The following is a 72,089-nucleotide window of genomic DNA, read 5'->3' on the forward strand; positions in this document are numbered from 1 at the left end:
ACATGGAGACACATCTGAAATTGTAATAGATGTGTGCATTTTTAAAAGGAGATCTATTGTAAATGCTTTCAAAACAAATATTTGTTGGGAAAAGTGAATAATCTACCTTTTTATAACTTCTACACAAGTTTAGGTGCTTGTAGATTATATTTATCTTAAACAATGAACCTGTAAATGACAGTGCTGACTCTGGTCAAACAAAGAGTGATTAGATCTGAGGATGTCCTCAAATACACCAGTGCCTTGGAGACCAATGTCTATCTCTCCCTATGGGAGACATCTGATTACATTTATCCATGCAGAGCCCTCCCTTAGCAGAATGATATTTCCCCTTCCAACTTTGTGATCAGTGGCATTCTCCATCTCAAGCTGATTCCCTCCCTTTGACTACCTCCTGGGCACCCAGTCAGATCCCTCTGTCTTGCACCCACTTGGAAATGCCCTCTTCTAAAAGGAACTTCTCTCTGTAAACTCCAAACCCTATTAGAAATCTTCTTTCAAGGAACTGTCTTTGGTGTACTGTCATTTTGGATAATATTACTCTCTGCAAAGTTTAGATAAGGTATTCCAGGAGGAATTTCCTTTTAACTAGGGCAAAGATATGGCCAATACAAATGATCATCTAATGGAAGGTCAAGTTTCAGCAACATAGTCAATAGTACTCAGGAAAAAGAAAATCACTGTCTTCAAAGAGCTTGCACTCTTTTTGGGTCATCTCTCAATAGTGCAAAGAAGTATTCAATATATTTTGCAACAGCTCAAAGAAAAGTATAGAATTGTGGTTTTGTTATGATTTCATTAAGTTGAAAGACCAATTGATTGTTTGTTCCCATTATGCGGTGTTTATACCATGAAACCTTACCCAGAAAACCCCCCATTCCTGCTCTAAGGGACCCCTTTCAACAAGCCATAGTCACGTACACATGGTGGCAAAAGAGATGGTGAATCTGGTGAGGAAAGTTCCAGGCCAGTTTTCTTGAATTAGGAAAAAATAAATAGGGACATTTATGATGGCCAAGAAAGGTATTATCTGCACTGGGGACTTCTGAATAACGGAGTATTACAAAAGTAGGGATATGTGATATTTTAGGAGCATTGGAAGAAAAAGTAACTCAGATGTAGTAATGAAATAATTGGTGGATACTGTTGTGTGTTTCTAGGTTGAATAAGGAAGAATAAATATAACAAGAATAAATATGCTTGTTATAGTCCCTCACTCTCCATTCTTTGTCTCCCAGACATGGATTATGTAGACTGTGGTATCTTGGGAATCATCACTTTGCATAAAGATGCAGATAGATATAGTCTGGTGAACAGTGAGAAGAGGGGAATGTGTGACAGGCTATGAGAATGGTTTGTGAGAATGGGAAACATTGAATGAACATGGTACTTTTCAGAGTTGTAGGAGAAGGAGAAACTTTGTGTAAGGCCACAGAGACTATTACAAGGGCTCCACTGTGTTCATTTGCTTGGGCTGTCCTAACAAAATGTTACAGACCTGGTGTCTTAAATGACAGAAATGAATTCCCCCCAACAGTTCTAGATAGTAGTTCACGATCAAGATATCAGCACATTTGGTTTCCTTTGAAGCCTCTCTCCTTGGCTTGCTACCTCTTCACATCTGTGCATACAGGCCCCTGGTATCTCTGAAGGGAAGACGCATGATTGCATCTATGTGGAGGAGAGGAGCACATTTCCTGTCTTTGTAAGACACTAGTCAGATTGGATTAAGGCCCATCCTAACTGGGGAGACATTCCAAGACCCCCTGCAGATGCCTGAAACCCAGGTTAGTATAGAACCCTATATGAACGAGTTTGTTCTTATACATGTCTATACTTTGCCACTTTTCTTGGCATCTCAGAATCACCAGCATCACTCTTCTTGCTCTTGGGGGCCATTATTAAGTAAAATAAGGAATAAAGGTTATTTTAACACAAGAAGTATGATACCACAACAGTCAATCTGATAATCAGAACAGCTATTAAGTGACTAACAGGTGGGTAGTGTACATAGACTGGATATGCTGGAATATGGGACAGTTCATGCCCTGGGTGGGATGAACTTGCACAACATGAGATTTTATCATGCCACTCAGAATGGCATAAAATTTGGAGAGGTTGAGCAAAAAGGAAGAAGGACTCATGGACATGGACACCAATGAGGCGATTGCTGAGGGGACGGAATATAAGAGGACTAAATGGTAATGGAAAAAAGTACAATAAAGATTAAATTCAAAAAACTTATGAATAACTTATTTCTAGAATTTAACATTTAATATTTTAGACCACAGATGACTGCAATAATTAAAACAGTGGGGAGCAAAAGTGTGGGTAAGGGGAGACTATTATAAATGCATATGGGGAATGAATAGGCAACACAAATTATGAACGTGGGCCAGCAGAGGCCAAGAGGAGTGTCAGAAACTGTGGTGGCCTGGAGATCTGAAAGCACAAGGCTCTTCTAAAGGCAGCATTGTAGCAGACCTCTAGCTGATTGAAGCCATGTGGAAATCTCAGTGGTACTAGAATTTCTGATTTTTGCAAGAAAAGCTAGGAATACAGATTTTCATTGAATGCTTACAAATTTTAAATGTTGTTAACTATTTCAAATAAAATAAAATGAAATACTGTGTAGCTCCCCAGTCTCTGTTGCCTCTTTAGGATTGTATCTTGTGTCTATTAGAGATGCTATTTCAGAGCCAATGGTCAATATAAAAATTCTCATGGAGACCAGAAAAGACTAGAATAGGGTATTCATTCATGGGAGGACATGGAGACATTTTTATTTTCCAGAATCCATCTTAGGTGAAGCACTGTATATGTTCCATTGAAAATGCTATAAGAATAAGAAGAAGCCTACAAAGGCAATTTCAAGCAATGAAAAATATTGCTAAACCATAAATCACAAGAAGAAGAAATGTTATGGGAAGATGTGGGCAAGGGAAGGGAAGCAGATGCAGGTGACAATTGAGATGTGTCTCAGAAGGGTGAAATGGTCTAAGCAATTGGAAGGCACCATAAATGCCTCATGGAAGTGGGCGTACTTGAGCAGGGTTTAAAAAATAAATAGAAAAACAACTTTTAATTTTAAGGTGTGGTAAAAGTAGGAACCATACTTTTGTTATTTGAGAAATAGGAAGGATTCTCAATTATGTGAGGATGGAGGCCATCCTTCTGTAAATTCAGATGAAAACTATTGGCTTCTCTAGTTTCTTATTATTTTTGGTTGAGTTTTCCAACCTTGTGATCTTTATTTAACTTCAAAAAGCAGGCCAGGCAAGGAAGGAAGAAAATACCAAAATAAAAGCATTTTTTCTGGAGCAGATGTCCACAGCATTTTGTAAGGACCATACAATCTCTGTGCAAGCCCTCAACTTAGTCATTCATAAAAGCAACCATAAACAAAGAATAAACAAATAAACATGGCTGTGGCCCAATAAAATTTAATTTATGAAAAGGTGGCGGGCCAGGCCTGACTGGTGTGTCTCAGTGGGTTGGGTGTCGTCCTGCAAACTGAAAAGTCACTGGTTTGATTCCCAGTCAGGTTACATGTCTAGGCTGTGGTCCAGGTGCCCGAATCAGGGCATGTGAGAGGCAACCAATCAATGATTCTTATACACATCGATGTTTCTCTCCATCTCTTTATCTCTCCTTTCTCCTTTCTCTGAGAATAACTGAATAAAGTCTTTTAAAAAAAGAGAAGAAAAGGTGATGGGTCGTATTTGGTCCACAGGCTATAGTTTGCCAATTCCTGGTCTGCAGAGAAAAGACACCCTGATGTAGCCTTGGGTAGGTGAGGAAGGATGGAGCTTCTAGACAGTGATGCTAAACAGTGCCGAGCACAATGTGGGGCACCCTCAGAATGATTAATATGTTTTGTTGAAACTCCATGGAAGTAAAAGGAAGCAATGAAACAGTGTGGCAGGAAGATGATGGATTTGTGATTTTTTAAAGTATAGAAAAATATGTGGCAGTCTGTGGGAAAAATAAAATCCAAATGAAATGAGAGAGCAAGCCTATTTGAGGAGGCTAAGTGGAAGGAGAGGAGTAAGCATGGAGATCAAGTCCTTCAGAGAACTATCACACATCAGGGCAGAAAGGATCCAGTGGTGTAACAATAGGTGATGATAGAAAAGCATTGCAATGAAAAGGCTAGTAGTCAAGGGGACTTGGACTCTTAATTCTTCTGGAGCTAATTCTCTGAACCAGGAACCCATCAGCCTCATTAAGCAAGGCCTGATTTTTCTTTTAGCAGATGCTCCAGATTTCTTACTCTATCTCTAATCAATTATTCTAACCCCTAGAGGAAGATGGGAAAATGAGAAATGCTGAGGGCTGATGGGCCTTTATTTGTGCTTCTTTCCTCGGCGCCAGGCCCAGTGGACACCCCTCCTTATTTCTGAAAGCTCCGTCTATTCCAGTGAGGTATGGATGCTCCCATAGGCTCAGTGTGGTGTTTATAGAGTATTAAGCCCTGCAGATGTCACTAAGGCAATGCGTCCAGCTGGTACTACAAATGCAGCCAGGAGGAGACCCAGAGAATTGAGTTTATCAAGGGGATTGTAGTCATCTTATTATCTAGTGTAACAATTTGGGGATCACCAAATCACATTACATCATCACTGCCTTTCTGCCAATGTTTTCCCCTTCCTTTTCAAGACCTGCCACTGAATCATTTCACAGTATGCTTTAATGACAGTGGATGTGGGAGTTACTGTGGTTTCAAAATAAAGCTGCAGCTGCCAGGCTTGTCTAAAGAATTACAGGGTCTTTTTCCCAAGCACAGTGAAATGAATATCACATCAAAAATAACACCTAGCATTTAAAAATAAAGGATGCTTGGATGCAACTTATAAGAACCAGATTCTTTTTCCATTTTGCTTCCAGAGTGTTTCCTGGATCCCAAGGAAGATGTCCTTTGAGTGAAGTAGAGTATAAGGAGGGATTTCCTCAGGGTAGAACTAATTGTACCTGTGGCCCCCATCTTCAACAAGCCCAGATAACATCTTATTCACATCCATGTGCAGCCAGAACCTGGCTCAGCACCTCAACATAAGAGACGCTCACTAAGTGTGAAGCTGGTTGATGAATAATTACAGATTTCCCTTGTGCTCCGCAGGTCTTGGGAGAGAGCTGGTTAATGTCCTCCTGTTACGGCATTTTTCACTTTGCAAATCACCACTGGGATTGGGATGCATTCCAAAGACAGATTTTTATTTAGTAATATGAAAACTAGGCAACCTATTTTCTTGCTTTCAGTCAAATTTGAACCATTGCTAAAGAAATATTTTGAATTGGTAGACAACAGGATCCTCTTTCTGTATACCAGCCTGTAGCTCATGAACAGTAACCTTGAGTAGTTTTTTGTGAGGCTTGTTTAATATCTATGCTGCGATAAGTACTAATCACAACTATAATTACTTTATGATTATACAAGTACCATGGTGCGGCTGGATGTTTGCTCAGACTGACAAGTGCAGACTTTGGCTCTCCTCGGTCATTCCTTCTCTAGGTTCCTCCCTTGTCATCTCTCTGCTTGTTCTCTAGGTAATTAAAATCTGTGAAATTCGGGACTAAATCCAATAGTTAAATAATTTATTGTATAGTTAACAGGCAAGTTGTACTCTTCACTTATTGAAGATACAATAATAACTGATAAAATTTTAATTCATATAATGTTTAATTGGTAAGTTTTAAGCCAATTATGGTACCAATGTACTCTTATTCCAGTTTTAACTCCAAAATTATCTTTCATTAAAAATGTTGAATTAAAAGAAATTGTCATTAAGTATCAGGGAAATCTGTTACAAAAACTAGCAGGTGGTGTCAGTTCGCAAAGCTGAGTTCACTTGGGGAAGAGATGGCTCCACTTGAATCAGTTCTTGATCACCATCAGGCAACACATACATGCACTGGCAGTAGCCTACCCTAAAAGCTTAGGGATATACCCAATATTAAAAAACAAATTGGAACTCTTTTTAAAAAATATTTTATTTATTTATTTATTTTTAGAAAGAATGGAAGGGAGGGAGAAACAGAGGGAGAGAAACATCAAAGTGTGGTTGCCTCTCATGTGGCCCCCACTGAGGACCTGGCCTGCAACCCAGGCATGTGCCTTGACTGGGAGTTGAACTGCAACCCTGTGGTACACAGGCCTGTGCTCAAACCACTGAGCAACACCAGCAAGGGTATAAAATTGAAACTCTTAAAAAAGGGTTAAAAATGTTGCTAAGACTCAGGTTTAGTCAGCTTAAAATTTTTAATTTTTTTGGATAGTATTTTCTCTCCATTCTTGGTCTTGTTCCTTATCCAGGAGGTCTTTCACATTTGATCTTTCATATCACAGTTTAAAGAAAAAAAATTGAAGCTATTGTTAAGATTAAATACCTGGTCTGAACCATGAAAGTTATCTCTGCTGCTTTGTTTCGACAAATCACAAGACAGAGGGCCGTGGTTACCATTTAAAGTCTTCATCAAAGGAACTTCAAAAATTATAATCCCCTCTTCTTTTTGTTCTATTTTTTCTCCATTTTATACTTTCCATACTTTAATTAAAGACTTTGAGTGGAAAAATACTTTGTACTGAAGAGTAAAGACTGTGCAGCATTGATGTAAAATAGGGTAGAAATCATGCTGTTCCAGGAAAAAAAATCAAAATTATCCCATAGTCCTATGGACATCTATAGTTTTACCTCAAGGTGTTTTCTAGTATTTACCTGCTAATGGATCTGTGAGCTGTTTCAGATCTTCAGTGCATGTTGCTGAATTCAGTTCATCTTTCTGGGGTCCCTGTCTCATCTCTTTCATAAAAGTTCCATGTTGAAAAGAACCCTAAATATTTCACTTTGTATTTCTGCCAAGGCAGAGATTGCCTCTACACAGCCCTGCAATGTCACCTTTCAGCTTTTTTGGAACTTTCCAGGGAAAGAGAGCTTGCTGTTCAGCAGGTGTCACATGCCACTTACAGGAGACTTGAGTTTCCAGGCAGAGCTTCCCTGCCATTTTTAGCCCTTATCCTGGATCAGGGGCCTAGTTACGGAAATCAAGCCAGACTTTTGTTATCCTGGAGCAGGATTTCTCAGCCTCTGCAGTACCGACACTTTGGGCGGGATGACTCTCTGTTGTGTGGGGCTGTCCTTTGTGCTGTAGGATCTCTGGCCTTTTCACACCAGGTACCAATAGCACCCTTCCACCTAACTCCCTGTGTCTTACCAGCTGTGACAATTAAAAATGCCCCTGGGGTTGGGGGCTTGCCCCTGGTTGAGGAACACTGTCTAGAGAATGAGAACATGGCTAGTTTGTGGCAAAGCTTGGGCTTAAACCCAGGCTTCTTTTATCGTTTCTGTACTCAGTTAACATAGAACAAAGGATGCATGGACAAAACCAAGGTGGGGTGGAAGCAGGGGAGGGAGGTGGGGATGGCTAGGGTGGGTGGGGGTAAGGTGGGGGTAAATGCAGACAACTGTAATTGAACAACAATAAAATAATTGAAAACAAAAACATAGATTCTCATTTCTAAGAGTTGGCTTCTGATGTTTGAAGAGCACAGAGAGTAGGATGCCCTCTTTAAGGGGGTGTGCATGGTGTCATCTGGTGTCACTCAGTGGGCCTGCTTCTAGACCCTCACAGCACCAATGCTCACCAGACTGGAAAACAGGGCTGGACCTCTGAGTCCCTATTCACTATAATTCCATGAGTTTATACATCACATAATGAACAGGGTTAGCGAGGATACATCAGGTGACCTCTGCCATGGCTTCACCTGTCCTGCTACTTCTTGGGTAGACACTCTGGATCTGGCTTTTAGTTGGATATTTTGCTTATTTTATACCACACTGCATGATGTTCCCTTACTAACTTTGAAGGTGTATGTGAGTTTTTATTAGGATTTTTATTGATTTTTTTGTGCTTTCATTAACAAATGTGCTTGTTTTGAGTTATCTTCCTCAACCACATTTTTCTCTATGAGCCCTATTATTTTTAGTGATAGATTTTGTGGAATATGAGGCTTCTCAAAAATACATATGTTATAGCTGTTAATACTTTCATTAAAAAGTCAACTAATACCAAAAATAGTCCTGGATTTCTGTCTCAAAACCTTTAGAACATTTTTTTTATTCCTGATGTGTCTTCTTGTGGGTCCTTTTTCACTTACTTCACTGGACATTCAGTGGGTACTTTTAATCAACAGTTACCTTTCACTTTTGGAAAATTTTCTTGTATAATTTCTTTGATAATTCTTTCATCACTTGTTCTATAACTTCTACAAATATAGTGAAATTGAAAGAAGATTTAATGGAAACTCCCTTGGCTATATAATCTGAACTATAAAAATAGAAGTGAAAGGAGACTGTTGTCAAGTGTTAGTCTAAGCGTTGGCATATGTTTGTTGGAGGTTTACTGTAAGCAAGTCTTGCAGGTATTTGTTTCAATTTTCAAAAGCTAAAAGTCAAAATAACTCAAATAACTTAGATCATTTCAGAAGCTCATTATCTGTGTAGTATGTTTGAGCAACAAGGCAGACTGCTAAGAGTTACTGGGAATGGATGCAATGGATACACTTTCTGGGGAAAGTGAAGGAGTAGGTTGACCCTTGCCAGCCAGTACTGCCCGGCCCTGAGTTGCTGGGGGTGTGTACTGATAACTCATAGCATCCCCTTCTTTAGAGAATCGTCCTGGCCAACCAGGAGCTGCCTCTTTTGAGTGGCTGTGCACCCATACCTCAGGGATCAGAACTCAGTAACTGATTGACGTTGGGGGATAAAAAGTTTGGACCCTTGCTTCGAAGTGGGATTGATTCAGTGATGCAATGCATCTTCTGGGTTTTTCACTGTGGGACCAGACTGAAGGAGGTCTCCTACTGAGACCAGATTCTAGTTCAGATTTCTTGCCCTGTCCTGGCCTGCTTCCATTCCCTTTTCTCAAAGTGAGCCCTCCATTTAACACTTGAACAAACTCAGGCTCTGTTTCCAGGCTACTTGACCTAAGACCGCAATTCTATGTTTGTGTTCGAAGAACTCCTTTTTTCCCCTTTGATTATTTCTGTTTATAGTATCCTGTTCTTGTTACATGAATGTGATCTTTTTTTAAAGGTTTGTTCTGTTTTCTCCACCATCTCTATTTTTTTTTTTTAGCTATTTGCTTTGGTCTTTCCTTCACATTGAAGGATTTTCTCAAGTGTCTGGTGATGTTGTCCTTCCATTCCTATTTAAGGTAGGGACACCAAAAAATGGTTAGGCAGGTCAGTGTGAATGGTAGACTTGTCTTTGGTGGACATCGCTGGTAAAAATGGCCACTGGCTTACCATCAGATTTTCCCAGGCATTTAACTTTCAGTGGCTCAGTTTCTCAGGAGAGGAGTCCCCTCTCTCTTACCAGGGTCATGTACAACTGCTTGCCTGGCAGGTATCCTGGAGCAGTGGCAGGAGGGTCTACAGGACATTACTCAGTGGGCCACTTTCACTGCAGCCTCTTGTTGCAATCCAATTGCTTAGCTTTGCCCATTTGAAGCCTCATATATTTGCTTCTTGAGCCTCTCTAGTTCTTGTCTTTTTTTTTTTTTTTTTTTAAAGAAAATAAATCCATCATCTCCTGGCAAGAATCAGTATGGGGAAGGAGTAACCAAATGTCTGATTCTTATTATAGAGACTTTCAAATAAGCTCTCTTTGTTTTAGTCTTTAAAAACAAAACAAAACCTAGTCATCCTTTCTGGATAGCCTTGCTCTTTATTATCTCCTATCAGCACACATTTAGTTTGGAATAGGTTTTTCTACAATATTTTATTTACTTAACAAACACTTATGCAGTATTTATTGTGTGCTGGTGTGTGTCTAAGCACCCTGTAAGTATAACTCATTTCAATGATACAACAATCTTATGAAGTAATATTATTATCCCCCTGTTACAAATGAGAAAAATGAACACAGGGTAACTTTGCCCAAGTCATATAGATACTAAATGGAAGTTTTAGATTTTGAATTCAGGCACTTTGGCTCAAAAGTCTGTCCTAAGCCACTATGAGGGAAGAATCCCACCAAAAACCCTGGAATTATCTTCTGGAGAGTGGGCCCCTGGGACCAGGCTTTCCCCACTAGGTGAGTGTTCTAGGAACCCATCTGCATCAGTGTACTGGTTGGTGTTGTTGTGAGAGGCTGTGTGTGGCTTCAGTGAATGTTTTTTGAAGACTCTGAACACATTTGCCCATTTCATGATGGGTGATTTATGAGTGCACCTGCCCATACTGTGCTGAGTGTTCAGCAGTTTTTGACCAAAAAATGACATGATCCTCATGCCCCACCCTTTCTATTCACCCAGTCTCTCCCCAAATGACATTGTTTTTTGTTTTCCCAGATGAAAAAATTCTTCAAAAGGAAACATTTTTCCAATGCAGAAGAGGTGAAACAAAAAATCACAGAGGCATTAAAAAGCATCAAAACTGATGAGTTCAAAAGCTGTTTTGAGCAGTGGAAAAAGTCTGGATGGGTATATTGCATCAAAGGGAGAGTACTTTGAAGGTGACTGAAGTTGAAACATGTAAGACTAAATGCATGATTTTTTATAAATAAATTCCATTTTGGGGGGTACCTCCTTGTACAAGACTGTTGCTTTAATGTTGAGTCGCTTGCCACTTTGCCAAATCTTCATTATGGCTTGGGGTTACAAATATTTGAGTTTTATTGAAGGTAAAGTTTCTGTTTCCACTCTTGTTTTCAGGTAAACTTCAAGAAGAGCACATCAGGTGTTTGAGTTCCTCCTGTGGTTAAAGTTTTAGCTAGGCATATAGTTGCTTTCCTTAAAGTCCTAATTTCTAGTTAGGGGGGCAGTAGTATTAGAACATTATAACTCGGATAAAGGAAATAAAGGCTTTTAAAAGTTTCTGGCTGTGTAGTAAGTTTCCAAGGATTTTGATATTCTCTATCATTCTGGACAAGTTATCTGACATCTTTTAAAACAGCTTTATTGAGGTATAACTGTGTTTATATTAGTTACATAAGTCAATTATAAATACACAATATTTAAAGAGTAAGAAACTTTTGACACCCAGCATCAAAGTCTAGATAATGAATATATCCATCACACCTATAGTTTCTTTGCACACCTTGCAATCCTTCCTTCATCTTCTTCCCTGCCAATTCCTCCTTTCCCAGGGTCCACCCCCTGAAACTGATCAGCTTTCTGTCACTACTGATTAGTTGGCATTTTTGAGAACTTAATAAAAATGAAATCATGGGATCATAAAATCTGTACATTTTTTCTGTCTCATTTTTCTCAGAATATTATTGTGAGAGACATAATTGTTCTCAGAATAATTATTGTGAAAGACATCCATATTTTTGCATGTATTGATAGTCCATTCCTTTTTCATTGCTGAGTAGTGCTCCATTGAATGGACATACCACACTTGTTTATCTGTTCACCTGTTCATGTATATTTGGTTAGTTTATAATTCTTAGCTATTAGAAATGAAATAGCTATGAATATTTGCATGTCTTTTTATGAACACTTGCTTTTATCTCACTTGGATAAACTGGGAGTGGAATAAAGGGATCATAGGATAGACCAGGGGTGTCAAACTCATTTTCACTGGGGGCCACATCAGCCCCAAGGTTGCCTTCAAAAAACCAAATGTAATTTCAACTCCTTTACAGTTGAGGAGTATTTACATTTATATGGTCCTAAAATTACATTCAGCCCTTTGAAAGCAACGTCAAGACTGATGTGGCCCCTGGTGAAAATGAGTTTGACACCCCTGGGGTAGACACACATTTAACTTTATAAGACACTGCCAAATTGTTTTCTAGAGTGGAAAACATTCCTGTCAGCCATGTATGTGCATTCTAATTTCCCCACACCCTCATCAACATTTGGTACAGTCAATCTTTGAAGGCTGTCAGACTTAGTTGTGTAATAGCATTTCATTAAGATTTAAAATTTCCTTTCCTTAATGCCTTAGGATTTTGAGCACTCTTTTTTCATGTGTTTACTTACCATCTGCATATCTTTTTTTTTCCTTTCGTGAAGCATTGGTTGATTTTTCTTTTTAGCTCATGTATGATTTTTTCTTATCATTGAAATTTGAGAATTGTTCCTTAGGTATTCTGGACACAAATCTTTTATCAGCTATATGATTTGCATATGTTTTTCTTCTGTGTGGTTTGTCTCTTTATTTCTCTTAATAATGTCTTAATAATGAAGTCAAATTTACAAATATATTAATCCTATTTTGGTATTTTATATAAGAATTTTTTGTATAATTCAAGTTCATAAAATTTTCTTTAATTTTTTTCTGTAAGTTTTAGGTTCTATATCAACAACTATGGTCTATTTTTATCTTCTTTTTTTATATGGTAAGTAGCATGGATTAAAGTACACTCTTTTGCATATAAATATCAAATTGTTTCAGCTGCAATTTTTTTTGGTAAAGGCTTTATTGAATTCAGTTGTGAAAAATCAATTGAACATGTGTGTGAATATATTTGCCAACTCTATTCTGTTTTATTAACCTATTTCTCTATCTTGCCACCAATACCTCAGTCTCTGATTACAATAACTTTATAATAAGTCTTGAAGTCAGGTGGTATGAGATCCAACTTTATTTATTTTCAACGATATTTTTATTTTAACAGGATCTTTGTATTTCCATATAAATTTAGAATTAGTTTGCCAATTTCTGCTGACACCCAGTCTAGTGTATTTCCCACAAATTATTGCTTCTCAGGAATAAGATTCTCACTCATCCTGTCCTCAGTGAAAAGGCACATACTCAGTTCTTGTCTGAAGGCATTTCAAAAGGACAGCCCCTAACTCTCTCCTTAAATACTCCCCTAAATACTCCTTCAGGAGTATTTCTGCTAGTCAATGACAAATGAGATAATTTTTTAGGTCAGTTTTGGAGAATTCTTACAAAGGACTTTGTTTCTAGTCTCAAGTTTCTTTTTAGGCCCTAATTGATTCTATTTGCTTCAAGGACTTAGTGCATTTTCCTCTCCTTTGGAAATTGCTAACACCCCTCTACCTCTGGATCTTTCTCCTAGTGAGCTTGCCTGCAGAATGGAAGGCTGTCTTCCTGCTTTCCTCTTTTTTAATGTCCTAAAGATAAGCACGCAGACTCTTTATTTTAAGAAATTTAGTGCTAATCACTGTGGGGATTAAACAGATGGTAATAGAAAAAAATAGCATTACCAGGAAACATACAAAAGCTTGAGAAATTTTACAAAATCTTACAGTTATATTCTTTAGTCCATGTCTCTTGGCTCTTCCCAAAGGAATATCATCCTTTGTTTACTGTTTTCATTGTTTGTAGGTGCGACTCCTCATCCACTCCAGAAAAGGAGTCTTTATCCATATGTAACAGTCTGCCTAGAGGATATAACTGTCCCTGAGTTTTCAATAAAAGGAGGCACTGTTTTCCCTCACATGGGAAGTTTGTATTTCTGCAGCTAGTCCAACATGGTGATAGCTATTGTCCAGTCCAAGAATGATGGTTTTGGATATTTCTCCATAATGACTCTGCAGTTATGCAGTGAAATCATCACAGGAAGTCCTATAAAATGAACAAAATTACTTATATCCTGTTAAGTGAATTTCCAGAGGCTTGGAAAACAGAGGCCAAATTTTATAGTTCCCAGTAATCAGTGGATACATTTTAGGATTTTCCTGTTTCTGGGAGTCCATAGGTGGAGAGTGGGTGAGGACTGAGAGGCATGTGAGGCCTGAGAGACATTCGAGGGTTAAGATAACCAGAAACAAAATGTCTCACATAGTCGACAGTGGGGAGTTATACACAGGTGGCTAGAATTGGAAACGAAGCGTTGACAGTCAGGGAGGAGAAGCCAGTCATGAGGCAGTGTCACTGGAAAGCTGAGTCAGAATGATCGTTCAGTTGAGCAAGGTTGGAGACAGTCATTTAGCATCAGTGACTGTAGAGGGCATAATGTCAGAGTGTCATGCCAATGCCATGGGGAAATGTCCTTGAAGGCTTTGGCATTTAGCTACATCTGGACCTGACTTTTTTTTTTCTCTTAGTCAGGCTTAAAGTGACTTCCTTTGCTGACTTCCTTACGTGGCTTTGGCTCACTTAATCCTGGTTTGTGAGTTCATAGATTGTGAGAGATGGTATAAACACTGAATGGTCCCCTAGTTCAACATCCCCCCCATTTAACAAATAATGAAAAAAAAGATGTGCTTATGAAAAGATATGAGACAAGGGTTACATCATGATGGTCCATGAGGTATGAGGAAAGAGCAACCAAACAGATGTCTACAGGCCTTGAGGAGATTCCTGCTCAAGTCTTTCCCACACTGTGGATTCATCCTCTAAAGCACTTGCCTTCCCTGTGTAATCACATAGTTCAAAGGTCAAATGTGATGATGCTTTTGAAAGGTTTTTGAAAATTGTGAAGCGGGCCAAAAAATAAAACCTAGGGCTTGGACAACGATGCATACACATTTTTAATCACAGACTGAGTAGTCCCAGGAACCAGAATTTGGAGGATTTGTGGAAAATTATATGTAGGCACCTATAAGGAAAAAGAAACATCCAGCAAATATCTGTACACTAGGAGGAAAGGACACAATTAAATAACAACAATGATAACAATTGCCATTTGCTGAATAAATACGGTGTTCTCATTTCATTCCCACAGTGGCCTTTAGATGATTATCTCTATTTTATGAGAAAGGTGAGTGAGGCTCTGACGGGTTAGGCAAACTCTCCAGGCCCAGCAGTCAGAAGAGGCTGAGCCCCGGGTGGAATCCATCAATCTGACTGTGAGCCCACATGCTTAACTAACCACACTGCTCTACCTTCCCAATAAAAGGAAAAGCTTTTGGAGGATGTGTGGGCATGATGTGTTATAAAGTGATGGTCTTTGTGTTTAGCCTACTGCTTCTGAGCAGATAATAGGCTTGATTTCATAACTTATTAGGAGCTTTCTGAGAGGTTGGTAGATTAGTTATCAAGGTGATGCCCTAGGAGACAGTGAGTGTTTCAAAGAAGAAAGTAGACTTTCCAGAGGATGAACTAACAATCAAATTACCTGCCATCCACAGTTTGAGAAGAAAAAGAGAGATTTTCTCTGACCTGTTGTTTGGAAAATAGGGTGTAAAGTTGCCTCATTAAAAGGGGACAGTGGAGCCTTCTATTTTACTGATAATGCTTTAATGAGGGCTGCAGAGGCACTGGACCCATGTCAGCCAGAGAGCTAATTAAGCTTGGAAATCGCCTTACTGAATTGGAGAAACAGAAAACCACTTTCCCAAGCTGCTAACTCCCTTGCAGGAATGTCTCATTAATATCAGGGTTCTCGTTACGTAGGACCCAGGGATTTGCTGTCCAAGGGAACACAGCCACTATTTTAAGATTCCAGTGAGAATAGAATGAAGGGGAATGAGAAGCTCTAGTAGGTGGGTTTTAGTTTGCTAACAGCGGAAACCAGAACTGACAGATTTTGACGAAAACTGATTTAGACTCCACTACCAGATTTATTAAAAGGAGATTGAACTGAATCTCCTCAACACCTTGAAAATCTATCTTGGTTCTTGCATCTTGGGGTGGTTGTGAATATTGAATGACTTAATGCAGTGATTCTAAATGGAGGGATATTTCGCCTGCAGTGGGGTGTGTGGCAGTGTCTAAAGACATTTTTATGGTCACATCTTTATGCCAGGAGGGTGCTGCTAGCATCTAATGGGTAAGAGATGCTGCTGAACATCCGACAATACACAGGACAGACCCTTCTCTCCCTCTAGAAAGCTCTTCCTACTCCCATAAAATAAGAATCACCCAACTCAAAATGTCAAAAGTGCTGAGGTTGAGAAACCTTGTATCCTGGTACCCAAAAAGCTCTCACTCAGCACATAGTTCTCAGTGAACGTCAGCTACTGCTTTTCTTACTACAGAGTCTGAACAACGCAGAACTACTCTGGAGAGGAAATTACCAAGCACTCAACTTTTCAGTTGTCCTAGACGTTTATCCAGGAACCTGATCTGGTGTGAACCTTCTGCTTCCAGAGAGATTCCCATGAGGTTTTTTGTTTGTTTGTTTTGTTTTGTTTTTCTTTTTTTTCTCTTTCAGGGGAGAGTGCGAATGCAGTCCCCCACTACCACAAATTATGCAGTCAAGTTTCTCACACCTGGGGAAATCGCAGGGGTCAGCACATCCCGAGTGCAATGGATAAGTCTCGCCCTGGGAAAACCACCCTCGTGATCATGGTATCTCCCTTGACTGGTAAGTATCCCACGAGGTTTTTGATTTTTGGTATTATTAGCTCCCAAGTCAAAGTCTAGTGTTGGTGTATCTGACCAATCAAAGGTAGATGGCCAGTCATACTTGAGCTGCAAGGGAGGATAGAAGGAGTGGATCTGTCATTTTTAGCTTCTGTAATGGGAGGTGAGACCTGCTTCCACCAAGCTTCATAAGATAGGGCTTCCCTAAACAATAGGAAGGAATTCAGTTATTCAAAAAGAAAAACAAGTACCCATTGTACTGAGATATTGCAGTCAGTGACTCTGAGAGGTGATTATCATGGAAATTATTGAAAGGACAACAGTTATCGTCCCATGTTCTAAAACAGTAAAGAGTTTATACTGAGAGCACAACTAGAAGAGACAGAGAAACCTCTATCCTAGGTTCTTTTTTCTCTTCACTGAAATTATTAGTACCAGAATTATTCTTTTGTTATTATTGTTTTTGTTGTTGTAGTTTGCAGAGTCAGCTGAAGCTTTATTTTGGAAAGAAAGAAAGAAAGAAAAACCAGTTGATTTGGCTTTTAGTCGGGAGCATGGGTCATGCATGGGTTTGGTTTTTAGTCAGACGGTGCCACAGGGAGTTAATGCCCCCACCTGAAGGGTGAGCTGAGGTCTGGGGTTGCACCTCAGGTGGGTCTCCTGTGCCTTCTGCTCCCCTACAGAGCTCCTTTCCTGCCAGCGTGGAGGACAGGAGGGACTGCAGTAGTGATTCACTTGGACAGGACATCAGATGACTCAGACACTAGCTTCCCATCGAGGGTCTCAATCTTTTTCACAACCACCATCTTGGAGGAGATGGTGCTGGTGCAGCTGAAGGAGCCAGAGCTCCCATCAGAGCCCAAGCTGGCCTGGAAGTCCAGGCTGTAGCTGAGGTTCCCTTAAGCCAGGCTCAGCCCACCTGAGTAGCTGCTGGTGGTCTTGGTATGGATACTCATGTTCTGCATCCCAGACTCCAGCCAGCTCTCTTCACCCTCCAATTGCTTGCAGTAGGTAGCTATCTCCGTGTCCAGGGCCAGCTAAGTGTTAATGAGCTCCTGGTACTCACGTAGCTGCTGGGCCATGTCCTGCTTGGTGGCTCTCAGAGCAGCTTCCAGCTCAGCCACCTTGGCCTGAGCATCATCGATAGCCAGCTCGCCACGCTGCTTGGCATCCTTCATGGAGGCCTCCAGGGAAGCCCTCTGGCCATTGAGGCCATCAGTCTCAGCATGGACTCTGCTGATGTTCTGATTAGCCTCAGAAATTTCCGTCTTTGTGCAACACAAGTCATCCCTGTGCTTCCTAGCCAATACCTGAAGCTCCTCATACTTGATCTTGTAGATGGTCTCAGCCTCAGCACAGCTGTGGTTGGTGATCTCCTTGTACTGGGCCTTGGCCTCGGTGATGATGCTGTCCAGGTCCAGGGAGTGGCTGTTGTTCACAGACAGCACCACGGATGTGTTAGAGATCTGGGACTGCAGCTCATGAATCTCCTCGTCATACAGCTGCTTGTAGAAGTTGATCTCATCAATTAGCCCTTCCAGGCGGGACTCCAGCTCTACCTTGTTGAGGTAGGTAAGCTTCATTTACATCCTTCTTGATTAGGACAAATTCATTCCCCATCTCTGTGTGCTTATTCTTCATGTCGCCCACTAGCCCCTGCATGTTGCCAAACTCCGCCTCCAGTCTCAGTTCCTCCTGGACCATTGTTGCCAGCTGCTGCTAAAGGTTGTTGAAGTAGACCTTGAACATATTGTCCATGTTACTGCGAGTCATCTTCTGCTGCTGCAGGAGACACCACTTGGTCTCCAGAATCTTTTTCTGCTGCTCCAATCTCCGCACCGTATCCATGAAGGAAGCAAACTTGTTGTTGAGGCTCTTGATCTGCTCCTTCTCCTGGTTATTCATGGCCTGGATATTGGGGTCCACCTCTTGCTTCATGGGGATCAGCAGGCTCTGGTTCACTTGGATGGCTTTGATGGTTTCCATGCTCCCAACTCCACTGAACCCCCTGGCCAGATTCATGCTGGTGTCCAAGCCAAACCGGGAACTGCTGCTCACCTGGGAAAAGACTGAGCAGCTGATTTTCGGCCTACTCAAGAACAAGCAGCTGCTGAAGGCCCCAGGGCCAGAGGTCAATACCTTGGAGGACCTCTGTGTCATCCTTATGGACATGGTAGAGGCTGGGGTGGAGGCGAGGAGGTCAAACCAGACAGAGATTCAAGGAGGAGCCAAAAAGCTGCTCCCCAAAATTATTCTTAACACTCCAACTATTAAGTGGTTACTTCTAGCCAATATCATAGTAACTTCTCTGCAGTATTCAATACCTTTGACTTTCTCTATTGTTTAGAATTCTTTATTCTTTTGATTTCTGTGATATCTTTGTCATTGGTTTGGCTGGGTTCTCTTCTACCTGTCTCTTAAACCCTGAAGTTATCTAGGGTTTAATCCTTGGTTTCTTTCCCTACTTGAGCTGTCTATATCCATGGGTTCTACCTCTAGCTAGGGCTGAATGATATTTATGGTTAGTGACTTTCCTTATGTCTTTCCCCCCACAAACACTCACCCATATAGCTAACTGCCTCCTTACCACTACTTGATTATCCCAAGGCATCTTAATGTTAACTTGTGTTAAGTTTAATGTTAAAATGGACAACATTTTTAAATCTTTCTCTTCTACCTATTTTTCCCATATTTTCTGCCCTGTTTAGAGTTCCTAATATTTTCTAAAACACCAAAGTAATAAGGGAAATATTTTAGATTCCTCCTTATTCCTAGTTGTCCATATCCACTGACAATTAAGTCCTTTTGATTCTATCTCTGTAATATGTTGTACCTGCTCCTTCCTCTCTAACCAAAATTGTTTGTTTACATGTCCTCCACACTAGACAGTAAGTTCCTTGAGATCAGGAATATGTCTTATTTAACTTTATATCTGCCAAACTGAGGAGTAAGACCATCTCTGTCAATATGACTTAAATGTAAAACTAAAACTATAAACCAATAAAAATTTGTGGTTTGTTTCAGGATTCTTGCAAAATAATTTATCCAGGTAACCAGTTTGTTCATGTGGGCAAATAGTTCTTATTGTTCAATATACTTCTCACTGGGCAAAAGCTGTTATCAGATAACTGTTTTCTCACCAGGAACTTAAATTTATGTGTCTACTAATCTTAAACTATTATGTCATGAATTTTGCCCAATTCCAACAGTCCCCAGTCTTAAAAAAACTCCCCTCAAACCCTATAAATATTCTTCCCTAAGTTCTCCTTTGGGGCACTAATACGCCTATCAATGTGGTTTCTTCCCTTGCTGCAATGCATCCAATAAATTCAGATTTGCCTGACCAAGAGGTGTCTCTGGTGAATAGAATAAGGTATTCAACAATCGATAGGCCCCAACGCAGTCCCTAACATGTAAAAGAAGCTCAACAAGGTTTTTGGTTTTTTTTAATTAACTAGGCAGAAATTTGAGCAGGGTGTGTGTAAGAGAAAGTGGATGGGATAGATGTCTCTGCTTATCTATAGTGAAAGGATCCTGCAGGACCTGGCAGAAGTATTTCATTGTTCTCATATTAGCAATCAAGAAACCCAGGTGCTAAATGTATATGGCGTTTTCTACAGTTCAATCTGAAATGACTCCTTCTTTCACTTTACCCTGGGCCAGGCTGTGAGGACCACAACGTGTCCTTGTTGTTCTCACTCCGTTGTCTACTTTGCTCACCTGTGTCCTACCAATACCTCTGCTTCTAAGAATCTAACCTCTTAATCCACAGTCAGGATCAGAAATTGGTCTGATAAACCAATCTACACTAAGGTATTCCCTTTAAGAAGACATTTGAACATGGCAGTTTTATGTTTGGAATAAATTAATCAATCAACAAGCTTTATTGCTTGAACCAACAATGAGCCTTACAAAGGGTAGATGTAGGGTGGAGAATAGATTATATGGGGTTGATCCTTGATGTCCTGAAAGGAATTGTCATGGGACCCTAAATCTCGGAATTACAGATATGAATGGGCCTTACTATCCCCCCTGCTGAGTAGTTCATGAAGTCAGAAATGGTGAACAAAACAAATCCCCACTGAATTGCAGATGCTGAGTTGATGAGCCATCTGCTTGGCTAACTTCCTAGCTAAATATTCCCACCCAATCTCACTCTCCATACAGATCCCAAACTTGATCAGAATTCAAGTCCATGCTTCTGCAGAATTACAAGTTACTCTATGTTGTAAACTTTGAACACATGTTAATGACTGAAATGAATAATAAATCTAAGAATGACAAGATTCTACTGTATAAAAATGCTTTTATTTACTCAATTATTTCAAGGTAATCACTTTGAAATTAGAATCCTGGACTTAAAATGTTTTTACTTTCACTTTGACAGCAGGCATGTTGCTGAACAGAGTAAATGTTCAATTCAAGTGTTTACTGAAGACACAAATGAATGTCCCTTGGTGAAGTGAAATATAGAGGATGACAGTAATTTGCCTCAGGTCACACAGGAGTCAATAGTGGTGTCTGATGTGATGACTACACATGGGTTTTTCAGAAAAACCCCTGCTTATTCCTGTTGTCTCTGTAGTCAACCCTACTTAGAATTTGTTCAGAACAAAAGTATCCAGATTTGAATGGTAAGTTTTAAGATTACTCTCCATCTAACCCTGATCTCCCTGTCCCTCTTTTCCTAAATTAGAATCCTATTAATTATTTGTTTTTATTTTTATTTTTGGAAAATATTTTAAAGGCTGATTTGTTTCTCTGGAAATGACAAAATATAGAAAGCTACCTCATATTGTGAAAAGTTTTCTCAATCTAATTTAATGTACTTTGCCCCACAATTCAGAGACTCTGAGTATTTTATACTCACAAATTGTTAACACCTCTAAATTAAATAATTTAAATTTTATTCTTTATTAAAAATTTTCTGTTTTATTGAATTTATTGGGGTGACACTAGTTAACAAGATTATAAAAGTTTCAGGTGCACAGTTCTATGATCTGTCCACTGTATGGTGTGTTCACCACCCCAAGTAAAGTCAAATCTCTGCCATCACCATTTATCCTTTCTATACCCTCTTCCTCTTCTTCTCAGCGCCCCTAATAATCACCATATTGTTGTGCATGTCCATGAATTTTTTCTCTTTTTTCCTCAATCCCTCCACCCTCCATCCAGTTCCTTCCACAACTGTCAGCCTGCAGTCTATCTTTGAGTCTCTCTGTTTTGCTTCTTAGTTCATTTTGTTCATTAGATTCCACATATGAGTGAAATTAAATAGTACTTATCTTTTTGGACTAGCTTATTTCACTTAGCGTAATGTTCTCCAGGTCCATCCATGCTATTGCAAAGGGTTAGATTTCCTTCTTTTTTATGGCTGAGTAGTATTCCATTGTGTAAATGTAGCACAACTTTTATCTATTCATCTACTGCTTTCAAATCTTAGCTATTGTAAATAACACTGCAATGAACATAGGAGAGCATATATTCTTTCACATTAGTGCTTGGATTTCTTCAGATAAATTCCAAGAAGTGGGATAGTTGGGTCATAAGACAGTTGCACTTTTAAATTTTTGCAGTAACTCCATACTGTTTTCCACAGTGACTACACCAATCTGTATGCCCACCAAAAGTGCTTGAGGGTTCAAAACTTTTTTCTACACTTGCCAATTTTCTCTCCAGATTTTTAAATAAATAAACTTCCCTTTTTCTCAATAAGGCTAAGGAAATACAACTGGCCTTAAGTCATAAACATAGTAGAGCTCAGTGAGATTGTCAGTTTATGAAGTTGGCTGATCAGTATGTGAACTTCAATGTGTTAGTTTGTATTGGGTGTCACATGGAAGGGACATGACTTTTTCTGATAAATCTTGTCAACTTTTTCTGTTCCTAGAGGAAAGGCTTCTTGTACATTTATAATTTATGCTGAAGCTCAAGGTTTGCCTGCATGGGCCAATAGAAGATGAACATTAACTCACTCATACATTCAGTGAGTATTTATTTAGTATTTGCTGGGTAAGAAGCACAATTGTAGTTTAGCCGACACTGAGGTGGATAAAACAGAGTATTAGTTTTCACATATCTTTTGATATATTGAGGAGACTGAAAAGCTAAGGTTTTATTTTCTCTAAGAGAAGCAATTGAAAGAAATATTTTAGAGCTATGCAATTTTAAAAGGGCTCTTCTTCTTAAATTTTCAGATAATATCCTGTAACCCTCAAAGGTACCCACAAAAGGCAAAATTATCTTTTCTGGGAGAGTTCTCTTACTTCATATAGACTAATGTTAATTCAGGAAAATATTGTGGCTTAGAAATTATCAATTGCTTTTTTCGTTACAAAGGGAATAAACAACTTTTGGGTATGTTTAAAGGAGTGACATCAAGTAATCCATGAAATGAAAAATGACTCTTCAGATATAATTTTGGTGTAATGATGGCCTTTACCAAAAATCATATCCATCAAGCAAAGTTATTAGTTATGCTGTCCAGTATGATAAATCCAAAATGCCACTTGGTCACTTACTCCAATCCATGAGAGCTTTTAATGCCAATAAATATTTCTTGGGAGAGATGTTAAATTTCCTTCCTCATGTGAACACTAGGCCTAATTCTCTTGCCCTTGACTCATAGAGATGGAGAAAATCTGGCTGTTCCCCTAGGAAGAAGAGTATTAAGCCTTCCTTTAATTAAACAATGGATGTATTTGTTGAGGTTCCTAAGACACTGAATTATACCTTAGGAAATAAAACATGCTTGCAATAACCAGAAAAGTAACAGTTCTACATCATATAAAGGCCAAAAGTATGGTCCAGGCAAAACAGCACAGTGGGAAAAGGGAGCCAGGACAAGGACCTTGGAGACAGTGAGACTAGTGGTGGGCATTGAAGCAGAGTAGATGGCTGGACAGGGAGGAGGGGGAGTGGAGGAGAGAGGGGCAGCACGGACAAAGTTTCATAAGAGGATGATTTTTAGGGTAGAGTTTTGCTGTGTTTATTCCTAACATCTGAGATCATGTGCTATGTAAAGACATTTAATTAAATAATTATGATAAGAATAAAACATTCTTACTAAAAAACATGAATACATTTAAGATAGCAAGAATAACAAAAATACCTATCATCACACCGTTCCTCCCATTTGCTATTGATGTTTTAGTGTTGTTGAATCCAGACTTATTCTTAAAGGACATTTTTAAAGCATGATTTCAATCATGTCTACAGCAGGTGGATTTTAAATTTTAACATTGTAATAATACACATTTTTAACATTAATTATGCATTTATTTTAGTCCATCAAGTACATCTACCATAGTTTTACTTAATAATTCATATATACTTATGGCTTTGAATATATCACTTTCCTTACTATTATAAATCACTTTGCTATTAACATCTGTGTACCTAAGGCTCTTTTTCCCTTGTGTTTACTTAGAGAGGGCTCATGGGGGTGCAGACAAAACATAGATTTTAGAGTTAGAGAGACAAGGTTTTGATTGTTAGTTCTGCCACTCTTAGCTTGTGGTCTTAGGCAATGTGTCTAACCTCTCATGAGCCTTCGTTTCCTAAAATACAAAGTGAGCATCACTGTGATTACTCTGGAGTGTTTTGAGAATGAGAATAATTGTGAAGTGCTTAGAACAGTCTGGCACACAGTGGATGCTCAGTAAACAATGGTTGTTATGTCAACATGGTTATTAGTATTAAGCTTGATATTATATGGCTCTCCTTGGGGATAATGGGGAATCTTGAGTAAAACTATCTCTCAGAAGTGAGGGGAATCCTCTAAGGAAAATGAGAAAAAAACTCAACGAGAAGTTTGTGGCCTGGTTTAGTAGGTTTTGAGTGTCTGCTCAAATACTTCTCCTTGGCCTCTGGGAGCAACTCTTAGCTCCTCATCTAGGAGATCTTATGATTCTAGAGCAAGACAGTGTTTTAAGGAAAGCAATATTTTGAGACAATCAATAATTATTCTTATTTTTTCTTCAGGTTAAACAACCCCAATATTATCAACCTTTCAACCTTTCCCTATCAGACCTTACATTTTCCAAATGAATCCTTTGAATTCTCCCTGTAGATTTCCACTAATGTAGACGTAACTTGTATTTAAGTCTGTGATATGACCTTACACCTTTCCCCTGCCCCCACCTAAATTACATAATGCCTAGTTTGGTACCTAGTTTGAAATTGCCTAATCACACACGAGAAAAGCAAAAACAAGAACAAAAGCAAAAACCCTATAATTGAATCACAATTCCAAATCTTTGTCTAGAAAAATGAATTAAATGGAGGGGTCCTAAAAAGAGACTGCATAAAATACTTTGGTAGGTATTTTATTACTCAAATCTTAATATATATTTTTGCATTCATGTAAGTCCTTCAAAGATTTATTCTCTCAATTACCAATCAAAAGAACTCATAAAGGTAGAGCCAGTGGACCAGGCAGGATTGGAGCTGCCTGGAAGACAGATGCCCTCGCCACAGCATCTGAGCTTTAAACAACCTCAGCGGCTGCTCATTCCTGGACTCAGTGATAGCTGACAAACAGAGTGGCTCCTGGTGAACTAATTAGGTTTCTAAGCAGCCACAGTCCCCGCATGTTAGGCTTGATTAAGATGGACACTCAATGGCTTGGTTCCTAAGTCTTGTTTTTAACAAGTCAGAAACTTGCTTCCTTTAAAGAAAAAAATCTAGCAAAAAGAATAAACATATAGAAATTTTATTTATTTAAAAAATTTTTTTTGTTGTTCAAGAACAGTTGTCTCTATTTTCCCCCCATGTCTCCCCCACCCCAGCCATCCCCACCTCCCAGCCTCGATCCTACCCCACTTTGGCTTAAAAAGCAATTATGAGGGTTTGTTTCTTGTTTGTTTGTTTTCAGAAAAACAAACAGTTAAAGGGGGGGCATGGCCTTACTAAAATTTTGGTACCTTTCCTGAAATCTGTTAATGTTACTTATTAAATTGAATTTGTATTGTTTTCTTCCTAGAGTTGAATGGCAGTTGTGAAGGGCTTTTGCTTGTTTGTAGGTTTTTGTAATTTTCTTCTTAACTCATTTGTATTTGTCACAACCTTTAAAGCAGAATGTGACTTGAACACTACATTTTCATTCACAAAACTCTCTCTGAGTTACTTTCAAAGGGCTCTATAAATGCCTAGATCAGGTTGGTTTACAATTTTATTACTCTGAACAATACTGCTCTTTGGAAAATGAGCCCAATGGAGAGTTACTCCCATCAAGTTGATTCAGTGTAGTGGACTGATTTCCAGAGGCTGTACATGCAGTTGATAGCTAAGGAGGATAGAAGATTTAAAACATAGATCCTAGGAGATGAAAGTTGTTTTAACCATGATATATCTTAGAATACTTAACAGAGATTTGGAATGACCTTGTCCTTTTATATCAATTTGCTCTTCCCTGGACATATCACAACTATCACTGAAGTAATTGAAAATATTTGCAACATTGTTTTAATATGTACAATATTATCTTAATATATACAATAATACATATTAAGCATTTTAAAAATATCAGCTAAGAAAACTAACATAGGTCATGTAAAATATATTTTTGTAGAATTCTTTTATTTTCCTTAATATTGAAATGGAACTATAGTATTTTCTTCTTGAACAATCTTCCATTGAAGGTATATTTGAAAACCTGTGATGCTTTTTTTCTGTCCTCTATCATTAATCATGGGTAAAGTAACATTTAAATACATTAAGGGAACTTCCATTTAAAGGCATTCAATGTATAATTCCTTTATAATGTTCATCTTTAATAAAGTAAAAAAAAAGTGAGGAACAAGAGACCAGAACAGAGCACACATCGTGTAAAGGACGTGAGGTAGGCAGGGTGTGTTTGGGGACTGGAATTTTGATGTTTGATGTTTAAAAGGAGGCATGGCTACAGGGTATGTCAATAAGGTATTTCAGTGTTTTTCAGCCTTCCTTTTTTGAAAAAATCACCCCCTGGAGCATTTTCTTGTTCTAATCATTGTCTCACTCCCCATGAAATTTTAATACCATAAATATACTGTATCTGTTTTGTACTACATGTACAACTGTGCTTTATACATAAAAAGAGCAAAAATTTTTACCTCCCCCCCATGTTTACTCCCTTGGGGATGATCGTGGTCCCACTGAGAATCTATGTTCTGTGTGAACTTACTATGCTTAAGGGATAAACTGTGCAAATAATGTTGCATAAGAAGAATTGTGCATAATAAAGAATTGGCAAGAGTCAGGATGGATGCACTAGGAGCCAAAGTCCTTTGTCTGGGGTTATGTGGAGGAGGAAACTCCCAGTGTTGTCACAGCAGGAACTACCTGGTACTACACTGGCTCATCTCCTGTCTATAAAGGAGGGGCTTTCTCTTTACCCATGAGATTCATTCACTCATCCCTCTAATATTTAGTCATTAGCTTCTATGTTTGAAGTTTAGGTGGGGTTTATTACCTCACTGTAGAGGTAAAATCAGAACTGTGTCATGTACTGGTATTGCTAATACAGATTTTCAAGTAATCCTACTCATTAGGCTTGGGCTAATGTCTTTTCCCATGATCCAGGTCAATTATTTCAAGGATATTTTTCAGTAGTCATACATCAACTGAAATGGTTAGACATTTTTCAAATAGAGGGTTCCTTAAACAGCGAGAAGTATGATTCAGGTTTGGTGTGTGTTATAGGTTGAGTTGTGTTCCCCCACAAATATGTTGGAGTCCTAAACCCCAGAAAGTGACAACTGGAATATAGGGTATTTACAGTTAAAATGAGGTCACTAGGGTGGGCCCTAATCCAATATGACTGGTTTCCTTATGAGAAGAAGAAATTTGGACATTAGTCTGCTTGGGCTGTTGTAATAAAAGACTGGAGTGAGTGGCTTAAACAACATAAATTTAGTTTGCATATATCACACCATTCTGTTCTGGAGGTTAGAAGTCCAAGGTTAGGTTTCCTCAGGATGGAGTCTGGGGAGACCTCTCTTAGTGACTTGTAGATGGTCATCTTGTCACTATGTCTTCACATGGCTTTTTTTCTGTGCACATGCAGAGAAAGACAGGGAGATCTCTTTCTCTCTTTCTCTTCTTATAAGGACACCAGTCCCATCAGATTATGACATCATTTAACCTTAATAGTTTTATTATAGGGCCTATCTCCAGATATAGTTGCATTGTGGGTTAGAACTTCAACATATGAATTTTGGAGGCTCCCAATTCAGTCCATGACTGACACACATAGAAAGAGGATGATGTGAAGAGACAGAGAGAGAACACAGCCACCTACAAGACAAGAAGAAAGGCCTAGAAGGTCCTTCCTTCACAGTCCTCAGAAGAAACTAACCCTTCTCCTACCTCAATTTCAGACTTGTAGCCTCCAGGCTGTGAGGCAATAAATTTCTGTCATTTAAGCCACACAGTTGGTGGCACATTGCTGTGGCAGACCTACCAGCAAATATAATACAATGTGATTCTGAGAGTCTCATAAAATAGAAGCAATCTATGTTAGCCTCATGGTCATTAATTAATTATACTTAGACACTTGAGACCAAGCTCAAAGAAACAACAATGACAACAAAGAAGTAAATTGCATTTAAGTCTTCTGAGACAAATTTTGAAAGCTTTTATTAGACTGATATCTTGTGCATCTTTCTGTTTTATATGAACTGCATCTAGGCTTTGGTGTTCCTGTGAGTTGGTATCTACCCTTCTGGGATTTAGGAACAATTGCTGTGAGGACAAAGGGAAACTGTGAAAACTTAAACTGAAGAGCCAGGTGAGGGTCAATATAGGGTGAAGAAAGGATGGCAGGAAGGATGAGGCTATGTGATAGGAGTGGGAATTGGAGATAAGACTGATCTAAGGATGCTAGTGAAGATAACGAACCTTTGGTATAGAGAATTGAATAAGGGTCCTGAAAGTAATGAATGACCTAAAGGAGTGGTAGTGAGAGGAAATGTATTTGTAGAAAGTTTCAAGACAGCACAAGGATCTGATGGTGAGGACTGGTAAGGAATGGGAAAAGGAGAGATCAGCAAGTGAAATAGATCTTGAATATTCTCAGAGAAGGTTATTTAACTCTTGAAGAGTAAGAGTTCCTAGCAGTTGAGGAGATGAATTACTGGGATTCTTGGTCACCCTTTAGCAAAGTGTATTCTTTTCTGATTTTAGCACACTCTGTTTAAGAGACAACCTCTCTGCTACTAAATTATAGATCCAGGATTGACTGATATGATAGTGTAGGATTAACAGAAACTGACATAACATGACATGGGTTCAAAGATCTGAAAAAGAAATGAAATGACTTTTAGTTATCTTAATAGCTCATTATTTAGCTCATTATTTTATAGTACTTTGTAGAGGTCTTTCAAAGTTCTCCTAATTCCATATATTTTATGCCTGCTGAGAAATATTTTTCCCATGTTATCATCACTTTTTAAAATTGACATTTTGTCAAATATCCAGATGTTTCTCTCTGATTGTGAGGTCAGACAGCAGGTTTTTAGCCTTGTATTTCAAAATGCTGGATTTTCAACACTCAAAGTAGCTTTTTAAAAAAATGGTGGTTGTTGCATTAAGATATAATGGAAGTTGTTTGCTTTTGCTAAAGGAAGAGAAAAAATGGAGTGAAATCAAGTGTGACTTTTTTTAATGCTACTTTTTCCTATTTAGAAGATTGTTACTGATAATATAGCAGAAAACATATTGCTGTATTAACAAGGTCATTCAGTCACGAAATCCTATTAATGTAGAAAATGACATAACCAAGCTGTGTGGTAACAAATAAGGCAAATTCCCACCTTGTATTCTTCAGACTCCTTGTTCAAATTCACACAACAGCAGGGAAACTGAGAACAAATTCATGACTCTGTAAAAAAAGTAGTTCATATATCATTCGTATTGACTGTTTTCTAATTTTGTTTTTTACTTTTTGCAAAAATAATGGTAGCAAACTAATTCAAGAAATATATCTAATTTATATTCATATAAAAGACTTATCTACAAAAGTAAAAAGAAACCTGCTGGGTAAAAAATTTCAAAATAAATATGTACATTCATAATATCAGTGACACGTTTACTTTTTTTAGATCTAAGAGCACCAAATAATCATTTGCATTTTGAATGATAGCAAACACATTTTAGATTTAGCTGTCAATTTAATGAAGCCTCAAATATTGATTTTAGCAAAACAGTAAAGTAGGAAATAAAAATAAAAAAGATCATTATAACAGTACCCCTGAGGGAATAACTATGGTCACTTCAGTCAATGATAAACTGATTTTAGTGGTGTGGACTAGACAAATAAAAATAAAGATCGCCTTGATTTAGCTTAAGCTGGAAAAGAAATCTTGCAAGTTTATGGCTTCATAAATTGTTCTGAATGTTTAACATCCCATGAAGAAGAAGCAAACAATGACAATACTTCATTCAAGAATGCAAAACCAATTATACTCAGGCAGAAGCCTTGTAATTCAGATTTAGTGTCTCCTTATCCGTGTTTGCATTGCTGAAGGGCCTTCTTTGACTATACTCAGAGCATTTCCATGCAGACATTACTGACCGTTTTACTTCTGAATTTTAACTACCTCTAAATCTGTTTAACTTCTGACATTGCAGCTAACTGATAAATACTAGATTGTTTCTTTTAGTGCTTTATGGTCTTTTGTTGAACACAAATAGATGACATGCATTTTGGGAATAAACTATTCTTGCATGCAGTGGTAACTTAACTGTTTGGATCCATCAATACTTTCGCTTCTTGTTGGAAAACATCAGGAAAAGTGAAGTTAGATATTGTGTTAATTATAAGGTTGACATAACAGAATCACAGAAATTTATGAGTTTTATATCTATCTGTCAGTCAGTAATAAGCACTCTATGGAAGAGTTCTCTTGAAACCTGGGAATGCTTTAATCGTGTCTTCACTTGAATTGGGGATTTCTCTGTGAATGTAGTAGCATCATGACATGACCCACATAGTTAAATCTCCAACAACCCTACCTTCCTTCCATATTCAAACATGATGTCTGGAATGAGATATCTTTCAAAAGAAAGAGATGGTGTTATAGTTTTGTTTATTTTACTTATGTCACAGCCTCAGTTCCTGATTTACCCATTTGTACTTTTCAAATAAAAGGTGTAGTACATCTTAAAAGTACTACTCTCCTCTTACCTGGAATATTCTTACTATGACATTAAACTTATCTGAGATCTAACCCCTAGAGGTCCTTGTGAAATCATACTTAAATGACCCATGATATATTTCCCACTGTGTTGGCCAGCAATGATTCACTCTCTTTGCTTCCTCAGGCCACTTATTTGCCACTTATTATAGAGCCACTTGTTTTCTTTTTCTTTTACTAAGGTACACACCTAATGTTCTAATTTACTATGTCAGACCCTCAATGTCAAGAATTTCACCCTATACACAAGTCCATTTCCATGTATAATGCAGCATATATTAAATATATTACTTATTTTCCCATAGAAAATGCCAATCGTTCTTCAATTTCTGCTTTGGTAATTGAGAGACTCCAAACTAAATTATGTATCATGTTTGTAAATATACAGGCTCCCTTGCCTCTAAAATTTTATTCAATTTTTCTCCTATTCTGACTCTTGTATTTTTTTCTGATTTTACATTTTATCCTACTGATAATATATTTCTAATTTTAATATGGTATCTCATTTGTAACAAAAGTAGAGAACTAAGTAAAATAAATTAGAGGATTAATATATGTTTGTCGGTGGTTCATAACAATAGTCTTTGTTGACTATTGTGCTAAGTTGTTTTGGAAGTTGGTTCCTGTTTCCAATAAAGTCACCTGCAAGGAGAGAGGAACTAGATAGATACAAAACTTCAGATTAAGAAAAAATCTTATATGTAAGAGCAAATGATTGTATGAAATGTATTTAGCCTAAGAAGGGAAGGATGGCTTCCCTGTGATGAAAAAATGGGCCATCAAGGAGTGTGAAATGTGCCCACTTGAATTTGGGGGAAGACAATTAATGAGATGGAAATAGCATAAATCAAAGAAAAGAACATATTTTAGGTTTAACAAATTAGAACTATCCCCAAAGAGCTTAGAGTGAATAGGATTGGTGGTAGCAGATATTTGTTATTTAAATTAAAATATATTCAAATAAGCCATGAATTAGTAGATAGAACTACTATAAGATTGATGAATAAATTCAAGAACTGGTTATTTAAGAAGAACAATACTGTAGATAAACCTCTTATAAAAATAATTGGCAAAAAGGAGATAATTTAAAAAAACAATACTAGAATGAGGAAGTGGATACAAATTGCAGATATAAAAGAGCCTATTTCAGTGAAAATAAGATACCATCTGCTCAACTAGAAAATAAATCAAATCATGAAGTTGCAGTAATTAAATGGGGACAAATTAGTACAGGAATAAACTTATAGACTAATGAAATTGGGGGAAATATCCATAAAGAAGTGTAGATACCCATATAAATTTAATAGTTTACAAAGATGGCAATTCAAGTCAACTAGAAATAGAAAAGTTATTGAATAACTAGTGTCAAACAACTGGCTGATCAGTTAGAAAAAACAGGGGTTTTTTTTTCCCCTTATACCATACAACTGTAGGGCAATGAGTAAAATTTTTAAAAATAACAAAATTATTAAGAAATTGTACATAAGTATTTATACATCCTAGGTATAGAAAAACGTCATTCTGAAAATGACTCAGTTTCTACAATGAGCTAATAATAATTTTATTAAAACAAATAAGCAAACAAAAATCAATGTATATTTAGTAGTATAAACTACTAATATTTAGTAGTATATTTAGTAGTGTAAACAATAGAACAAAAACTGTACTGCATAAATCATTGAGGAAATAAAACTCATAATAGCCTCTACTTTTTAGCTTCTAAAAATGTAAACCATGTGACATTGACATGGCATCCATGCACACATACACAGGTATGCATTTGTTTTTGGTTATGTGTGTTTGGATATGTGGGTGTATATGTGAGTATATGAATACAGGTGTATACACACATATACATACACATACAAAATATATTCTAAGAGTTTTTATTTACAACCAAAGGAAATGATTCTAACTTAAACAGAAAAGGAATACCAGATGAGTCACAGATTCCCTAGGAATCTTAAGCAATACAAGGTCCACCACTATGCCGTACAAATGGTAGCCGGAGTCATGCCACAGGAGCCTTCTTCATCGCCACCACCACCTGTGGGAATGCTCTTTCACTGTGAGTGCTGGGTAGGATTCTCTGTCCTTGCTTCACTGCAGTGTATCTGACTGGCCAGGCTTGAATTTTGGACCCTTGGCTTGGCCACCAGGAGACAGGTAAAATAGCTATTTGATTATGCATGTTTTAAGTCTCAGTAGATATTAATGAATGGGTTTCAAAAATGGTTGTTTAAATTTATGCTTGCTCTGAGTGTGAGGATTCTGGTTCTTCCAATTCTTGCCAATGCTTAATATTAGCAGTTTATCTGGTTTTGTGTCTGTTTGTTTTAATATTTATCATTCTAGTACTTGTGTGAGAGATTTCCACAGTGATTTACTAAGATGATCAATCAGTTAAAGCACCTTTCCATATGTTTATTGGATGCTTGTACATCCTTTACTTTTCTTGTAAAATTGGCTGTTCAAGTCTCCTAGCCATTTTATTATTTGGTTGTCTGTTGTTATTGCTTTATATTTCTCTCTATATATCTGTTATTTGTATTGGAAATATTTTCTACTTTCTACTTACATTTTCACTCTCTTGTGTTTTTTGATTAACAAAGGTTTTGATTTTATTGAGGTCCAGTTTACCAATCTTTTCCTGTATGGTTGGTGCTTGTGTGTTTGTTTTGTTTTGTGGGTGTGTGTTGGTTTGTGTGTGTGTGTCCTTCTTAAGACATATGATATCCAATTGACTAAGCATTGACTATTCATCAAACCATAATCTCACTAACAGACTAGAGTGGAATTTTTCACAAACCAAGTGACTAAATTTCTGTGGGTCTCTTTTTAGTCTCTATGTTATTCTAACCATAAGTTTACATACGCTTCTGGTATAGGAAACCACTAACCTCTTTAGATGGCGAGTCATATAAAGAATCAATGTGGAGGCAGAGATCAAATTCAGGGTACCTCCAAGGAATATGGTCTACAGATAATGCAAAAGTTGTGTTTATAAAGTCCTTCTCTCCCCTTTCTCCTCTAGCCAATTGTTAAATATCTTTTAAATTCATACTATTTTATTTATTTTCATTGTCACTGACAGTTCAAGCTCACATTAGTTTGGCTTATGTTATTCTAATCACCTCGTACTTTTTTCCCTGGCCTTCCCCATTATTACTAGAATAATCATTTTCCTCTTTCAGTCCTTCCAACTACTTTCTCTCTTACAGTGTGGCCCAGCTTCTGAATATGAGAAGCAGGGCCATTGCCTCCATCACTATTTTATTTTACCTTTCTCCCTTCTTGCATTTATCTTCCAGCAGAATTAACAAGAGCTGCCTCAACCTTAAGGTTTAGTTGCACAAATCTGTGCCTTCACCTTTGTGTTTCTTCTGTGAGGAATTCTCCACTCACCTCCTGACAAGCTCTTATTCATTCTTAAAGTCCCAGATCAAATTATAAATTCTGTGTGAAGCTATTTCTCATTTTTTCCTGACAGAAGTTAGTCATTTACTTCTATTTACTGGATACAAACTGATATTATTTCTACTGTATCATATCCATCTTTATATCCCAAATATCCAACAAAGATTAGGTACTTAATAAATATCAGTTGAATTGAATCAAATTGATGAATTTCCATCTTCCCCCCCTTACACACCCCCTTACACACATACATACAAATTGGAGTTAAATGTTAAACATTAAAGCTTAGAAATCGTGAGAAATATTACTCACCCCCTTACACACATACATACAAATTGGAGTTAAATGTTAAACATTAAAGCTTAGAAATCGTACAAGTTAAAATTGACTATGGAAGTTTAATATTTAAAATGCATAGAAGAAATCACAAAAATAAATACCTGTTTTATATATTAATTATAAAAGTTGTTATTAAAGCTTTTTACTTTTTTAAATTTTTAAAAGATTTTATTTATTTATTTTTAGAAAGAGGAGAAGGGAGGGAGAAAGAGAAACATCAATGTGTGGTTGCCTCTCATGCACCTCCTGCTGAGGACCTGACCCTCAACCCAGGCATGTGCCCTGACTGGGCATCGAACCCATGACCCTTTGGTTCACAGGCCCGCACTCAATCCATGGAGCCACACTAGCCAGGGCCTATTATTAAAGCTTTTTAAATAGAGCACACTGAATCTTTTTTTTTAATATATTTTATTGATTATGCTATTACAGTTGTCCCATTTCCCTCTTCACTCCCCTCCACCCTGTACCCTCTCTCCCACCCACGTTCTCCCCCTTTAGTCCATGTCCATGTGTCATACTTAGGAGTTCTCTAGCTTCTACATTTCCCGTACTATTCTTGCCCCCCCCCCATCTATTTTCAACCTACATTCTATGCTACTTATTCTCTATACATTTTTCCCCTCTCTCCTCCTCCCCCCCTGCTGCTAGCCCCCCATGTGCCCTCCATTTCTGTGGTTCTGTTCCTATTCTAGTTGTTTACTTAGTTTCTTTTAGTTTTGCTTTAGGTGTGGTTGTTAATAAGTGTGAGTTTGCTGTCCTTTTACTATAAATGTCTTTTCTTTATCTTCTTTTCTTAGATAAGTCCCTTTAGCATTTCATAAAGTAAGGGCTTGGTGATGATGAACTCCTTTAATTTGACCTTATCTGAAAAGCACTTTATCTTCTCTTCCATTCTAAATGAGAGCTTTGCTGGATAGAGCAATCTGGGATGTAGGTCCTTGTCTTTCATGACTTGGAATATTTCTTTCCAGCCCCTTCTTGCCTGTAAGGTCTCTTTGGAGAAATCAGCTGACAGTCTGATGGGAACTCCTTTGTAGGTGACTGTCCCCTTATCTCTTGCTGCCTCTAGGATTCTCTCCTTCGTTTTTACCTTGGCTAATGTAATTATGATGTGCCTTGGTGTGTTTCTTCTTGGGTCCAACTTCTTTGGGGCTCTCTGCGCTCCTTGGATTTCTTGGAAGACTGTTCCCTTTGCCAGATTGGGGAAGTTCTCCTTTATTATTTGTTCAAATAACTTTTCCACTTGTTGGTCCTCCCCTTCTGGTACCCCTATAATTCGGATGTTGGAACGTTTAAAGGTGTCCTCGATGGTCTTAAGCTTTTCTTCGATTTTTTGAATTCTTATTTCATCATGCTTTCCTGCTTGGTTGATTCTATCTTCCTTCTGGTCCACTGTATTGTTTTGAGACTCAGATTCCTTCCTTTCACTATTGGCTCTCCTCCGTATATCTTCCTGCATCTCTTTTATGGTAATCTGCATTTTTTCATGTAATTTGCATCCAAAATCAGCCAGTTCCGTGAGCTTCCTGATCACCAGTGTTTTGAACTGTGCATCTGATAGATTGGCTATTTCTTGGTCACTCAAAAGGATGAGTCCTGGAGGACTGATCTGTTCTGCTGGAAACATGTCTTATGTCTTTCCCTATCTCTCCTATTATTTTATTTATTTATTTATTTATTCTCCAGTCTGGTCGCTCTTGTTACGGTGGGGGGCGGAGCCTTAGGTGTTCACCGGGGCTGGGCGCCCCAGTCGCTAGATTGTGACGTTACATGTGGGGGCAGGGGCGGGAGCGGGGACAGGAGGGATCAATGGCGATCGTTCTCCAGGAGTCAGACACTTCTCTGGGCTTCTGGGCCGTGAGCTCTGCCCTGGTCCACAATCGCTGCCCCACTGATTCCCCCAGTTGCTGCTTGCGTACTCAGGGATCACCGCTGCGCTCTTGCGCCCCGGATGGCTGTCGCTCCGATTTTGCGCCAAATTTCCCCCGGCCTACGCGCACCTGTGACCCGCACCAGCCCCGCGCCTGCTCGGCTCGTCGTCCCCTACCAGTCTGGATGTATGGATCTACTTCAACTTCTTGGCTGTCCGACTTCCATTTAGATAAATCCTCTGACAGTTCTGATATTATGACTGCAAATCATTGTTGTAAATTATTGTTGTTCTATTCTTGGTTGTGCGAGGAGGTACGGTGCGTCCACCTATTCCTCCATCTTGCTGGAAGTCCACACTGAATCTTCACATACCTATCACCCAGATACAATTATCAAGATCATGTAGTATTTATTTAACCTATCTCTTTTTTTCATTTTTTCCTTTGCTAAAGAATCTTAAATCAATAAAGACAGATCATTTCACTTTGACATGTATAAGTATATATTTTGAAAAATATAGACATTTTCTTACAAAACTATACTGTCAGTTTTACCTGACAAAAGAAATAATTTTTTAATAAAAATTGTGTATTTATTCTTACATGTTTAAACTTCAGTCACCTTCAAAGTACTCTCCATTTGAGGGAATACACCTATTGAGGCATTTTCTTCCACTTTTCAAAACAGTTTTTGAGCTCATCGATTTTTTAATTTATCCTTGTTTATTGTATCACACTTTTCCCAATTTCCCCCCCTTTGTCCTCCTCCATCTAGGCCATCCCTTGCTCCGACAGTCCATCCTCACATTGTTGTCCATGTCCCTGGGCCATTCATACATGTTCTTTGACTAATCCCTTCTCCTTTTTTCCACCATTCCCTCCCACTTTCCTCTGGCAGATGTCGGTGTTCCTTGTTTCCGTGTCTCTGATTCTGTTTTGACATTAGCTTATTTTGTTCATTAGATTCTTCTTACAAGTGAGAATATATGGTATCTGTCTTTCACCGATTGGCTTATTTCACTTAACATAATACTCTCCAGTTCCATCCATGCTGTTGCCAAGAGTAGGAATTCCTTCTTTCTTTCTGCTGTGTAGTGTAAATGTACCACTATGTTGAATAGAAATAGTGAAAGCAGACATCCTTGTTTTGTTCCTGATCTTAGTGGGGAAGCGTTTAGTTTTTGCCTGTTGAGAATGATGTTGGCTACAGGTTTCTCATATATGACCTTTATTATGTTGAGGCATGCTCCCTCTATTCCCAGTTTGCTATGTGTTTTATCATAAATGGGTGCTGGATTTTATCAAATGCTTTTTCAGCATCTATTGATATGATCATGTGATTTTAGTCTTTCATTTTTATATGATGCATCGTATTTATTGATTTGTGAATATTTTTCCATCCTTGCATCCCTGGAATAAATCCCACTTGATCATGGTGTATGGTCCTTTTAATGTATTGTTGGATCAGGTTCACAAGTATTTTGTTGAGGATTTTGGCATCTATGTTCATCAAAGATATTGGCCTGTAATTTTCTTCCTTTGTTCTATCTTTAATTAGTTTTGGGATTAGGATAATATTGGCCTCATAAAAAGAGTTTGGAGTATTCACTCTTATTGAATTTTTGGGAATAGTTTGAGAATGATAGGGGTTAGTTCTTTTTTGAATGTTTGGTAAAATTAACCCATGAAGATATCTGGACCAGGGCCTTTGTGTGTCAGTAGGTTTGTTTTTTTTTTATTACTGCTTCAATTTCACTAGTTGCTATTGGTCTATTCAGATTTTCTGCCTCTTCCTGTGGGGAGAGGTGAGCTCTGCCCACAGAGTTCCCCTGCCATCTCAGATGAGAATAAATCTACCAAGACATGATCTGCTTGGGGAGGAAAAGTGACGAGTCTCTCAGAGGAAAATGGTCCTGAACATCTCCTTCCCTACTGAGTTCAGCTCACACAGAGATACATGGTATGCATGAAAAGCTCATCAACCAATGTCCAAAAAGCTACAGTCATGAAAAACTGACATCATTTACAGGTAATAGTTGAAGAAATACAGGTGATTGTCTCTGGTCAGTGTTGGCTTTAGCTCAAGTGTCTGTTTCATAGCAACAGGGTGGAGCAAGCCTCAAAGGAAACAATGTATATTCTTTCTCTGGCCAGATTCACCCACAGGAGCTGTCCGTTCCAGTACAAGGCTGCAGCTGCCTCTGGCATTGTTCCAGGCTGAGTCAGCCTGAGAGAACAAAGCAGCCAAGAGAATAGGAGATTTTACAGAAAGAATGAAGACTCAGGCTAAGACACAGCCAAGGGGTGAGGGTATTTCTGCCCCTTCTCTATAGACCCCTAAGTCCTTCCCTGATGGCCCAATGTGACTGTGCCTGTCTTAGGTTGTCCCACCCTTGAGGAGTCTTACCGGTCATTGGCTAACCAGTCATTTCCCCTGGGCAAGCAGGGGGAAGTGAGGGAGGGAGGCATGGGCTGTGCTCCTGCCAGGAGTATACATTCTGTCTCATAAGTGGCTCATGTCCCTAAGGCCTTTTCACTCAGCCCTAGCCATGGGATCTCTTTGTCTATTAATGAGGCTACAGTCCCTGAACCGAGGCAGGATGGCTCCCAACATCTTCTTGATTTGGGTTTTGAAGGTTGTATGTTCCTAGAAATTTAGCCATTTTGCCCAGGTTGTCCAGTTTCTTGGCATGTAGTTGTTCATAGTAGTTTCTTACAATCCTTTGTACTTCTGTGGTATTAGTTGCTACTTCTCCTGTTTCATTTCTGATTTTATTTGGGGGGCTCTTCTCTCTTTTTTTTTCCTTGATGAGTCTGGTTAATGGTTTGTCAATTTTGTTGATATTTTCAAAGAACCAACTCCTGGGGCCATTGATCCTTTGAATTAATTTTTTAGTCTCTATGTAATTTAATTCTGCCCTGATCTTATTTCCTTCTTTCTGCACGCTCTGGGTTTTGTTGTTGCTGTTCCTCTAGGGTTTGCATTTTGTTGTTTTTTGTTTGTTTGTTTGTTTGTTTTAGATGTAAGGTTAAGTTATTTACTTGAGATCTTTCTATCTTCTTTAAGTAGGCTTGAATTGCTATGAACTTCCCTCCCAGGACTGCCTTCACTGTGTCTCATAGATTTTGGGTCATTGTGTGTTTGTATTCATTTGTTTTCAGATAGTTTTTGATTTCTTTGTTGATCTCATTGTTAATCCATTAATTATTTAATAATCTGTTATTTGGCCTCCATGTATTTGAATGTTTTTGAGTGTTTTTCTTGAGGTTGGTTTCTAGTTTAAAGCCATTGTGATCCAAGAAGGTGCTTGATATTATTTAAATTTTCTTGAATTTGTTAAGGTTTGTTTTGTGTCCTACCATGTGCCCTATCTTTGAGAATGATCCATGCATGTTTGAGAAGAATGTGCACTTTGCTTCTTTGGGGTGAAATGTTCTGTAGATCAATTAGGTCCATTTGATCTAGAGTGTCATTCAATTCTGCAATATTTTTATTGATTCTTCTTTTGGAAAATCTATCCATTGTTGACAATGGGGTGTTAAAATCCCCTACAATGACTGTAGTGCTATCTATCTCTTTTTTAAAGTCCTCCAATATTTTATTTATATATTTAGGTGTACCTATATTGGGCACATATATGTTTACAAGAGTTACATACTCTTGTTTGACCACCCTCTTAAGTATTAAGCAGTGACCTTTTTTGTCTCTTGCTGTGGCCTCTGATTTGAAGTCTACTTTGATGTAAGTATTGTTACCCCAGATTTTTTTCATGTCCATTTGCTTGGAATATGTTTTCCATCCCTTCACTTATAGCCTATGTATATCTTTTGTTCTGAGGTTTGTCTCTTGTAGGCAACATATATGTGGGTCATGTTTTATTATCCATTCAGCTACCCTGTGTCTTTTTATTGGAACATTTAATCCATTTACATTGATGGTTACTATTGATAGGTACTCATTCATTGTCAATTTTTTCCCTTTGTACCTGTGGTCCTCCCTCTCTCTATTTCTTTTCCTTCTTCTTAAAGTAGTCCCTTTAGCATCCCTTTAGCAGTCCCTTTGCAGTGCTGGCTTGGTTGAGATGTGCTCTTTTAACCTTCTTTTGTCTGGGAAGCTCTTTATTTCACCTTCCATTTTAAATGAGAGCTTTGCTGGATAGAGTAGGCTTGGTTGCATATCTTTACTTTTCATTACCTGGAATATTTTATGCCAATCCCTTCTGGCTTGTAGTGTTTATGTTGGGAAATCAACTGATAGCTTTATTGGCACTCCCTTGTTTGTTATTATCTGTTTCTCCCTTGCCTTCTTGAAGATTTTCTCTTTGTTTTTACATTTTGCCATTTTGACTGCAGTGTGTCATGGGGTGGGCCTCTTTGGGTTCATCTTGATCAGGACTCTTTATGCTTCCTGGACTACTTGCATGACTGTTTCCCTTACCAAGTGAGGGAAATTTTCTGTCATTTTTTTTCAAACAGGTTTTCTATTCCTTGTTCTTTTCTTCTTCTTCTGCTATTTCTTTGATGTAAATATTGTTACATTTCATGTTGTCCCAAAGCTCCTTTGAACTATCCTTATTCTTTTTGAGTCTTTTTTCATTTTGTTGCTCTGATTAGATGTTTTTTCCTACCTTGTCTTTGGCTTACTGATACAATTCTCTACTTCATCTAGCCTGCTTTTAATTCCTTCTAGTGTCTTCTTCATTCCAGATATTGTGTTCTTCATTTCCATCTGGTTCTTATTCAAGGTTTCTATGTCCTTTTTCATTCTGATGTAAGTCCTCCTAAGTTCCTTGTAGTTCTCACTAAATTCTTTGAGCATCCTTATAATCACTACTTTGAACTCTATGTCAGATAAATTGCTTGCCTCGATTTCACTTAGTTCTTTTTCTGGAGACTACTCCTTTTCTTTTGTTGGGGGGGTTGTTTCTTTGTCTCCCTGTTTTAGTTGTCTCTTTGTGTTTGTTTCTATGTATTAGATTGATTTGCTTTGACTCTCGGTCTTGTGGGGCAACATTGTGTGTTAGGAGTCCTGTGGGCCCCAGTGGTGCTGATTTCTTGATCTCCTGATCTGGATGCTCAAAGAATGTCCTCTGTGTGGACTCTCCTGTTGTATATGGGTCCTGACTGCTATTGGCCCATTTGTTGGTGGGCTCTTCTGTCTGGCTAAGAGGCTCAACCTCCACCAGATATTGTATGCTGTAGTGCTGGTGGTGGCAGAACAAAGCAAAATAACACAAAACAACATCAAAATAAGCAACTCCCCCGACCACTACAGCAATATTGACAATATAAGAGAGCAAAAAAAATATTAAAAGAGGAAAGAGAAGTGGGATAGTAGAGAAAGGGGAAAATAAAAAATAAGAATATGAGAAGGTGAAAGAAAAGTGATTTTGAGAGGAGAAAGGGAAAGAAAACTACTATTCATAATGAATTAAAAGAGGAAAATGGGGAAAAAGAACACATAAAATGTGACAAAATGTAATAAAAGGAGAGAAGAAGAGAACAGTGGAGTAGTCAAAGATAGAGTAGAATAGGAGATATGAAAGAAAAATTAGAGCGCCAAAAATAAAAAGAAAAATAGATTAAAAATAAGTTAAAAGGCTATGAAAAAGAAAAAGTAACTAAAATAAAGAGAAAAGAATCAAGTAGATTTGTCTCAGCACAGTTGAGACTTTGCCTCTGGTTTCTCCCTTTGGATCCTGCTCTGATGTCTAAGTCTGAGTCTGAGTCTAGTGTAAGCCAATGGCAGATGCCATCCACATTTAGCCTTTGGACACCTTTTTGAAGCTATAGGTGATCCACAGTTTGTGGCTGCTTCCTCTGGACTTGGCTCCCAGGGTGGGAGCTGCTCCTCAAAGCTGGCTTTTTATCAGCACTGGGTCCAGGGTTGTGTCAGCAACTATCCCGGGTCACCACAGGATCTGCCTCTGCCTTTATCTACTTGCTGGCTTGCTGTTAATCTTAGTTGTAGACCCAACTATTTCTGAGTGGGCTTCTGGAAAAACGGGGCTGTGATTCCTGGGTCTCCCATGGCAGGTGCCTTTCAGACTTCAAGAAAGATGATGGGTTCCCCCCCACTCTCCTGAGCCACTAATCTGAGTCTGTCAGGGATTATTTCTCTATATTTGGGAGGGTGGGGCACTTACTAGGCTTCCAGCACTCAGATTTTGTGTGCCAGGTGCTGGGAAGGTGTTTCTGTGGCTCTCCCATCAGAGGCAGGCAGCACTCTGTTTCTCAAAATAGTGTATGGTTTGGCTGCGCCTTACTGCCAGTCTCTGATGACCTCTGAGTCCATTTATGTTGCTGTCTCCTCAGCAAGAATTAAGATGCAGGATGGTAGAAAAGAAAAACAGACAAAACAGAATGCCACAACAAATAAAACTGAAGAAAAAAACCCCAAAAACTTGCTGAGTGGAGTGAACAGGATTTTGGAGGTTGTGGTGAGGGGATTTCCAGAGGGTGGGTAGAATGGTTTCCCACAGGGTAAGGTAATTGATTTTCTCCTGGGAGGGCCTAACTCTTCTCAGGAAAGATGGCTGTTGTGTAGCCGAGGTATATCAGGGCCCCCCAGACCCCACAGATGCTCGTCCAAGACTCTTCCTCATGCCTCCCACTCCAGATTCTCCTCAGGCAACTCTAGTCTGTGCCACCCTCCCTTTGGTAGGGCCCAGGGTGGGTAGCCACAAACATAAAACCTGTGCTTTGCCCCTTTAAAAAAGGTGATGTATTTATCTCCAGTGATTTTTGTCTCACCTCAGAGCCGAGAGCCCCCATGGTGCAGACTCCTTGATCTCCCGATCAAGTTGCTCTCGGAATGCCCTTTGTATGGGTTACGTGACTCTCCTGTTGTATATGGGACCTGATTTTTATGGGCCCATTCCTTGGCAGGAACTTTCCCCCATCTGGCTAACTGGGAGCTCAGCCCCTCCCAGCCTGCCTCTGCCTTGAGAGGACTTCTAGGGGTTGCATCCTCAGTTGGGACATTACAGGAGGCCACCTATCAACTCCTCTCTCACACTGATGCCTCTCCCCCATCTCCCAATTCAATAGAATATATCCTGTGTGCAACATCTTCTTTTGAGTCTCATATCCTGATGGGGTGGGTGAGGAAGGGGGAGGGTCCAGCAGCAAAACTGAAACACAGGACAGTGGCTGGGCACTAATGCTGCTCTCTCCAGTGAGGCTCCACCTCCGACCCCTGCCACTGTGCTCCCACTGCTGCATTCCCTCCATGGTCTCTGCTGCCAGTGCTGCCCAGGAGGCCTCTCTTTGTCCTTGTGCTCCTGGTTCCTCAGCTGATCTGCAGCCTCCTCAGTCAGAATCTGTCCTGTTCATGGTTCTAGTGGTGTCTGGGACCAGGGAGGCTACAACCTTCTCCAAAACAAGTACCACAGTCCCTAGGACCCTGACTCCTGGCTGCAGGTTGCGTGGCCCAGCCTGGCAAGGCACAGAAGCCACACAGGCAAGTTTGGGTGTGAGGTGTAGCCACTGTGGCAGCTTCTTCCTGAGGAGAATATTGCAAATTTCACAAAAGGGGTCCTGCTCCACATCTGTGCAGACAGAAACACCAGGCTGGGTAGCGGTTGCAGTTGTGGTGGCCGTGGCTCTGACAGAAGAACCTGGGCCTCCAGCCCCTGAGTGTTTTTGCAGGTGGACAGGCACTCTCATACTTGCAGCACACACCTACCCACTCGTCTGCACACATACTCACACATACTCTCACTCACTCTCAGCTGGATTTTTGAGTTGGTTGCTCTGTGGTTTAGCTGTAACTGGTCTGGGGCTGGGAGCATGGGGACAGAGCCTCCAGCTGCTCTTGGAACCTAAAATAAATGATTTTTAAGTGTCACTTAATGTTCACTCTATAATCAAACATCCGTGATTATCTCAAAATTATCTGGTAATAGTTGATTTGTATGAATTAAGATTCATGCAATCTCCACTTACTGCATTTGTGTCTCTTGAGTCTTCTGTTTTCTCTGTAGTCTACCCACTTTTCCCCTTTTACCATCATGCTACTGAATTTTTGCAAAAACTAGATTAATGCTTCTAAAGAATATTCCACATTCTGGATTTGCTTATTTGCCTTTTTTCAGTGCCATTTAACTAATTACATATATCTCCTATAAATGAAAGTTAGTTGTAAATCCTGATTTTTATTTTGTTTTGCAAGAACACTTTTAGGTGATGCTCTGTGTCGTGTTGCATCGTGTTTCAGCACTACAGTGATTGCTCATTCCTTCTTTAGTGAGGCTAGGAGTATGGTGGATATAAGTCCTGGAAATATAATCCCATCATTATGAAATATCTCATAATCTTTCATCTACTATTATCATTGAATCATGATCCTTGCCTGTATCTGTTCCTTATTTCAGTAGAACCTGCAGAACAAAGATTTCCTCTTCTGTTCTTCCTTCCACATTTCTAAGTGAAATTCTTCAGCAAAGGAGAACTTTCCCTTGCTAACCAGAGATATTTGATTATATTAAAATATTATTGAACAGGGGATAGGCAGGATAATGTTCTTTTTAATGAGCAATTTTCAGAGTTCTTGCCTTAGTTACTTTCAGTCATGTCCAATGAGGCAATTTTTCCCTTTCTCTTTTTTAAGTGTAATTTTTACACCACAGATTTTTATATAGTCAATGTGTCAGTATGTTTAAATCAGCTGTACTTATCAGATTATTGGTTGTTCTTCCTTTGACCAAAGGGGGCCTTTGAGGTTGCATCCTGTTTTGTTATTGCTGTTTGTTTGTTTGTTGCACTAGCCTATGATTCTTGAACATTCCCTTGCTTTCTTCTATGAGATACTTCAGCCAAATCTTGTGTGTGTCCAGCTTTAGACCAGGAATCAGCTATTCCTCCAAGGAGCGCTGCATGCCAGGTCACTCGTTGCTAATGGGTGGTCACTGACTCTAGGAGTTTTCAGTGGACAAAGCTAGAAATTATGTATGTTTTAAAACAAGACAAAATAATCCAGAGTCTAAGTTGATATTTACAATTTGCATGTAACACTACAGCATTTTCACTTAATTTAAAATATTTTTATCCTCATATCTATCTTTATAATAAAACTTTTGGCTCCTAAAAGCACTAGTATGATTTGTAACTTGCATTTTTCTATTCTCTACATAAAATAGTTTTCAAAATTATAATATAAATACTCATAATTGAATTGCATAATGAAATTCAGTATGTAAATACTACTAATAATGTAAAAATGGAATATAATTTATCTTATAAGAATATATAGTAAAAAAATACTGTGTTCTAAAGTCACTTGAAGTAATTCTTATCTCTATGTGTTTATATTGCAACAGGATATACAACGAAACTCTAAATCAAGTATGAAGGAAGAATAAAGGCATTTTTGACATAAAATGACTCAGGAAATTTACTTTCCATTCTATACCAGGGAATTTCTTGAAGATTTCACCCAGTAAAAAAATAAAATAAAACAAACCAAGAGAGATTTCAGAACCAAGAAATAGTACATTAACATTAAGAGCATAAAGTGGAGACTTTCCCAGTACCAGACAGCTGGGTCCTACATAGCAATGGTGCAGACTGGGCCAGGCTCACAAAGGTCTTAGCAGGGGTGTCAAACTCATTTTCACCAGGGGCCACATAAATGTAACTACTCTTTAACTGTTAAGGAGTTGAAATTATATTCGGCTCTTTGAAGGTAACCACGAGGCTGATGTGACCCCCAGTGAAAATGAGTTTAACACCCCTGCAAGAGAGTAGAAGCAAAAAGGTATATTCCATGGACAGTTTCCATAGACTGCTTGAAGTACTGGACTAATTTAAAGATCTAATAAAGGCACTGTGCAGAAGAAATTGAGAAGGGCACTTAGAATAACTAAAAGTTCTCTGAGAGAGGAAATGTAATTATACAACTTTTATTGGTTCTGCAGGGAATCTCCAAAACTGACATTAATTTGATGTTACTTAATGATTTTTAACTTTTAACACCAATGTGTGGTTAAAACACAGAAGTTTAATTATAGTTATGGAAAAAATATAAATATTATCAGCACTGACTCTGTAAAAATACTGATGGAACTTAAAAGATGGATTGGGGGGATACTGACAAAGGGAAAGCAAGCGGTTTAATATTCTTATTCTGCAAAAAATGAAATCAAGAGTCACTGTCTATGAAATAAAGATTTTTGTATATCACTTCAATATGCAAAGAAAGCAAGAACTATTAGAATGTGTATTCCTAGGGAGAACAGGGTTAAGACTGAAGAGAGTAGGGCTCAGGCAGGTAACTTATGTTTTTTTCTAAACCAATCTGTAGTGCAATACATTTATTAAATAGTGTGATGGAATACATTAATCAAACAGTATAATATTAATATTTACAGTAGTAGTATTAGATGGCAGAATTACCACTCCAAGAAATATATCTCACAACATGACCTGGGAAAATCTCCCAGGGTGCCAATTAAAGCTTAAATTATTGAAAGCGGTGAAAGAGTGATGGTCAATATGGAGGCTAGGAAATAGAAATACCACCTGTGAGTAATTGGTGTGCCTAAATAAATAGAAAGAAATGATATCAATAAAATAGGAGCTATATTCAAAGAAAGAAGAAAAATGTTCATTCCTGATAGAATTCTGAGTCAAAAGAAAAAAAATGGCTTACTCTTTATGAGAAACAAATTTTATCGAAAGCTATCCTTACAGGCATATCTACACATCTGAATTAAGTTATGAAATTGAAAAGCGAGAGAGAGATTACCAGAAACATAGAGACAGAAGCTTTGGGCTCTCCTAGGACTTCCCTTTCCTAACACTTGATTAATATATGAGCACTGATATAAGGTGGGATAGACACAAAGTAGTGACCTAAGAATTTGAGTTGGAAGCAAGTTGTTTTTATATGAAGAGAGCAGGAAGATACTTTCAGATATTCAAAAATTCAGGAAAAAAACTATCAATGAGCAGTGAGGACCCCTTCAATGTAAAGCATACTCTGAAGCAAACCCTTTAGGGAAGGTAGTATGGTGTTGATGATATTAAAAGCAAGGGGTTGGTGGTGGGAAAATGGAGACAACTGTACTTGAATAAAAAAAAATAAAAGCAAGGGGTTGAAACCTTATCCCCTGGTTCAAATGTTGATTCATTTCAGTTCCTGATTTCATGAAGATGATCTTGCATTTCTAGAACTTCCGACTTTCTGCCTGAAGCAAATAGAATTTCTCTTTGCAAAACAATAACATCATACTAAGCCACAACTTATCTCTACAACATTTATGGGAAACACTAAACACTTGTTTAGAAATAGCCATAATAGAGCATGGGAACACACACACACACACACACAGACACACACACACACACACACACACACACACACACAAATTAAACACAAATCATACAGGTCATGATGAAAATGCCTAATGTATATGTACCTAGAATTCCAGAAAGAGGGACGGAAAAGAATGGGAAGACTGATATTTTATAAATAACAGCTGTTTATGTTCCTTAACTTGAGAAAGACATCAAGTCATAAAGTCAAGAAACATTACGAACCCCAAGCAAGACAAACATAAAGAAAAGAACACAGGCTGAGCATAGTTATACTGACAAAAGCCAAAGAACAAGGGAAAATTTGAAGGAGGCCAGGAAAAAAGACATAACATGTAAAGAAGAAGAAATAATAAGCCTAATAGCTGATGCCTCAAAAGAAACTGAAAGGCGGAGGATAAGACTGCATCTTCAAAGTACCCGATAGAAAATAGCGGCCAGCCCAGAAGCCTGGGCCCAGCAAGTACACCCTATGAAAATGATAGTGAAAGGCATTTACAGACACTCTAAAAGTTTGAGAATTAACCACCTGCTAATTTGTATCAAAGAAAATATACTTCAGGCAGAAGAAAAATGATCCTTGATAGGAACTTGGAGGCAGAATGAGTGCAAACTAATAGTGCTAAATTTGGATAATTTTAAAAGAACGCTAAGTATATAAAATAACAATAGTAAGCCTGTTTTTTAGAATTTAAAATGTAGATAGAACTAAAATTTCAGAAGCCAATACTAATATTCCAATAAAGCTTGTCCTTAGTTCTTGAGAAAGCTGGTCCATTTACGCCTGATGGACAGCCCGTTGGCACCAACCCTTCTTGGTGAGAACTGTGCTCTAGCTTTTGTCCCCTGGAGCCTCAGTTCTATTGAAACTGTCTTCTTCTCGGCTTCTCAGCCACATCCGCTGGGATCAGGAGGAGTTCCCAGAGGAGAAGGGTCTCAGTGCTACAGATCTCCACTGTCTTGGTTGCTTCTCTGATTCCTCATTTTTTTTTAAGTTTGATATAGCATTTCTAGGTGTTTTCTATAGGCAGTTTGGTCTAAATTACATAGTCTGCCTGTACCACAAATGGTGCATACATTTTAAAACTTAATTATTACCCTCCTTATTATTAAAATTTCTCTGTTCTAAACCATTAGAGTGTGAAGTAAATAAATATAGAATACAAATATCAAGAGATAGAAAGCTACTGAAATGACAAGGCAATGTAAGAATAACACATAAAGCAAATTAGTTGAGGTAGTAAAAATATCACAAGTATATTATGTATATTTTGATACAATAATCACTATAAATTGAAAATCTCAGTTATAAGAAAACAAATGAGCAGAGTTTTAAAAATTCACTTAAATATTATTTATAAGAAATATGTATAAAGAAGCATAATTCAGTAATTTTAAGAGAAAAAGATAAAATATGAAGCAAGCACATGTAGTTAAAAGACAGACAGGAGGATTTGAAGTATTTTTCTTAAATTAAAATGTATGATTAAAGATAAAATATAGAATCAATTAGAAATCTGCATGAATCATTTCTCAGTGATAAAGATATAACTGTTAATTCACATAACTGTGCTAAAATACTCAAGTAGAAAAATGTTTGACCTACAAGAAAAAGATGGACTCTAATATCAAAGTAGTGGGACATTTTAATATGCTTTTCTCTGTTTCTAGCAAATAAAATAATGTATGGACTAACACAAAAGAGGGTGGGGAGCAGTGTTTGTAAAAACCTCAGTGCATCAGCCTCATGGAGGAGGAGCTCTACACGTGCGGCTGTCTGGTGCCGCCTGCACGTATTTGGTTCCAGTTGGTTTGGGGTACGTGTGGACATTGTTCGTTTGTAAAGACTGCCCAGGCAATTGCAGCATCCAGAGTCAAGGACTTATGATGCAGCAGGAGGGAATCTGAACATGATTTTAATAAAGTTAGTATCACAGCTATATATTAAATTGTGTATCTTACAGGGAGTACCTCTTTAAAAAATACCCACAAATTATTTATAAAAATAGTTCACTTACAAAGTCCGAAGACTCCTCAATAAAATACCATGTGTATTCTCTGTTATAATAAAATGATATTGATAAAATTAAAAATGCACTTTAACAAGTATTGACTCAAAGCAAAAATAAAAACTATTGTTTAGTACAATATTTAGAAAATGGAATAGTTATAAATTTCAATTATTATATTAATATAATTTTAATTATTTTGAGCATATATAAAATATATGGCTAACAATTTCCTCAGAGAGAAATTAATACTGCTAATTATTTTATTATTAAATGAGACAGAGAATAGAGAGGAAAGAATTAAAGAGCTAGCTTGTGATTCGTATACTCCCATTAGTGGAGGAATCCAACCCACAGAAGGGCTTTAAAAGCCAAGAGATCTGGTTGCTCCCCTTGTCAACAAGACCTCTGGGTAAAGAGACTAATAATATTTGCAGGGAGGAAGGATCTTATCTACAGAATTCCCTTTCGATAATATCACTAGCTAAAAGGCTTACTGAAAGTAAATAAAGACAAAATCTACTGAAGCATGAGGCATGGCTCACTGGAAAAATACATATAAGCTATCCAACACTCTGGGTATAAAATAGAGATTTTACTCAACTTAAATTCTCCTCCCGTTATGTGAAATAACTTGTGAGCTCCATTTAGAGACCTCATCTATTATCATGGACTAGAAAGTGTAGGTTTCATGTGAGAAGAAAGTGTCTGGGAAATTACCCTTATGTCCCAGAACTTTCTCTGCTTTGGAGTCCTCATAGCTTTGAATTGTTCATAAAGCTTCATGTTGAGCAAGAACTTGGATCTGTGGGTATCCAATCTGACAATTTGATTATTAGCTCAGAAAGTAAATGAAGAGAAATAAATGAAGTAATATTGTTGCCAAGATGTTTAGAATAATACTCATATAGCAAATTTAAGGAAAGTAATTGATGAAGATGAAATACAAAATAAGAAGAAAAGAGAAATTAATAGCATTGATGAATTCAAGAGCTAGTCTCTGAGGAAAATAATCAACTTAATGAATGAGCTCGAGAGGATTTCTGTGGAGCTCTTTTTCTGTTTAGCCCCCTCACTCTGTCCCTCTCTGATTTCAGCTGCCTCAGTTTGCTCAAGCTTTGACCTCTTTCTCTTCAGCTCAGCTGGTGTGTCAAGTTCTGCTCACCTTCTCCACTTTTGAGCTGTGCTCTGCAAAGTCTCTCATGCAGTAAGCTGGGGTTATCACTGGGCTCATCTCACTCATTTTCTTTTTCTCCCAGCACTTAGTCCTTCTGTCCAGTGTCTGAAAAACAGATGTTTCATTGACTTTGTCCAGTGTTATAGTTGCCTTTATGGGAGGCCAGGTCTGGACCATTTGATCACTCATGGCTGAAAAGTATATTTAAAAGCAAGAAAAACAAAGAAAAAGGGAGCAGAAAAAAAAAGTTTGCAAAAAGGAGGACAAAAAAGAGGAAGAAACCTCTCAAATTTAATAATGAGTAAAAGGATAAAATATCATATTCCAATGCAAATAATGGAGTAAAAATACACTCAAAAACAAACAAAAAGAATAGGGTTGACTTAAAGTTCAACTCAAAATACATTGCAAAAATCAATACTCTCATAAAGAAACAAAAACAAATATTTAAAAAATTAAAAATAAAGAGGGGGATATAACAACTTATATATAAAAATCTTTTAAGTATGTGAGAAACATTTTTACAATTCTATACTTGAACATTTAAAATGTGGATAAAATAAATTAATTTTTACAAAAAATACAAATTGCTAAAATTAAGTCAAGAAGGGATATGAAGACAAAAACAACAACCTTGGACAATATTAGAAACATTTTTATAAAATAAATAGACCAAAAACAAAACAAAACAAAACAGAAAAGCCTGTGTTCTTGTCCTTTCCACTTCTTTAACATGATGGTCAGATAATTTTGCATAAAACTTTAGGTAAACCTACAAAAGAACTCCAAATTTTAGGCAATTTAATAGTTAAAATGAATAGAGAAAGACAGAAAACTCCAGCACTCATTTTTGCAAAGCTAGTTTCTGTCTGATGCCAAATATCAAATAAGAGTTCATCAATAAAGGAAAATGGCTAAGCCATCTAAAATTCATGGGGTGGAAAAAATGTAGAAGTCATATGAGAAATTTTACCAGAAAAATAACAGGGTACAGACTACAACTCTTAAAGCATACTATAATTCTATAATAATAAATACTGCATATAAATGATGTTCAGAATACACAAACTCATTCATGAATAAAGTTGTAGATCTTGAAAGAGACCTAAATGTTAGTTGTAGTAAAAAAGTTAAATGATAAAAGTGACCTTTTTTTAGCAGTTAGAAAATAATGGATTATTCAAAAAAGGTTTGTGAATAACTAGGTAATCACAAAAAATATATAAAAATCTCATCCCACTTCATACTTTACAACAAAGTTTTGAGTAGTTTAAAGACTATATTAAAAAATGTAATTATGATAGTCCCATTATGATAGAAATGGAGGGTAATATTTATGTTACTGTATTGAGGGGGAAGATTTCTATCTACTATACCAAAGGCAAACATCATAAAACAAATACTGATAAATCTACCTAGGAAAATTTTTGTAGGTATACTACAACATTAACAAGGAACTGGCAACTTTTACTTTTTGGTCACAACTGAGTCACAGGAACTGGAATTACCCTACCATCTTAAAAAAAATTTTTAAACAGTGTATACAGCAATACTTTATAGACATGGAAAACAGGCTGTACAAAAAAGTAATCCTTGAAAGAAGGGAAAAATTGAGGTGAACCCGACAATATTCCAGTTTCTGTTGCCTGTGGAGTGTTCAGGCGGCAAAGCAGAAAGAGAGACATCAGAAGAGCCTGGTGGTCTTCCTGGGTTGAGAAAAACAGCTGAATATTCAGGGAGAGCAAAGCAGCTAGAATTCACTGGGCAGAAGACTGGAGACGAGAGAGACACATAGCAAAGGAGCTCTGGAGATAAAGAGGAGGTTCCCCTTGAGTGTGCAGCAATGTACTGATCACAACAGACATGTGAGGAACTACCCAAGGCTGAGGAAAGAACTATTATAAAGGAGTGGTGAGACAAGTCCTAAAGTTTTCACAGAGCTGAGAATAGTTCATATTCATAACCAGGGTGAAAAAACCTACTAATATGCAGGACCTCAGACAGAGCACTCAGTAGTGGAGACACATTAACCCCTAGGACTAAAATCTCCCTCTGGCTGCACTGATCAGAGTTTAGAAGCAAATCTAAAAGGATCTAGCAACTCATACCAGAACAAAAGAGTTAGAAGTTGAGATTTAGAATAAATAATAATTAAAAATACTCTTAGTTGTATATTAACTGAGTTTTACATACAACTTTCTAGTTCACAAAATGATTCTTACAAACATTACCTCATCTTAGATTTGACTTCCTTGTGCTACAAATTTGTATGTACGAGTTAAACAGGATCACGGTGATCTAGCTATCTGACAACCTTCATGTACTAGAGACATATCGTGATGCTTTTGTTTGTAAAACTGTTTAGAGATGGCTGTCTTGAAGATGGACACTGAGTTAAAAAATGAATTTTCTGTAATTGAATAAAGCACAGAATATATTTATGCCTTAGATCTGTGTCAACCCTTAGTGGCAAGATAAACTTTTTACTGATAGGGGTAAAAGGAGGAAATGAAGGGTATTCAGTAGTTTAGTTCAGTGTCAGATCTCTTTGTGTCCAGAGGATTTAACCTAACATGCTAACAACTGATGACAACTAGCCATGCTAGTGCCAAGGTCAACTCAAATATGGTTGGAGAAGGGGGAGCGGGGAGATCCAAAGCCTTGGAAAGTTGCTTTTGGGAAGTCAGTTTTAATACATGTGCAACTATTCAAAGATCAAAAAGGAAAATGGCAGAGTTTGTATGACAGACTGCTTGTAGCTTTTAGTGTTTTTAAAGACACATTTAATGGTTTCATCAATTTAAACATTGAAATGAATGTTTATTCATTAAACATTAATGAGTAAAATACATTCATTAATAAAAATTACAAAACATTATTATATACAAAAATGTATAGACAGATTAAATGCAAAGTGTAAAATAACCAAAGTAGGCTCAAAAAGGATACACTACTATAAATTATAAATAAATCTTCGTAAAAGTGGCTCCTTCCTAATTGTTAAGTCATTTCATGTTATAAAATTGCCTTTTCACACATAATGTTGTGTGTTGCTAAACAATTTTCTGTTTTATATTAATCATTGATGGTTAGCTCTTTCCCTAGGTAGATATTCTCAATATTTATACTTCAATTAATGAAACATATTCTGCCCTGTTGCTTAACAGAGGGATAGAGTCTTTCAGTTCTTCAAAAGGACACATGCTCAATTTGCTAGAAAGAAATATTATACCAAAAAAACCCACGTGTGGGTGAGAAATAAATGAGCTTTACCCACCTTGAACACTGTATTTATTTAATTAGTAAAGATATTATTATTTGTGTTTTAATTATCTATTTCTTCTTCCTAGAATGAATCCTTAATATCAAACTCATGAAAAAGATACTTTTCAACCACATGGTAAACTCCTTTATCTTGTCTTTGAATAGAGACGCAGTCAAAGCTCACCCTGTACTAGGGCACTTTTGTTTATCAGCATCTCCCTGAGTGTTCCCCTCTGTTCAGGTTTACTGCCCATCACTAATGAAGCTGTGAGAAGAAAACAGACTAAAGACTTTTGTCTTGTTATCTCTGAAAATAGATGGTGATTTTCTTTTCTATCCTCAAGAAACTTGCTTGCTGCAAGATAAGGGTTTTATATAGAGAGGAAAAAAACCTTAATTGTTTTCCACCTTCTCTTCTTTCTAACAGGTACAACAGAAAAAGATATTAGAAAACAAAACAAAAATAAAGCGCTCTGAGGCAGAATGAGATCAGGTTCAATGGACTAGAGTGTCTTCCTCTTGTTTTCTGTAAAAGTATTTTCCCTTTCAAAGCTTATCAAGAAACGACCCCCAAAAGGATCCATCTCCTACTTAATATGTCAGGCTTAGAATGTATTACTTTTTTCCAGTGGGAGATGCTGCATAAATGGAAAGTTAGAATTAAAAGGATGCTGGGAGGGAAATTAATATTTTCCCTTTAGGGTCATTCATAAAATCTTTGCTTATTAGCAGAGTGATGAAAAAATAAATTGAGTTTTATTTCAAGGAATTGGAATTCAATATCAACCTTTGTTTAATGCCTTAGAAACAACAGGGAGGGCAAAACCATCCATCACACACAACCTATAATAAAACCTTTTGAAGTAATAGGAACAGCTTTTGCTTAGCCAGTCATCTGAATGGAAGCTGGAAAATAGAGACTTAAATTGACCTCTAAATAAACAAGACTAACTCTTGAGCATCGACTTTTTAAACAACCAAATATCATTCAAACCAAGACTCTGGAAAATTGCTTAAGAATTAAAATCTGCCTATTCAATCAAACAGCAAACCAGTTACCAGAAAACCCAGAGCATGTGAAAATGGTATAATTTTGACACTAATACCATGAAAGTATCAAAAATTCCACAAAAGCAAGCTTAAGTCCCCCTATATCATTGAATACATTGTTTATCATGCAGTGTGTATTTCACTGTCAAAACACTGTTCTTGGGAATACCAAAGACAAGTACAAAACCTCAACCTTATTGAGGGAATTTTGGCAATATTTAGAAGAGTAATTTATGCCTTTGCCTTTTGACCTAGCAAACCCATGTCTAGGTATTTATAGCAAGTTACACTGGGAAATACATGCAAAGACTTGTGTTCAGGCATTTATTCTGGCATTATTTATAATGGTGGAAGATTGGTAACAGCCCAAATTTGCATGAAATAAACAACCTATTTTCATTAACTCATTGAAACACTATGCAGCAGTATATAGGAATAGAAATCTCTATGCATAGATATGGAATGATCTCTATTATATATTCTCATAGAAAAAAAGCAAGGCATAGAATAGTAAATGAAATATGCTACCTTTGGTGAAAGAAAGAAGCTATGTATAATATACATTCCTTAGTTTTATAGAAAGAAACACTAAAAGCATAAGTCAAAAATTAATAAAAATCATTACTTATAGAGAGTATGAGGAAACAGGGTAGATAGGACAAGTAAAGAGACAAGATTTAAAAAGAAGTTGTTAATATAGTCTTGCTTTCATAAATGTATTAAAACATTTAAAATAAAATTTAAAATAGGAAACAATATCTAACAATTAAAAATAAACAAAAAAGACATTTTTCTTAATAAACCACACAGATAAGAATTCTTTCGAGCAACTTTTAGAATACATTATTTTGACTGTATAGTCTTAGTGGAAAATAATGTGAGGACAGGTAGAATACAAAGAAATCTGGTACTTCACTTAGTAGTCTAATTAAAAGTAGTATATTGACATTATAATTTTTAAAGTATATATGTTACAAATTAATACAAACAAATAATTTTGTTCCTAAGAAACAAAATTCAGCTTAAGAGAAAAAAGATATTTGTAAAAACCCAAATGTTAAATGAAAGTTCTGCAATATTAAATTGGAATTGGAAATATAAATATGAACTCTTGTTTTTTTCTCAGCTATATTTATTAGTAGTTCCTTAAAGTAATGACAAAACAACAATAATGAGCACAACGAGTCCCCAGGTTGTGGTCTTTAAAAACAAGAGCTCCTTGCAGTCATGAATGATTCCATATCTGAGGTAGAAAATAGACAAGATGATGTTGGAATATCTAGTCACAATAGAAAGCAAGGAGACTATCAAAGATAAATGGATTTTGTCATAGGATTAAGAGACAAACACACAAGGTATCTCTCAGCCAAATTTGAGACAATTTGACCATGAAAAGAATAAGTAATGTAAATCAATTTTACCAGATTAAATATATAAAAATTCATGTGTTCAACACATTATATAAGGGGATAGGGAAGACAAAAATAGAAAAAAAAACTATCAAGGACAGTAAGCAACTGGAAGCAACTAGAGTATTGACCTCTTAACCAGAAAATTGACAAAAGGAAAGGTTTAAATATTTATGTTTTTATGAATTGTATTTCTTAGTAACCTAATAGCCCAAGCAGATAAAGGATATATATACACTAGAAAGAATAATAACACTAGAAAACACCATTTTTCAACCTTTCATGAAACAATTGATTTTGGCAATCATTATCAATGGATGAAAATATTTGATGAAATATTGGTGGTGAACTTTATAATGGTGGAATCAGTCTACCATTACCTGATTCCTCTCATCAATCTTAGCATTATGGCAAGTGGGAAAATATTACTGTTCTCTTTACATAAGACAACATGAAAACCAAGACTAAACTCAAATTTAATTAAGACTATATCATTAACCTCTGTTTTCAAGGTGTATAAAGAATAGAGAAACAAATCAAACTACAACAATAGGAAGTTAACAGACAAATCTGAATGGCAGACACACAATAATGGAACTGATTTGGCTTCTCTGAAAAGTCAAGAATATGAAAAATAAAGGAGAGAGGCATCAACGTGATTAAAAAGTTTTAAGAGACATAACACCCAAAGAATAAATACTGTTTTCATTCTCATAGGAACAAACTATCTATAAGTGATATTATATTAAAAAATTACAGACATATGAGCATGAATTGCATATTGATACAAGAAATTAAATTTCTTTAAATTAAAAAAATTTCAATCACCATTGACATTCAATATTATATTAGTTTTAGTTGCACAGCATAGTGGTTAGACATTTATATAACTATGAAGTGATCCCGCATATACCATAAGTCTAGTACCCACTTGAAACCATAAATAGTTATTCAGATATTGCTGAGTATATTTCCTATGCTGAACTTTACATCTCTGTGACTATTTTGTAATTGCTATCTTGTGTTTTTTAATATATACACCCTTTTCATCCATCACTCTCTCTACTCCTATCTGACAACATCAGTTTGTTCTGTGCATCTATGAGTCTGTTTTTGTTTTGTTCATTTTGTTCTTACTATCCACATGTGAGTGACACCATATGGTATTAGTCTTTCTCTGCCTTACTTATTTCACTTGGCATAGTACCCTCTGCTCCATTCATGTTGTCTCGCATAGCAAGATTTAATTATTTTTTATGGCTCAGTAATATTCCATTGTATATATGAATCAATTTTTTTAACCCAAGCATCTACTGATGGATACTTAAGTTATATCAGTATCTTGGCTATTGTAGATAATGCTGCAGTGAACATTAGGATGCATATACCTTTTCAAATTAGCCTTTTGAATTTCTTTGGATAAATATCCAGAAGTGAAATTTCTGGGTCATATGATATTTCTAGTTTTAATTTTTTGAGGAACCTCTATATTGTTTTCCATGGTGGTTGCATCAATTTACAATTCTGCCAACAGTGAACAAAGATTCTCTTTTCTTCACATTCTCACCAATACTTGTAGTTTATTGATTTGTTGATTATAGTTATTCTGATAAGTGTTAATTTGTTTCTCTAATGATTAGTGATGTTGAACATCTTTTCATATGTGTATTGACAATCTGTATGTCCTCTTTAAAGAAATATCTGTTCAGGTCCTCTGTCCATTTTTTAATTGAATTGCTAGATTTTTTGGTGTTTAATTATGTGAGGTTTATGTATATATATTTGGGATATTAACCCCTTATCAGATGTATTATTGGTAAATAATTTCTCTCATTCAGCAGGTTTTCTTTTCATTTTGTCGATGGTTTCCCTTGCTGTGCATCAGACATTTTAGTCTGATGTAATCCCATTTGCTTATTTTTTCTTTTCTTTCCTCTGCTCCACAGATATATTCATAAAAATATTAATAATAGCAATGGCAAAGAGTTTATTGCCTACACGTCCTAAGAGTTTCATGGTGTCAAGTCCTACATTTAGGTAATTAATTTATTTTGAGTTTTTTCTTGTGTATAGTGTAAAACAGTGATCTGATTTTATTTTTTGTGTGTGTATGTGTCTGTCCAGTTTTCCCAAAACCATTTGTTGAAAAGACTGTCTGTACACCATTGTATCTTTGTGCCTCCTTTGTCAGAGATTAATTAACCATATAGGCATGAGTTTATTTCTGGGCTCTCTATTCCGTTCCACTGATCTACGTGTCTCAGTTTTTATGCTAGTACCAGTGTTTTTTTTTTATTACTATAGCGTTGTCATTTATTTTTATATCAGATAACATGATATCAAACTACACCATGCCTAGTTCTTCTTTCTCCAGATTGCTGTGGCTATTTGGGACCTTTTGTGTTTTCTTATACATTTTAGGGTTATTTGTTTTAGTTCTGTGAAAAAACATCACTGGTATTTTAGGGATTGCATTGAATCTATGGATTGCTTTGGTAGTGTGGGCATTGTAATGATGTTACTTTTGTCTATGAGCATGATATATGCTTCTATTTATTTGTATCTTCCTCAATTCTTTCTCAATGTCTTATAATTTTCTGATTGCAGGTCATTTACCTTACTGGTCAAATTTATTCTTAGGTATTTTTGATTTCATTGTAAATGGGATTATTTAATTTCTCTTCTGATAGTTCATTATTGGTGTATAAAAATGAAACTAGTTTCTGAATATTAATTTTGTCTCCTGCTACTTTACTGAATTCGTTTACTAGTGCTAATAGCTTTTTTTTGGTGGAATCTTAAGGGCTCTCTCTCTATATAGTATCATGTAATCTGTAAACAATGACTGTTTTACTTCTTTCCTTCCAATATGAATGGTTTTCACATCTTTTTTCCCTTTTTGTCTGACTGCTGTGGCTAGAATTTCTAATAGAAGTGGTAGAAATGGATATCCTTGTTCATCTTGTTCCTAACTTAAGGAAAACAATTTTTCATCATTGAGTATTAAGTGAGCTGTGCCTTTGTCATGTATGGCTCTTGTTATGTTCTCTTTATTTCCACTTTACTGGGAGGTTATTTTTTATCATAAATGAGTGTTGGATTTACTCAAATACTTTTTTGCATCTATTGATGTGATCATATGATTTTTATCTTCATTTAGTTTATGTGGTATATCACATATTAAATTTGCAAATATTGCATCCCAAGAATAATTCCCACTTGATCATGATAAATAATCATTTCAATTTACTTCTGGATTCAGTTTACTAATATTTTATTGAGGACTTCTGCATCTATGTTCATCAGACGTATTGGCCTATAATTTTCTTTTCTTTTAGCTGTTTTAACTGCTTTTTGAATTAGGATAATGTTGGCTTCATAAAATAAGCTTAGGTGTCTTCCCTCCTCTTGAATTTTTTGAAGTAGTTTGAGAAGGATAGCTATTAATTCTTCTTTGAATGATTTGTAAAATTTACCTATGAAATTATCCAGACCAGGACTTTCATTTTGGGGGGAGCTTTTTATCATTGTTTCAAATTTGTTAGTAGTTTTTGGTCTGTTCAGATATAATGTTTCTTCCTGATTCAGTCTTGGAAGGTTGTATGTTTCTAGAAATTTATCTGTTTCTTCCAGATTGTCCAATTTGTTGGCATATAATTGTTCATAATATTTTCTTAAGATATTTTGTATTTTTATGGTATCAGTTATCGCTCCTCCTCTTTTGTTTCTGATTTTATTTATTTGGATCTTCTCTCTTATTTTCTTGAAGTGTGGTTAACAGTTTATCATTTTTTAAATCTCTTTAAAGAACCAACTGTGGGTTTCATTGTATAGTTCTTTCAGACCCTTTTTTGCTTATTTCCAATCTAATTTTTATTATTTTCTTCCTCTACTCACTTTGGTTATTGCTTTTTTCCCCTAGTTCCTTTAGGTGTAAAGTTAGATTATTTGAGATTTTCTTGTTTTTTTGAAGTAGGCCTGTGTTACTATGAATTTTGCTCTTAGAACTGCTTTGGAAGTGTCTCATAGATTTGGGGTTATTGTATTTCATTTTTCTTTGTCTCAGGATATCTTTTGATTTCTTCCTTGATTTCACTGTTAATCTATTCATTGTTTAGTAGCATGTTATTGAGCCTCCATATGTTTATGTGTTTCTTCAGTTTTCTTTTTTTGATTGATTTCTTGTTTAGTACCATTATGGTCAGAGAACATGCTTGATATGATTTCAATGTTTTTAAATTTACTGAGACCTGTTTTGCAGCCTAACATATATAAGATGTTCCATGTGTTCTTAATAAGAATGTATGATTTGCTGCTTTGGGGTGAAATGTTCTAAAATACCAATTATTAAAGTTATCTGGTCTAATTTGTCATCAAGGCCACTTTTTCCTTATTGATTTTCTTTTTTTTTTAATATTTTATTTATTTATTTATTTTTTTGGAGAGGGAAGCGAAGGAGATAGAGAGAGAGAAAGAAACATCAATGTGCGGTTGCTGGGGGTCACGGCCTGCAACCTAGGCATGTACCCTGGCTGGGAATTGAACCTGTGACACTTTGGTTCATAGCCTGCGCTCAATCCGCTGAGCTATGCCAGCCAGGTCTATGATTTTCTTTTTGTATGATCAAATCCATTATTGTCAATGGATTGTTAAATTCCCCTACAATTGCTGTATTACTGTTAATTTTTGTTCATCATGTTATGTTTCATATATGTAGGTGCTCCTATGTGGGTATGTAAATGTTTATAAGGGTTATATCCTCTTGTTGGATTGATCAGTTTATCATTATGTAATGTCTTCCATTGTTTCCTGTTATAACCTTCATTTTAAAGTGTACCTTGTGCGATATAAGTATTTCTACCCCAATATTAAAAAAATTGTTTCTACTTGCATGAAATAACCTTTTCTTTTGATCCCTTTACTTTCAGTTTGTGTATGTGTTTCAGTCTGTGGTGGGCCTTTTGTAAACAGTATATTTATGGGTCTTATTTTTTTACTAATTTAGCTACCCTATTTCTTCTGATTGGAACATTCAATCCATTTATGTTTAAAGTGATTATTGATAGCTATGTAGTTATTGCCATTTTATTATTAATAATTATATTCTGGATTTTTTCTTCTTCTTAAAGAAGTCCCATCAACATTTCTTGTAATACTGGGTTGGTATTGATAAACTCCATTAGCCTTTTCTTATCTGGGAAGCTCTTTATCTGTTCTTTGATTCTAAAGGATACCTCTGTTGGGTAGTATAATCTTAATTGTAGGTTCTTGTTTTTCATCACTTTGAATATTTCATGCCAATTTCTTCTGGCCTGTAAAGTGTCTGTTGAAAAATCAGCTGACAATCTTTTGGGAGCTCCCTTTGTTTTTAACCTTTGGCATTTTAATTAAGATGTGTCTTGATGTGGATTTGTTTATGTTCACATGTGTTTATGTTCACATTGTTTAGAACCCTCTGCACTTTCTGGATTTGTGTATTTATTTCCTTCAAGTTAGGGGAGTTTTCAGTCATTATTTCTTCAACTAGGTTCTCAATTCCTTGCTCTCTTCTCTTTCTTGCACCTCAGTGGTGATAATGTTGGTATTCTTGATATTTTCCCAGAGGTCCCTTAAACTATTCTTATTTTTTAAAATTATTTTATTCTCTTGCTGTTGATAGGGTGTTTTATGCTACCTTGTCTTCCAAATTGCCAATTTGATACTCTACTTCATATAATCTGCTTTTGATTTCTTCTAATGTATCATTCATTTCAGTTATTATATTCTCATTTTTATTGCTTCTTTTTAATAGTTTCTATGTCATTTTTCATGTTTACTAACTTTTTGTTGAAATTATCACTGAGTTCTTCACCTAAATTCATTGAGTATCCTTAACTAGTGTTTTGAACTCTGTATCTGGTAGATTTCTATAATTCATTATTATTATTTTTTTGCTTTTTTCTGGAATTTTCTCCTGTTTTTTTTCTCCTGTTTTTTCATTTGGGGTATGTTTCTTTGTCTTCTTATTTTTGCTGCCTCTCTGTTTGTTTGTATGTGTTAAGTATATCTGCTATGACTCCCAGTCTTGGCAGTGTAGACTTACATATGAATGTACATTGTGGGGCCCAGTGGCAGTCTCCTGATCATCTGAGTCAAATGCCTCAGGAATGTGCATTGTGTGTTGCTTATATTCTGTCTTATTGTAGCTAAGCTTTGATTGCTGTGAGCACATCAGCAAAGGTTGACAAAGGTCAACCTTTAGACTGACTGTCTTGAAGACTTTCTACAAGCACAATAGATAAACCACTGTGTGGTGGCTGACCCCATGGTGTGAGATTTACCCCAGCAGAGCTCTTCAGTCTGCTGAGACCTCTCTTTCAGTGTCTCATTTATGAAGCTCACAGCATGGTTTTCTGTTGTGGTCTGAAACTGGCCCCTGGGTATGTTGGTTCTATTGCCACTTAGGAGATGCTCAGGTGTAGGCTATGTCACCAGCTTCCTATGTTCAATCTGGGGCCACCTTGTAGGAGATATAGGTTATCAATGGTAGGTAGCTTCCTATTCTGGGCTCAGAGGTGTTTGTGAAGAGACATGGTGCAAACCAAGGCCAGCTGCTACCAGTACCAAGTCTTAAGCTACTCAACAAGAAGCACAGAAGAGTGTGGACCTTTGAAAGTTTTAGGAGAGTCTGCAGCATGGGCCAAGACCAGCTGCCTGCCACTGAAAGTGACTTGGGCAGTGCATAAGCTGGGTGGGGCATGGTTTCAGGTAGTCACCAGTGTGAGGCATAGGATGTTCACCAGGTCAATGAAGATTCAGATTTGCTGATGGTTGTGTGGAAGGAGGGCTCAACACAGAACAGTGGTGGCTGCCCTTCCAGCTTTCATTCTGAAGCTACATAATTCAATTTCTCCCCATATGTCCTAGTGACTGCTGTCTCTTTGCTACAGCTTATGGTATTTGTGAGTTAGTGAGTCTGTATGCCAGCCATTTAAGAGTTGACAGCAGCCCTCCATCTCACCTGGATGGATCCCACTGATTATCACGATCAGATGCTGTGGCACCTCCTCTTCCCGAACACTGGTTTCCTGGCTATGGAGTCCATTGTTGGGCTGGGACCCCTTACTTCTCAGAGGGGACTTCTGTGGCTGAGATATCCCTCCTAATTATCAACTGCTGCAGATAGGTTAGGACCAGATTGGTCTGCATCTCTACTCCTCCTACTAATCTTAATGTGGCTTCTCCTTTAGATCTTTAGTTATAGAACATCCATTCAGTTAGTATTAGATGGTTTTCCAGGGTGATTGTTCTGAAACTTATTTGTCATTTTTGTGGCTGTGAGATTGGCACAGCACTTACCTCCTCTGGCATCTTGACCAGAAGTCTCAACAAATAACTTTTTTTGTTGTTTGATAATAGCTTTGTGGTTATGTAAGAAACTGTCCTCATAGACGCATACTGAAGTATATATGGGTGGAATGTCATAAAGTCTGGAAGTTACTTTAAATACATTAGCAAAACAAAAAAAGAAAAATCACAAATAAAACAAATAGGTAAAATATTAACTGTTTAATCTGAGTAATCAATGTATATAGGAGTTAGTTGTACTATTCTCTCTATTTTGTGTACATTTAAAATTTGTCATGGTCATTTTTAAGTTATAAAACATTAAAAATTAATGAGACCAGTTTCTTCTTAAAGAAATATGTCTACTGGCTGAGTATGGTTAGACAAACAAGTTAGTGAAATATATGGAGGATAGTGAAGCTCATACTTAGGGTTCTATTACTGTATTATTCTTGGTTCCAGGTAAAGTTAAAGAAAACATATAAGTCTTAACTAGTAAGCATATGTATGGTAGGCTATACTCTGATTTTCTAGTAATACTGAAACTCTCAGAGCTCCAGCCAAAGTAGCTCATCTTCTATTTTAAACACTTACATGGAATGGTAAATATGTGACAAAAGATGAACTACCTAAAAATTACATGATAGGGAAATTTTTTTAAAGAAAATTTCATTTTTTAAAAACTATTTACCTTTCTAATTAGTAGTTAATCTATTTTACTAATAGAGAAAGGGTGGATTTTAACTCAATATTTTAAGAAAACATAACATTAATTCAAAGTTACAATAACTTTTTTTAGGTGAAATTCTATTATTTATTAAAATATATTTCATAAAAGTGTTGTCAAATTTGATAATGTAACTAATATGTAAATAAAATTTTATTAAACTATCAAAATAAGTGCAAATTTATTTGGCTATCACTTCAATTAACATAGTAATCAATAATTATATCAGGTTAATAATTATTTTTTTCATATTTCCCCTTTTTTATTGTTGTTCAAGTACAGTTGTCCCCATTTCCTCCCCACCACTCCCCCCTACCCCAGCCATCCCTACCTCCTACACTTGATTTTACCCCCCTTTGGCTTTGTCCATGTGTCCTTTATACAGTTACTGTTAGTTTGTTCTTTATTTCAATGTCTCTAGTTATATTTTGCTTGCTTGTTTGTTGATTAGTTTTCCCTTATAGGTGAGATCATATGGTATTTGTTTTTCACTGCTTGGCTTATTTCACTTAGCATAATCCTTTCCAGATCCATCTATGCTGTTGCAAAGGGTAGGAGCTCCTTCTTTCTTTCTGCTGTGTGGTATTCCATTGTGTAGATGTACCATAGTTTTTTGATACACCCATTTACTCATGGGCACTTAGGTTGCTTCCAGCACTTGGCTGTTGTAAACTGTAGTGCTATGAACATTGGGGTACATAGGTTTTTTTGAATTGGTGTTTCAGGGTTCTCAGGATATAATCCCAGCAATGGAATTGCCAAGTCAAAAGGCAGTTCCATTTTTAGTTTTCTGAGAAAATTTCATATTATTTTCCATAGTGGTTACACCAGCCTGCATTCACACCAACAGTGCACTAGGGTTCCCTTTTCTCTACAACCTCGCCAGCACTTGCTTTTTGTTGATTTGTTTATGATGGCCATTCTGACCTGAATGAAGTGGTACCTCATTGTGGTTCTAATTTGCATCTCTTTGATGGCTAGTGATGCTGAGCATCCTTTTGTATGTCTCTAGGCCTTTTGTATGTCCTCCTTGGAGAAGTGTCTGTTCATGTCCTTTGCCCATTTTTTAATTGGGTTGTTTGTCTTTCTGGAGTGAAGTTGTGTGAGTTCTTTATATATTTTGGACATCAAACCCTTGTCCAAGGTATCATTTGCAAATATATTTTCCCATACTTTTGGTTTCCTTTTCATTTTGCTGATGTTTTCTTTTGCTATGTGGAAGCTTTTTATTTTAATGAAGTCCCATTTGTTTATTCTTTCCTTTATGTCCCTTGCTCTAGAGGACATATCAATGAAAATATTGCTGCATGGAATATCTCAGATTTTCTCCCCTATGTTCTTCTCTAGGGCTTTTATGGTGTTGTGACATATGTAAATCTTTTATCCATCTTGAGTTTATATTTGTTTATGGTGGAAGTTGGTGGTCGAGTATCATTTTTTTTGCATGTAACTGTCCAAATCTCCCAACACCATTTATTGAAGAAGCTATTTTTACTCCATGTTATGCTTCTTACCCCTTTGTTGAAAATTAATTAATCATGGAGACTTGGGTTTATTTCTGGGCTCTCTATTCAGTTCCATTGATATATATGTTTGTTCGTATGCCAGTACCAGACTGTTTTGATTACTCAAAGGCACAATAGCTTAGAGAAAACACTTACTTGGTGTTCACTCTGTGTCAGGCACTGTGTCAACCCTGGAAATCCATAGATGAATATTTTGTGGTGTTTGTACCAGAGAAGCTAACAGTTCAATCGGCAGAGAAATTTGAGCATTTAAGATGTGCAAGCTGAGTCTGAAGTAATGAGGAGAAAATAGACATCTAAGAGATTTTCTGAGGGCATTCCCAGGAAGAAAAGCATTTTGAATAAAGAAAAGCATGAAGTGGAGAGTCCACATGGGTGTTTATTATTTTTTTATTTAAAAAATACTAGTACATAACAACAATTATGATGTTTACTTATTTATGTATTTATTTATTTTCCTTTCTTTTAATCCTCACCCAAGGACATATACACTGATTGTAGAGACAGAGGAAGGGAGAGAGTAACATTGGTTGGTTTCCTCCCATATGCACCCTGACCAGGCATTGAACCCACAACCTAGATATGTGCTTTGACCAGGTATCAAACCCACAGCCTTTTGGTGAGTGGGATGATGCTCTGTCTAAATGGGCCACCCACCAGGGCCAAAGGGAGTTTATGTAGTAATGAGATCAGTGTTGCCAGAGCTGCTAGGTTAGGCACTGAATATTGAATGGATCTTACTTTAAAAGAAATGGCAACTCCAAATAAATAGGAAAGTATTCTGAATTTGTAAAAGTAAGAATATGAAGTGATCCTATCACAGATAACGATACCAAACAATCTAAATTCATTGAAAAAATGCAGAGAAAAGAAGGTGAAAAACACAACTCAGATATATAGTGATACACTATTGAAGAAAAATAAAATCATGTAAAAGTCAAATGGATTTCTACATTTTCTCTATTAAATTTCAAATATTACAGATGTGAATTGATTCATGTATTCAAAATATATAAATAAAGTATGAAAAGTTAGTACCTCAGAAGAGTATGCTACTGCTTAGCACAATCTTATGATGTAGGAGAAAGGTGTTTTGACATAACTTCCTTAATACCCATCTAATTAGTATTGAGCTCTGTGACTTGAAAGCATTTATGCGTTTATAAAAATGAAAGGTTAGGTATTATGCTTTCTTTCTTCATCTTCACTTATTATTTTTTAAATTTTGGCATATTGAATCATCAAGCATATTTAAGAAGCCATATATTATAGTAAAACTCTAAGGTGAGTTATTTTACAAAGTTAAAAAGTCTAACTTTTCTCACATATTTTAGGTAAGTTTATCTTTGCATACACTAGATTTTTGTAAATTGGTTCCATCTCCACTAACAATTAATTGGACATTGGCTGAACCTTGCAACCATGAGAGATTCAGGACAAGACTGTGCATTTCTATACTCCTACGAAAGGTTTAGGACATAAGGGATGTCACAGCACAGAATATAATTGTTAAATCTCAGAAGGCAGTGTTCCAGGAGTTAGTTTTCTAACCAATTAAACTAATATCTAAAAATACTAACTGATATGGTAACATTCTCAATTTCTTCAAGATACCAGTGTGGGGTTTCAACAAGGGAACATATTTAGAAATGAGCTATAAAATCATGAAGCAAGAGATTAGGGTTTTTTTCCATTTTGAAAACATTTTAAGGAAATCATAAGATATGTTTATTGTTTTTTCATTATATTTCTAATTCTGTATCCATTTTCTATCATTGATTCTAATATTTGAAGGATGACATTCACTTTGAGTATAAATTTCTCAAATTCTAGGTCTATTCAGAGATGGCATTCAAACAATGGATTTCCTGGCCTAAGTCTCAATAAACCATCTATAAAATCATACTGATAAAAGTAATGTTTTCTGCTCTTCTCTGATATTTAAAGAATTGAATCCATGAAGAAAGCATAGTAGCTGAGCATGCATTCCTTTGAATTAAAGAATTTAGCAGGTCCATTTAACAACATCTCTAGGAGAGAAACATAACGATAAATTTTGAAAAATTCATTGGGTTAGAATCAACAACTGAAAACATCAATGAAATGTAAAAGATTAGTTTGATTGCTTACAGGAATTCAGTTGTGGGAGAAGACAGAGAAGCAAACTAATATAATAAAGTTAAGATATGGAGGATCAAGTAAATTTTGTGGTTTCTATTTAATCTTTTGTGGGTATGTAGGTTTGCTTTCAAGTTTTATACAGAAATTTCAGTAAATGTTTTAGTGCTTTAGTATGGAAAGCCTGTGGTCTAAGATAAGCCATATATTAGTGATGAAATAGTAGGTTAATTTCCAAATAAAGCTCATCTTGACTATGAGATATATGTTTTGCTGCATGCAGAAGCAATTACAAGTTTAATATATTTGATGTCAGACATCAATCTTGCTAAATCAATCATTGTAAATTAACTCACGAATGTACCTGCAATTCAGTGGCAAGGCCTCAAGCTGAAAACTAGCAAAGTTCACCCAACAGAAGTAAACAGATATATTTTAGTGTTGCTCACAAAGGATTATCAAAGACCACTCAAGGATGTCCAGATGATCAATACTCATCACACCAAGTCTCCTCTGCCTCACACAGCGTCTAATGGATTCAATGAAGACTTGTTAATAAACAAACTTTTCAATACCTGCTAGGTCCTGGTCCAACTTATTATGATATGATTTCTTCATTGCAACAATTCACAGTTCCCTTCAATGTGAGTTTCTGCAACATCACTGCATCCTGATAGGCAGATGAGTGATTCTTATATCTATGTAAAAATCAGAAAATGCATTGTGTTTCCAGTTTGCACCCATAGACTTCTCTCAGTAATGAATCTTTTAATGGTGAATAAACACTGCAAGTGTGCCCATGGTACCCTAAAGTGATATATGTACAGCTCTTTGATTTCTGGTGAATTCAACCTGTAAGCTTCATCGGAGAGAAAGAAGCTTCTTCTGAAAATGGGAAGATACCCCTTCCTACCTCTACACCCCAGGCTTCCGTGCCTAGTCCTTCTGTTTCTTTCTCAAGTATCTCAAAAGCCTCAGTGTTTTTATGCAAAAAGATTCCTGAAAGAAGTCATTTCTCTTGTACAGAATCTTGTTATGTTAATATAAATTTCTTATTTATAATCTTCCAATTAACTAGATGGTAGGAATCCTTTCACAATCTGTACATGTATCAAATCATCAGGATGTACACTTTTTAAAAAGATTTTATTTTTTTACTTTTAGAGAGAGGGGAAGGGAGGGAGAAAGAGAAAGAGAGAAACATCAGCGTGTGAGAGATACATTGATTGTTTGCCTCTCACATGCCCCAACTGGGGACCTGGCCTGCAACCCAGGCATGTGCCCTGACTGGTAATCGAACCAGCAACCTTTCAGTTTTCAGGCTGGTGCTTATTTCACTGAGGCACACTAGCCAGGGAGGATGTACACTTTAAATATCCTAGTTTTGTTTGTCAGTTACACATCAAAAAAACTGAAAGAAAATAAAAATATTTGATTTTCAAAATAACATATAAAAATAAAGTTTTTATCTTTATCCAAATATGTTGATAAATATGCATCAAATATAGATGTATATTTCTCTGTATCTCCTATTACTCTAGCAAATAGTAGCTTTCAATTCATTGCCTATGATACTTTCTCTTTAAAAAATTGGGCTGATATCAACAGAACATATCTTTCAGATATTGGAAGGAATAAGATTTGAACCCTACTACTACTGTGAATTCATTCAACTGCTTTTGGCTTGAAAGAGAAAAACTGGCAAAAGCATGCATATTCATATTACATAGAGTGAGTATAGATGTGTATATATATTGTTAGACTTGAGTTTTCTGTTTTCCTGATGTGTAAATCTCAAAAAAGAAAGCAAATAGTAAACATGGCTCTGACTTGATATGCTAATAATATAAGTACTAAAAAATAATTGCAATAACACTCTACTGACAGACATTTCCACCGATGAACACGCTGACACGCTCTGGCTGAACCTTAGATACTGTCTATTACCCCATGTGTTTTCCATTTGGAGCTGGTGCTTCTGTAAGTCAGTAACTGTTTCCTGGCTGAGATCCTGCCCCTCTGACATCTCTGGCGGTCATGGAAAATGGTTGCATGATGGGCTGCTGGATGACTCTGGGTACGAAAACCTGTTTCAGCCTATTATAAACTAATTTTAGCTAACAGGCTTTCATATCACTCTGCTCCTCTAATCCGTACCCTCCCTCAGACCCCTGCCCACCTCTGGCCCTGAAACCCAGTCATCAAACTCAAATATTTAAAAGCATTATGATCCTACTTTAAACTACTTACATTTTAATTTTGTATAAAACTCATATGGACAATCTAACAGCCCAACTTGGCTCCAGACAGTATCATAATAATGTACAACATAGCTAAAAAGGAATTCCAATTTTTTCTAATTGGCCTTCATAGGAAAATGAGGAAAGGCTTTCAGCCTACTAAATTATTCAGTGGTAGTATGCATTCTCTAAATTTATTACTCTTGGCTGATCTATAGTTTTAAATATAAATGTTAGAATCTGGACTAAAAATGCAATAAATAGAGCTGTCTTTATCAACAGTGGCTATAAAGAAACTTCCATTTTCATAATTCACTGACAGTGACTGTATATTATCAAATTTATTTTGATAAAAAGTTTAGCAAATAAAATGAGAGAAATAGCTCTAACTAAAATAGCATTCAGTACTGTAACTTCAGGACCATGTGAGGGCAAGTAATCACATATTGGTGGTTAATTGCTTCACACATATTCCTGTTTTTAACACTTCTGCAGTAAATTAGATAAGACTACTAAATGTGTTATGGAAGTTATGTCAAAGATCGTATATTACTCCACTTGGTTTTGGCACTATTATAGTTTATAAAAATAAGTAAAAGTAATAAAAGTAAAACCACAGGCAAAATATCTCAGTATGTAACAGGAAAAAAAAGCAAACTTTCAATTTGGTCATTGCTCTCACTCATTTCTTAAATTATTATTTTAACAAAGATTATTCCTATTATATAATCCAATGCTTTCTCAATCTTACCCATACTTTAAACATTTTTTTTAATCCTCACCTGAGGATGTTTATTGATTTGAGAGAGAGATAAAGACAGACAGACAGAGACAAGAGACAGAAACAGACAGAGACCTTGATGTGAGAGAGGAACATTGATGTGTTGCCTTCGGCATGCACCTCAACCACAGATTGAAACCCACCACTTAGTTATGTACCCTGACCTGGGATCGAACCCTCAACCTTTTGGCATACTGGACAATGCTTCAATCAACTAGGCAGCCTGACCAGGACTGGATCTTCCCCATATTTTAAGTTACTACATTCTTTGGCATAGTTATCTCCTTCCCTCTTGAGGCTTTCAATAGCCTCACTGAATAATAATGATGCGTATGCAACGATACTAATCACAAAACTGTAAAGGATATTTATGGAGATTTAATATGTTTCAGGCACTGTAGTAAGAGATTTATTTGAATGGCCTTTTATAAAATCTTTGCAACATCCCTATAGTTACTATAATTAACTCCTCTGTACGAATGAAGAAAATGAGACCCAGGGCAATTAAGAAACCTGACATAGGGCTAGGAATTCATACACAGGCGTTTGGCTCTGGTGGCACACATCTAACATTTTAGAACATTAGTTAGATGTTATTCTCCTGCTCAGAACCTATAAACAGTTTCCACACTACTTGAAAGAAAATCCAGGCCCTTGCTGCATCCTGCAAACTGCTTGGTGATCTCAACCCCTGGTTCTCTCCGGCTTGCACCTCGCCCAGTCTCCCACTCACTAACTCTCCTTTAGCTACAATGGCTATCTTGATTGCTCCAATATGTGAAGTATGCTCTGACCTCAGGCCCTTTGTACTATTGTTACTTCTGCCTGAACCAATTGTCCCTCATGGATTTGCTTGGCTAACTTCCTTACCTCATTCAACTCTCTGTTCAAATGGCATACAGAGAGGAATTCCCTAAATAAATTGGCACTTTACTCCTACTCTTTAGCTTTGTTTTTCTTTGGACTTACTATATGTCATTATGTTACCTATTTTTATATGTATTTTTGTCTTCCTCAGAAAAGTAGGAACTTCAAGAACATAGAGGCTTTGTTCTGTTGACTGCTGTGTCCCTAATACCTAGTAATGGTACATGGCATGTGGTGGGTTGTG

General features: G+C 36.9%; 2 long non-coding RNA genes, 1 other non-coding gene and 1 pseudogene across 3 annotated transcripts; all 4 read right to left on the minus strand.

The window, feature by feature from the left end:
• Positions 1–16,073: 16,073 nt before the first annotated feature.
• On the minus strand, positions 16,074–16,237 carry LOC114501230. Its single transcript, XR_003684980.1, has one exon. It is a non-coding gene; the product is annotated as a U1 spliceosomal RNA (small nuclear RNA).
• Positions 16,238–16,821: 584 nt separating this feature from the next.
• Positions 16,822–18,463, minus strand: LOC114500511 (annotated as a pseudogene).
• Positions 18,464–18,682: 219 nt separating this feature from the next.
• On the minus strand, positions 18,683–38,495 carry LOC118501506. Its single transcript, XR_004904130.1, has 3 exons — positions 37,969–38,495; positions 35,040–35,044; positions 18,683–18,698 (listed from the first exon to the last, which is right to left on the minus strand). It is a non-coding gene; the product is annotated as an uncharacterized LOC118501506 (long non-coding RNA).
• A 529-nt stretch (positions 38,496–39,024) lies between these two features.
• LOC118501507 lies at positions 39,025–55,252 on the minus strand. The gene is made up of 3 exons (XR_004904131.1): positions 55,242–55,252; positions 42,686–42,690; positions 39,025–39,211 (listed from the first exon to the last, which is right to left on the minus strand). It is a non-coding gene; the product is annotated as an uncharacterized LOC118501507 (long non-coding RNA).
• Positions 55,253–72,089: the final 16,837 nt, after the last annotated feature.

The sequence above is a fragment of the Phyllostomus discolor genome, chromosome 6 (assembly GCF_004126475.2).
Source record: "Phyllostomus discolor isolate MPI-MPIP mPhyDis1 chromosome 6, mPhyDis1.pri.v3, whole genome shotgun sequence".
Taxonomy (NCBI): domain Eukaryota; kingdom Metazoa; phylum Chordata; class Mammalia; order Chiroptera; family Phyllostomidae; genus Phyllostomus; species Phyllostomus discolor.